We start from the raw sequence: 72,089 nt of genomic DNA on the forward strand, positions 1-72,089 counted from the left end.
TATCCCACAATCCAACCCCTAAGGGGTAAAGATGAACTCTCATGCATAGTACACGATAAAACCACAACAGAAGCAACAACAAAGACAAGGTTCCAGAGAAAAGGTCCAATATCACCACGTGCTTCAAATGGGCTTAATCTACCTATCTTTTCTTCAATTGTTGCATTGTCATTTCACACACCATAATTGACACTTCTCTCATTGGCTTGTGCTTCTTTGCCCCTGAATCAATTTTCTTTCTTGCTATAAATTTTTCATCCTCCTCATATTATTATTGTATAAGTTTTCAATCCAACTTCATAAAGCTAAAATCACCTACATGCGAAGATAACATATCACCAAGAAGAAAAATAATAAAGAAAGTGTTTAGGATCTGAAAATTCAAAGATAATATTATCAAATTGAACAAGTTAAATAAAAGATATAACATGGTCAATCCTTATATAGGAGATCAAGTAACTTAAAATAAGAAACTCTAAAAAAGGAAGACATTTAATAATTAATATAATTATTAAATGTTGTGTTATTGTATAAAGTGAAATCTTAAGAGAGAAGTAAATGTAACTTAATGATCAAGTCAAGATGACTTAGTAATTAAGTTATTGCTATATTATAATACCACTCTTAAGACGAACAATGATACAACCACAAACGGTGCAAGAAAAGAAAAGAAACTACAATGATGAAAGAAAACTTGGGTCCCAACAACATGGTCTGATGAGGTACCAAATCACAATTGAATATATGTAAAGTGGACAAATAGAAAAAAAACCACATGGAAAATACTCTACTAAAGAAAGAGACAAAAATAATATTGAAAATCAGAGAAGGATTGCATAAACCTCCAAACTAGATAATGTTCCAAAAAATAGGAATAAAAAAAAATGTTCATGAAGAATACCACTCAAGAATGAAGAATCTAATTTTTTTTTATTGAAGAGTAACTACTAATTTCAAGAACCCTAACTAAAATAGAACATGATTAGGTCAAGAATACTATAATTTGCATGAGTTCCCTTAAATGAACTACTTGAATTAGGAGGCAATAACCGATTGAGCTCAAAGATATAAATTACACAAAACACCAAAACTTGAAGAGATGATCATTCGAATATGGAAGGTTGCCTCCAAAATAGGAATGAAAAATTAATTTTCATATGGTAAATGATCCATTTCACTGAAATGCATAATTATGCAGCCATTGCATTTTCCTAATGTATAACAATAAATATTGTATACATAACCTACTCCAGTAAACTAAAGAAACATTAGAACCAACTGGAACAAACCCCCATAGTGTAGACAAGGGAAAGGTATTATGCAACTAAAACGGATGACCACCAAGAACTACATGTCAAGGAGTCAATAACAAAATGATGCACAAAAAGTACATAATAGTGTTGTGGGGTAATCACACTTAGGACAAATATCATAAGGCTAATGTCGAGGAAGGAAAACTCACATGACAAAGGTAAACATCAACCCCCAAGACACTTTATTAGTAGTGCATATAGAATAGGACATAAGATGTTGTAGATCTGAGGTATACAAGACATAGTAATACTTTAATAACAATACTTACAAATGATGTTTACAAAAATTAAAAGAGACAAAAGATTGGTAAGACAAAAAGCACAACCAAGATGAGTCATCCCACTAAAAAAATGATTTAAAAACTTGATGTAACCAAGATATTCGCCAAAGTGTTAAAAAAATTTAATAAAAAAGTAAAGAAGAATCTAGGGAAAATAATCATATCACTGGAAAGAATACTGAACCAACTTTAAGAATATAAAAAGAATAGCATCTACTTCAAACAGTGGGTCTGCATAAGGAAGAATTTCCCATGCATTTAGCACCAGTTTTCTTTTCGTTACTGTATAGTCTGCTATTGTAAGAAAGCTTAATAGCGAAGCGTCTGCCTGAATTAGGGAGTCTATTTCTGTAGTGCGGCGCAAAGAAGTGAGAGTCCGTAACGACAAAGAAGCAGAATACAGAAAGCTAGACGACTACGCTTGAAACCAGTAAGTCCTTAGACACCTCTCTGATAAATCACCATACTGACTATAAAGTTGTTTAGCCTTCAATCTGTTATTTTTGCATACCCAGTATAAGATATTCCGTTGTATCATCTCTCTGAGAAATGAACCCTATAGTTGATGGTGAGCCAGCTGGGTGGAACCCCGGCGAAGCCTTCTACAATGTCGTTAGTAAAGAAAATAGCCGTATCCTCATCCCACAGCCCAGGCCTGATAGTTATCGCCTCGATGTTGATGTCAAGCAGCGATGCTTCGCAGCAAGTCGATCAATTCCGTGTAGTCACGAGTTTCACATTCCGGATACTGTTAGAACTTCAGAAACTTTACCAGACGACGTTGGTAGTATTGCAGCAGCTCTTAACTATCAGGTCCACATTTCTCAAGGAGCTTTACAATACTGTGACCTCATCTATCATACTCTTATTGGGTCGTTTAAAGATCAACCAAACAAGGACACAGATCTAATCACAAAATATGAAGATCTGCAAAAACAGGTTCAGCAGTTATCCAGTAAAGTTGGTGAAATCAATCTGTCTCAAAAAGACATTGACCAAATGTCAAGTAAGATCGGTACTGTCATCAGTGGAAACGTTCAAGTTCCGAGCGCTGAAGAGATTGCATCAAAGATCAAAGTACCCACTACCAGAGAGATAACCCAAGAAATTGGTGAACTCTCTCTGAACGAATACACAAAATGTGATCTTGTGAATCGCATATCTAAGTCTATTCCTGTTTCGAGATTAGCAAAAGATATTGCTGATAAAATCAGTATCCCATCATTCAAGGTACCGACTGCAGCTGAAATCGCATCTCAAATTAGGATTAATCCATCTGCGCCAGATCTTGCAAGCCAAAAGGAGATCCCATCTGCCCAAGACATCGCCAATGACATCCATGATATAGTTCTGCCTGTTGACCCATCTGCTCTTGATTATAGCGATAAAATCAACATGATTGATAGGAAGTGAGACTACATCATCGCCGCTATTTGTGGAAAATTTGGATAAGGAAGATCATGAAGAAATTCAGCCTGTAGTTAGTGCAGTTGCTCAAGCTGAATATATTGCTAAACTGCCATCAAAGCCCTCATGGCAAGGAAATCAGAAAGAAGTACCTCAAGCCAAATTTTAGTGCAAGTGGAGTTGTTCATGTTTTGTGTGAAAAGTAACTATTTTTATTCTATTTTTATATGTTATCTGTATTATCTCTTCTGGAGAGGAGTTTTGTTTCATGGGTTTTCTTCTTTTCTCTTTGTAAGAGATTAGTTGTATTTGGGTACCTAATATGGTCCAGTTGCTGGGATCCATTATTTTTATGATATTGTATATTGCATTTTATCTTATATATTGTATTTGAAAGAGTGTTAAAATAAATTATTGTTATATAATCTTCTTTCTTAAGATTCACATAAACATATTAGTTGTCATATAATATTTGCTAGATTGTATTAATGCTTGTGGTTGATAGTTGAGTTTGCATCTCATTTGGAGATGTTGCAGCTTTTATACCTTCCATACACGCTTGCTATGCTCATATAAGAAGGCTTTTATATATTGTTTAGTCATGTCTCAGTATAATATTATTTTTCTGGTTTTTTTATTTCTTTTTGTATTTGTGAAAGTTGTAGCAATCTTCATTCTAGCTTGGAGTTCATAATTCCAACAATGACTACTCAGTTGGAAGCATCAATTAGCTATATACCTGTGAAATTACGAGAGCTAAGTGCTAATAGGAGAGCTAAGTGCTAATAGGAGTCAATCCCACAAGTTTCTTCTTGAAAAACTTGGTAGGATCGCCCCTAATGGTAATCCTTCATACAACCTTTCAGACATCCTCAATATCAAACACATCAAGCATGATGAAGTTTTTAATTTTTTGGTGCAAATAGTTTTCTTTCCAACATGACTTCTAACTGATACCCTTGAAGAATATTAAGATCACCTAAATAAACTCATCTTAATGACATGTTTTCCAACATGACTTCTAACTAATACCCTTAAAGAATATTAAGATCACCTTAATAAACTCATCTTAATGACATGTTTATTATCATAATAAAATAATTAGTTAATACCCTAGATACTGTTTATGTTAGATTTATTATAGAGGCTTGACAAGGGACATATTCAAATAAATGAAAAGCATAATTTTGAGGAACTTATTAGTGTTATTTTCCAGTTTGATGCTACATAATTGTCATTATTATTATTTCATAATTTCTCAATATGGTATAGGGTTAACATGGTCATGGGAAAATTAGCAAAAAATAAATAAATGCTTAAAATATAACTGTTTTATTATACAAATTGAAGAAGGAAGAAAAATGTAATTAGTTATTCATATATGTGAAGTACAAATGGAGATTTTTTTATTAATTATTAAATGATACTTTATTTATAATTATTAATTAATTTTTTTAATTTATTAAAACCTTTAAAGAATAATTAAAATTGAAGATTTTGATAGTTACAAATCATTTCCTAACATAAAGTATTCAAGCAATGTCAAGAATATTTTTTAAATATTTAAAGTGATTTGTAAAGGGAGCGAACCCTTACAACATAGTCAAGGGCTTGTCAAAAGATTTTCAATTTAGAATATGCTTTCCCACTTTACATCTCCTTTCCATCTCAATGCAAAAAGAACCCACATCTATAGTAGCAAAGAAAGAAGAGAACCCCACAATTCTAAACTACATCCAACCAATCATTGAAAAGAAAATCCTAAATATTGTCAATAGTAAAATGTGTGGAGTGAACATAAAAAGAAATTGAATAGCCTCAAGACTTGATGCAATCAATAACTAAAAAGCAACTGACAAAAAATGATTTCTTCAAAAATCCTAGAAAATGGCTAGCCACAAGAGAGAAAAAAAAAAGACAATTGTCCCTACTAGCTAATATGAGTAATTCGACTTTAGAAAAAAAAACAACTTTTAACAATGATTCTGCCATCCAACTACAAAGTGTAAAGGACACCTCACCGAAAGATAGCACTTGCAAGCTCCATAATCAAGCATTATTTAGAAGATACACAAGGGCAAGCTACAGACAACTGTTACCACATATTATTAAGAATTACATATAATTCCAAGACATACGATCATCATTGAATCCATCAAGAAAATCATGACATAGTAACAATGTAAGAACCAAACCTACAACAAGATTGCCAAATCACACAAAAATGCTAAAAATGTAGAAAACCAATACCACATCATTGAATGCTGAAAAAAGAAACGTCAAGCATCTTGTATATAAAAAAAGAATTAATCAAGGTTAACAAGCTATTAACTCAAAGTAAAAACTCATAATACAATGTTGTTCATAATCATGATATACAATTAGTTAATGAGTAATTCAGCATAAAATTAATTTTCTAATTTTGTTGCAAAAAAAAAAAAAAACCATTACAACATAGGAACTAAAGTGCTGAAATACCATGTATATATATCTCATGTTCTTTGAATACATGAACCATTATACATTACTAACATCTGAGTTTACAAAATCCAATACTCAAGATTACATCAAAAGAATAAAATCATACATCATCAAAAAATGAAGATACATGACCATATGATAGGTTCTAAAAATTGATAGGTGTCCTAAAAGTATATTTGGTCTCTAAGCCATTGGATGTCATCCTTTTGCTATTTGAGAATGAGAGTGTGGCCGAGGTGTTATAACCTTGCCAACCACAGAGTGTTTACTCCCCTAGGATTCTTCTTGACAATGAAGAATACCTTGACCTTGGCACAAGAAGCTTAGCTTCCTAGATCAAGATGAATCAAATGGATCCGATGCAGTCATGAAACATACTAGATGCATCCATATCCCTAGTAGCCTAATCACGAAATGAGGTAGGGAAAAGAAAAGAACATTGCATAGTCTACTAAAATGTAGTGAAAGAAAAATTGTAGCATGTCTACCCACATGTACATTTCTTTTTAAAGATAAAGCATATCTACACATATGAAATAAAATTTGAGCATTGTCACAAACATATATTACATGTCAAAACTGCATACTTAAATGTAAGAAATAAATGACTTGGCCAAGCACTTAATTTGTCAACAATACTGAAAAGAAGAGACAAAACATCATGAATGCTAGTTTTCATAATTATGATGGGCTGGGAGAAGGAAAACATAATGTATCCACTCCCACCCTTCCTAATGCCACATTACACCCAACCATAAGGAAGATAAAACACACACACCATCAAAGAGAACAAGGTTCAAAAAGGACCACGTAGTTCTATGACAATATATAAATTTACTCATTGTTGTCCATATCTAACTAATAACATGTAATAACTATTTCCTACATCTATTGGAGCATCAACATTGAAGAAAAAGTAGATGTGCCTAAAATACAATAATTGGTGCTCTTAAAAACAACAAATAAGTTTATAAAGGTTTCATACCCAACATAAATAGCCAATCTATAACCCAAACTTTACTGTGGTAATACTTCTAGCACATCACACAACATCAATCAAACATCTACATTTAAAAATGAATATAAGTCAGGCTACAACAGTGTTAGTCCCAAGTTACTAGCTATTAGTTATACACAAAAGTATAAGAGGAGTTGTTTAGAACCTAAAATCCTACCACAATGAAATGCCTACAAGACAAAAAAGAACATATCTATATATCTAGAAAATGATTACAACAAAAAATGTTATCTCACAACAACTAAATGTTATAAAGCCCTAGTATTTGATAACATGGAAACAATGAGGTAGGGACTCCAAAACACCATTTTTGTACCATATAAGGCTGTAAATAAATAACCAGAAATACTTCAACAATTATGAATCTCAAGAATTGATGGTCTCTATTAAAGAATTTGACACAAGGGTGTTTTTCAACAAGAAATAACATTATGCACATCAACGTCTTCCTCTTACTAGTCCAATCAATTGTTCATAAAAATCTTAGGTAGCAACTAAAAATGCAATGAAAAAGTAGGAGCCAACTCACACATTTTTAATCCCCTTATCATCCTATTACTAAGCTTTGTAGAATAAAATAAAAATGGTTCTACTGCTCTTAATGCAGGTTGGAAACATGTAAAAATAAGTAAAAAAAGGGAATTTTGAGTTATTTAGTCAAACTTTTGTTTTCTCCAAAAGAAATAGAGATAAGGTAAATCTGTTCCACAACCCTATTAAAATCTTGCAAGGAAGAACTCTACAATCATTGAGTTGCACAATTGAGCAATTTTTCCACAATTCTAGCCAATTTTTAAGAGGCAATCAATAAATGGAAGTGTCAAATTCACACATTTCCACATCTAGCTACCCATAGTTTATACTAAATGGTCAAATAATAGTTGAAGGAAGAGTTTACCAAAAAAAAATATAGACCATTTCTTAATTTTCCACACTCTAACATGCTACAAGTTCATAGCCTATGTGTAGAATAGGAACATAAAAATAATGGAACTTGGATTGTTGACCCTATTCCGAGGATGCCCTGCAACATATTTCCAACCCTAACCATCGAGATGATCTCTTTTGTCACTTATTGTTGTCTCCTCTAGTATATTTTTTTTCTCTAGCTTCCCAATGTTGTCGTACCTTTATGCTTTCCATTTTCCTTCTCATTAGTAATTGTCTCTTCCATTTCCCCCCTTCGAAACTGCTTCCCCATAAACCCCTGCATTCCCTCCTCATCCTTCTCCCCTCTCCGTTCGTATTAATTCCATGTCATTAAAATATGAGTAATGGATGAAATAAATCAATTATAGGATTAGAAGAATTTAAAAAAACTTACAACAAATATTAATTTAACATCCAAATAATTAAATAAGATGTGCTTTTGTACCTTTGCACAAATAACTATTGAACCTTATATATCAACAAAGAATAGGTCATAAACCTTCACATTTTAAATACATCTTTAAAAAATACAAATAATTAGAATTTTCTTCCATCTGTTCTTATAACAATAAACTTTTAAATAAATAACATGTAAAAATAAATCAAATCATCAAGAAAACTAAGTGTTTATGTGTGTGTGGTTACAAGAAAATTAGATGCATCCCCTTCCAAGAGGCTAACCCCATCTACCTCAACCACACTCTCGTCTCGTCAATCATGCATCCCATCAAACAATCACAAACAAATTTGAGTCAACATCCATTTAAGAGATAACTAATTGACATCTTAAGCATAATAATAATAATAATAGTGTAATAATTTATGCATCAATATCCACAATGCATCATAATCATGAAGTGTAACTTATAACATCATCATCTAGTAGTCCATTACATCATCATAAAATAATGTTATAAGCCTAATCATGCTTAACATTAATAACATCATGATAACATTTCAATGGATTAATTATTCATTTAAATCATCCTAATTAACACATTAGATTGTAGAAGTTAACTTATTTTTTAATTAATCCAAATTTAAATTAAAGTTTGACTAGGTAAAAATCAATAATTTTTCCAAAAGATCACCACATAGGTAGAATAAGGAAGGTCACAAAATGGCTTGTGACATCCCTCACCTTTACGAAGAGGCATTGTCCTGATGTCAATCACAACAAAAATAAACACATAAACCCAAAATTGAGATATAATAGGAATAAAGCATGCTAAACAAAAAGATGGGGAAAGGATTTCTATAAATCCTCCACATCCTCGCAAGTGGCACTATCCACACCAAATTGGTCCCATTAGATCTATTGGGACTCAAAATTGAAGCCCTGATTTTGAGTACCATCCAAAAAAATCAAGTCCTTAAGTGCTTTTTGATGCATGTGTACCTGGTTGTCCATTCAAGGCCTAAGAGGTGTTCAATACTTCTAACACCTTGAATTTAGTATGTTTATGCATCCCATGAAGATAAATTGCTATTTTGAGTCATTCTATGAAGTTCTATTTTGAGCAATGTCCAAATCTACATTTTTGCCTAAGTGTCAAATAGCAACAGGAGGCCATGTTTGCAATTGAATATCCTGTATTTGGTAAATTTTCATGACTCTCTACTTTGGGAGTAGTTATTGTCCATACTAGAGAACCTATGTTTTATATTTTGAGTCATTTTGATATGTTTTGACTAGGTTTTAAATCCCTCAAAGTTGGTTGTTTGGTATTGTCATGCTGATGCAAATTGTTCAAAATTCTAGGAGGCCCTTTTTGAATTGTTATAACTTTGATCTAGTTGACCAAAATGAGAAAATTCTTTTTGCACTATATTTTAGAGGTCAAAGAATTTCTATGTTTCAATTTTGAGCTTATGATGAATCTATTTGATAAGTTTTCAAACGTGATTCCAAATGCAATTTTAGGTGTTTGAATGGTGTCATAAGGTGCAGATTGGTTGGTACCCTTGTTCGTGATATCTTATCTTTGAATCCATGTTAGGTGAGATCAAATTGATTGTAATGTTTCATTCTACTCTAAAAATATTTTAAGCGTACCAATTTGCAAGTCTTGATGAATCCATTTGCACACTTTCCTAGGTACATTTTGTTTACAAAAGGTGCTTCTATGCCACTATTTTTAGTGTGTGAATCTGAGTAGCCCACTTTGACCGCTCGCCAAATGTGCCCAGTTATTCGTCATGAGCCCTAATCCTAGATTTATACTCTCCTTGTGATAGTGAACTAATTCCTCAGTTTCCATGCCCCCAAGTGTCAGTTTGACTTATTTTTGAAGCCAAAACAAAACACAATTTATTGTTTTCTGACATGTTTTCTTGCAAGCAGTTCTGAGAGGGCAACTTCGATGGTCAATATCTTTTGATTGAGATTTTGTCATGAAATGAGATTTGACAGGGTAAGAGTATGTAGAATAGAGAATCCGTGTATTCGATTTCAGAGCCCAATTAGGTGTTTGGATCAATTTTTGAAGCTAGTCAAAGGACCCCTTGGCAAGAAATTGATAGGTCGTAGAAAGAGGTGAATTGAGTTTTAAAAGTTGAACCAATTTCGCAAATTGATTTCAATCAATGTCATGTGACTAATGGATTAATTTGATAGTTTATTGTTTTGAAAACAATTTTTTTTTTTAGCCAGCCCCACTTCGAAGCCCAACTAATTATGTCAGACTGATAAGTGTTGGGAAAAGAAAGTTAATCATTGTAGATCAAGTTAGTGAGTGGGGTCTACTCATAATGAATGATGAAGACCCACCCACTCAAAGAAGTATGAAAGTGCAGAAGAACTTAGATTCAAAATTTGAAGCACTTCTTGGAACACTCACAAAGGGATGCCTATAAGCCTAAATTGTGAGGTTTGAAGTTAGAGCACACTGTACATAAATTGAAAGGAGTCAAGATATAAAGGACAACAAAGAATCAATGAAAACATAGGAAGTAATTGAAAAGCAGTTGCTAGACTTGGAGTAAAGAGATGAATTTCAAATGCTACAGAATGAAAGGGAGGAAACCACATTCCAAAAGGGATTATGTTTTAAGACAAAGATATTTTTGCATCTCTATAAAGTCTTATATCCTTATTTGAAATAATAGGAAATCCTCATGAATCTAGGCTTAGTGATGACCATATTCTATTTGTCTGGTATTCATGCTTTGTGCATAAAAAACTATAAATGGATTTTGTGGCCTTTAAGTTTCTCATGTAATATTTGAAGCAGAACAAACTAAAACTGCCAACATTGTCCCCATCAAAAATCACTCAAGTCATTCTGAGAACATAAGTAGAACCTTCAATAATTCTCCACTTCTTGAAGTATTTATAACATCAAGGTCTTGGACACACTATGCAGAGCTAGTTCATAGCTTGAGTTGGGCAAAAATATTCTTAGATTCAATCATTTCGTTAAAAGATTATCTTGAGCCAAGATATATGCACATGAAAAAATCCATGATTGGGAGCCACCATGGAGGAGCCTTCCCCAATCTACCTACAGGTCCACGTTAGGAGCTTATGGAAGAGACTTCATTGACCATTTGGCATTGTTGGCTACCAAATGAGCCATTAGCTTCAAAAGGAAATGTGTGTTTATCTAATAGACTCATGCCTCTAAATACCACATTCTCTGTGTTCATTTGGAAAGAGTCCATGTCATTATTGTTAATAGGATAGACATTGCAAGAGAGTTCCTCAAGAAACATGATGTTGTATTGGCATCTCACCCCATTACAATGGCTGTTGATTACTATAGTAGAGGATTTCTATCCACTGCACTTATTCCATGGGGTGATTAGTGGAAGAAAATGTGGCATGTTCTTGCTTCTGATGTGTTGTCAACCTCATACTTTAAGTGGTCAGAAGGGAAGAGAATGGAGGAGGCAGACAATCTGGTTCACTAGATATGGAGACAATGTTGTACATCTCAAGAAAAACCCAAAACATTAGTCAATGTGAGAAGAATTGTGAGACATTATAGTGGAAATGTGATAAGAAATCTCATCTTCAATAGGTGCTACATTGGGAGTGGAGGTTGGAATGGGGATGGAGGCCCCAGTGAAGAGAAGGAAGAGCATGTAGAAGTTTTTATCAAGGCATTGTGTCTTCTATTTAACATGTGTGTCTTTGATTACATGCCTTACTTGAGGTAGCTTGACATCGAAGGGAGTGAGGAGGAGGTAGAACATTAGCGACATCCATCGGTAGGGATCCCATTGCGTTGGAAGACAAAAGGCCATAGGAGATAGTTTGAGTTATTAATCCCACATTGGGAACACAACTTCATTTTCAAATGTTTATATGCTCAAACGCAAAATAGACTTCATGTCTTTAAGACATGTGCTTTGAAAGGTAGTAGCTATAGGGTGGGGTCCATCATGGCTAGTGGAAATGAAGTCAATGTTTTTGACTTGCAAAGAACACTCGTTAGAAAGGGATGCCAGATTTTGGTGGTCTCTATGTTGCCACTAGAAAATGAGAGGATTTCATTCGTAGTGACATGTCAACCTCCTAAAAAATGAAAAAACATGGTAGGAATTGTGGGACCCGCCAGTGGTCAAGGGGACCTATGATCCTTCAACACATGGCATTTACATCTAGTGCCTGGGTGGATAAAGGAGGAATAAATATTATAATTTTTTAAATTTTTTTCATTTAAGTGAAATGGACATTCATATCAAAAGATTTTAATGTTACAAACGTAAAACCTATAGTTTATACTATATAGTTTTTTAAAATTTTCAAATATTTTACATTTTAATGTGCAAAGCCATAGTTGGACCCTGAAACTTTGAATGGCTACTAGAGGGGCGAGAATGAACCAAAATATGGACTCCAATATACAGTTGGAATTAGCAAAAGATGAGCTATCCATTTTTGGAGCTAGTTTTTACGCAAGTATTAAGGGATAGTTACTGCAAGGGGTTTTGTATTTTTAGTGGGATGATCAGTTGCAAGCAATGATTTCATCAGTGTAGTTACAAAATTCAATTATGATACACTTGATATATTTGGTTGGCTTAGTATGTTCAAAATTTGGTGCATAATGATGTATTTTGGCTCTATTATTTCACAATTTGCATGCTTTTTGATGGAACCTTTTAGAGATTTTTGTCTCCTACCAAATCCGGTATATTTCCCATCAAGTGCTAAAAATATTTTCAACTTTGGAGGAAAAATGAGTGAGGATTTGATTTATTAGTTGTTGGGAGAGATTAGAGAGATGTTTTTAACTTCTTTGGAAAGTTTTTCAAGTTGACACATGGCACTTGCAGAGCAGATTTGAGAATTCATTCCTTTTATATTTTTCTTTCTCTCATTCATTGTAGGTTGTTGGTAGTTTTCTCTATGAAACCAACAAGGTTCTACTTTTTACTGTGAGACTAGGTTGTTGTTGGTTTTACTTTCTATCTATTGAGCAGAGCTTTAGCTTTGAAGGCCACACATCCACTCTTGTCTAGGTTTCTAGTTTCATTTCATGTATTATTTCTCTAAGATAATGAAAATTGATGATATATGATGTAACATATCTTGAGTTTCATTTAGTGTTACCAATTAATGTATTCAATCTTTCCAAGGATAAATACAAAAGGGGATTTACAATGAATTATCTATGTTCTCTTATTCTGTCTCCTAATTCTTCATATGTTATTAACTTTGTGATTAAATGAATAAGGTTCATTTAATTTAAGAAAACTTAGATGAGTTGTGTGTCAGATCTATTGTTTCTTTTAATTTAAGGAGTTAAGTAAATGCTTCAATGATTTGATAAGGTTTCTGGGTTTATGGAGGGGATGCTAGTAAGAATGGAGTTTGGGAATTTCAATTGATAAACTTAACTGTAAGGAAATCAAGTAAGGTCATCCTACTAGTGGCGACTCTATGTTGTAATAGATAGGGCACTGATCACTAAATTAGATGCAAGATGAGATGAAGGTCATTTGGACAAATCAATTTAATCAAATTAGTTCATAGGTTATGATATGTAGCTATTTCATTTCTATGTTATTGCATAAGTATCAAAAGATATAAGGGTTTCATCTGCTATTAATAGGTTAAAATTATATGTTTATTTTTATTGGTGTCATATATTAGAACCTCAAGGTTTACCTGCCTAGGTGTTGCAGAGCTTGAAGTGAAGAAGGAGTTATGCCTTATAGTTGGCCCAAGATTAGAAGTCAAGTGCATCCATCATAGGAATTTTCTATCCTTAGATGTATTGGTCAGGTTTCTTGGTTATTTTTAAATCTGTTAAATTAGGAGCCAATCTGATCTGGTACTAGAGAATGTCCCTATCTTGTACCCTAATGGTACATTGCTCAATGAGTTGGGTGGGTTGAACTACCATCACTCCTGGATCTTATACCTACAATGCATGCCAGTCAAGCACATGAGATATCTTAGGATGATATAACTTAAGCAAAGAAACATGAAATATGTTATGAATGTAGGCTAAAGCAGGTGATAGAGCAAGCTGATAAGCAACTAGGTTGATAACTTCTAGAACCTTGAACGTGCCAATAGATTTTGGAGCAAGCTTTGAGATTTTGTCGAATGAGATTGAACTCTTATGCAATCTAACCCTTAGAAATACCTTATTCTTATTCTAGAATTGTCAAAAAGTGTGTTTCTTATCAACATAACTTTTCTAACGATCTGTTACCTATTTCAATTGACTCCAGATTAAGATCACCTACTTTTCCATCTCTTTTAGCATCTCATGACCTACAATAACCCTATCCTCTATCCTATTCTAGCTAATAGGAGTCTGACACTTCCATCCGTAAATAACCTCAAATGGAGCCATACCCAAAGAAGAATGATAGGAATCATTATAGGAAAACTCTACCAATGGAAGATACTCCTCCCATTTGTACTATTGCTCCATGTAGTACAAGCATAAAAAAAATTCAAGCAACTAATTCACCCTCTCAGTCTACCCATTAGTCTCAAGATGGTAAGTTGTGTTAAAGTTTAGGTGTATACCCAAAGCAGAGCTTAAGGTTGTCCAAAATATTGAAGTAATTTGGGTATCCCTATTAGAGATGATGGTTTCTAGAATACCATGTAGTCAAAATATCTCTTAGATAAAATTTCTTGCGAAAATTGGAGATTTGTCCTTTAGATTACCATGAATGAAGTGGGAAATTTTGGTTAATATGTTGACTATGACCAAGATGACATCATGCTTATGTCGAGTCATGGGTAAACCTTGAAAAAGGTCCATGCTAATAAGCTCCCATTTATACTATGGAATCTCATGTGGGTACAGAAGATTTGCCAGATGGACATGCTCATCCTTGACACACTAACATTCTAAGCACTGGGAAACATACTCTATCACATCTTATTTGAGTCCCAATGAAAAATATAAAGCTCTCAAATCAGCCATCATCTTGTTTACCCCTGAGTGCCATGAAAATGGAGTGCAATACATCTCCTCAAGAACAATTTTCTACAACCCTTCATGATTGGGAACATAAATCCTCCTCTGGTACTTAAGAACACCATCATCGTCAAAAGAATAGTCATCAAAATGAGAATGAAAGCAATTGATGTCAAAAACTGACTTCACTCATTCATATTGAGTATCTTGAGGAAGGTACTAAAGAATATACTCTCTCATATGAGTTCAAGATGAAGTGATCACGATGATATGCCTCCTATGACTAAGTGGCATCCACTACCATGTTCTCTTTGTCTTTATCTAATCTATCCCAAAATTGTCCTCACTATGGAATTAAAGCCACCGCCTCTATCTAGCATTCAGATTAGGTTGAGTAAAAATATATCTCATCCCCATATGATCAGTGTTAAGCTCAAATGACTTTCCTAATAAGTAATGCTACCACATCTGCAAAACATGTACTATTGCAACCAATTCTAAATCATGAGGAGCATAATTCACTTCATGCAATTTGAGCTTCCTGGACTCATAGGCAACAACTTTACCATCATGCATCAATACATCCCCAAGCCCATCATGGGAAGCATCCTTTGTGACAACAAAATGTTCATTAGGTTCTGGTATAACCAAAATAGTAGTGGTAGTAAGCCTTTTCTTATGAAACTAAAAGGCTTTATCACATGCTTTTGACCACTCAAATATTTTACCCTTGCACTAAAGAGATGTGATTGGTGCTGCTATGCTAGAAAATCCCTCAACGAATTTCCTGTAATATCGAGCATGACCCATAAAGCTCCTAACTTCACTTATGTTCTACAAAGTTGGCCATTCAAGGATGGCTTTAATATTTGTAGGGTCCACTACTATGCAATTAGCTTATAAAATATGCCCCAAGTAGTGGATCTCCTTCTGATAAAATGAAAACTTAGAGAGTTTCCCATAAAACTTCCTCTCTCTCAAATGTTGTAGGAATATGTACAAGTGCTCTTCATGATCTTCTAAATTCTTGGAGTATATTAAAATATCATCAATAAATATCTCCACAAATTTATCAAGACAATCTCTAAATACATTGTTCATCAAGTTCATGAAACTAGCAGGTGTGTTTGTTAGTCCAAAAGGTAAGACTACAAACTCATAATGCCCATACCTTGATCTAAAAGTTGTCTTAGGTATGTCTTCCTCTCAAATTCGAAGTCGGTGATATCCAGATCTCAAATCAATTTTTGAGAATATGGTAGCTCCCTTCATCTAATTAAAATTTTTATTAATTCTCAAAAGAGGATATCAATTTTTTATGGTTACCTTATTTAGCATGCAGTAATCAATGCACAATCTTAAGGTGTCATCCTTCTTCTTGATGAAGATTATAGGATCTCCCCATGGTGATACACTAGGTCAAATGAAACCTTTATCCAAGAGTTCCTATAGCTAAGTGTTCAACTCATTCATATCTATGGAAGTCATGCAGTAGGGAACCTTGGATTACGGTTATGCTCTTGGCACAAGGTTTATGGAAAAATTGAACTCCCTCTTAGGGGGTAGTTCAGGCAATTCATCTAGAAACACATCTCTAAATTCCTATAGGATAGGATGGTCATCTAAGTGAGCTGGAATCTCTTCTAGATTCTTGACATGAGCAACAAATAACAGACAACCCTTCCTCCTTGGTTTCTTCAATTGCATTGCTGAAATTTGTCACAATTCAAATGGCTCTTTGACACCATTTACAATCATGGAGTGACTTGTGTCATCAAGGCATTTGATCTCCTTATCCTGATAGTTTACTAAAGCTTTATGCTCACTTAACCAATTGATTCCTAGGATGACATTGTATGAGACCAAAGATGCTACATACAGGTTGACCTCTGTTTGAAAACTAGGGAGTTCCAACTCACTGCAAAATAAGCATAGCTCTACCCTATGTCCAGCCTTGTTACCATATTCTATAGTCCAAGGTTCAGTCATTAAACTAACTCTAATAGGTATCTTAGTAGCTATATTAAGATCTACAAAGCATTTAGTAGCACCAGTATCTATAAGAATAGAAACAAGGTATCCAAAAAGTGTACCAATCATCTGTATAGGAGTGGCTTGATAATTTGCTTGTCTATGATCAACTGTAGCATGAATGCGGTGCTAAGATGGAAAGTCCTTCCTATTAGATCATTGCAAACACTTAGCGGCAAAATAGTTACCACCACATACAAAGCATCTTGTCCTAGGGCCTCTCTTGTCATCATTTACCATATTCTATAGTCCAAGGTTTAGCCATAAAACCAACTCTAATAGGTATCTCAACAACTATATTAAGATCTACAAAGCATTTAGTAGCACCAGTATCTATAAGAATAGAGACAAGGTATCCAAAAAGTGTACCAATCATCTATAAAGGAGTGGCTTGATAATTTGCCTGTCTATGATCAACAATAGCATGAATGCAGTGCTAAGGTGGAAAGTCCTTCCTATTAGGTCATTATAGACACTTAGCGGAAAAATGGTTACCACCACATACTCTCTTGTCATCATTTATGTTTTGATCACCTTTATTGTTTCCATTCCTTCCATTTCCTTTTCTATTGGTTTGATTCTTTTTGTTGTTCCAATTTCCCTTGATCTTGCTTCTATTACAATTTTCCTGATCCTTATCCTCCATGTTCCTAATTTATTTCTTTACATTTCCCTTTTGTCTATCATCCCGATATCCCCTATTATCCTGATATCCCCCATTATCCTAATAAGACCTATTATCTTGGAACTTTCTTTTGTAGTATTGGTTGGAGAATTTAGATTAGGAAACATCTTTCAACCTTTGTTCCTACTTAAGGGCCTTATACAATGCAAATTCCATAGTCTCAGGCCCCTACATTTCAGCCTCACTAAAAATCTTAGGTTTCAAATCATCACAAATTTCTAGGTTTTGAATAGCTCATCATGTTGGTACTGCAGAAAATACTTCACCAAATGACAAAAATTCTCATGATATTATGTGGCATCCATGTTCCCCTAAAATAGCTTGCAAAAATCTAATGATTTCTTGTCATAGAATAGTTGTGGTAGCCATTGTTTGCAAAAGATCTACAAAAATTCTTCCCATGTTATCTGCCCATGTTGAAGTTTATTTTTAACCATCACATTTTCCCACCAAGTAGCTGCTTCACTCATTAATTGGAATGTGGCCCAAACTGCTCTAGATTTCCTAGTATAGTTCTGAATTAGGAAATACTTCTCCATGTTGGTAATCAATGCCTCAACTTCTTCCCCGAAAGCTCTACCATGAAATGTGGGTGGTGTAACTTTCTTGAGATCTTTTGCTCAAGTTAGCTGCTATCTATACCATGTTAGAATTAATGAGAGCAACCCAATGGTTAGCTTCCACCTTCTACTCTTCCTTAGATCTCCTTAGAGCCTCAACCAACTACTTATCCTTACATTTCTTCCTTAGTTCTTCTTCTTGATTACACAAGGCCTTAGCATGTTGATCTTTATCATGCTTCATTGCCTCTTCTTTAGCTTGTCTACCTTGAGTCTTGTGCTCTAGGTTATCCATCCTTTGACCTTGTTGTTGCAAAAAAGCTCCCTATTGGGTCAATAATGCCATTATCTAATCTAACCTTTCATTAGGTTCCTCAACTTGTGCACCACTCTTGGACCCACCTCTATGGTTAGCTTTTATGGCCATGATGGTAACTCAAACACCTGGCACACATTGGTGCAAGTCAGCATAGTAGCCCAAGGGCCTAGGGTTAAAAAAAAACTCTAATATAATATGTAAGAGCTAACCCTGCAACAAGATTGTCAACTCACACAAAAATGTGAAAAATACAGAAAAACAACCCCACATCATTGAATGCTAAAATAAGAAAAGTTAGGCATCTTGTATATAAAAAAAGAATTAATTAAAATTAACAAGTTGTTAACTCAAAGTACAAACTCGTAATACAATTTTTTTCATAATCATGATATACAATTAGTTAATGAGTAGTATTTTCTCATTGTTTCTAATCTATGCATAAACATTTGGCTCAAAGTTGGTGAAATTGAATGTGATTTTAAATTTCAAGGATCATTTTCATGCAATGAAGAATCCTTATTTAAATGTGGAAAGTAATAAATAGTTAAATTAATATTAAAATATTAAATTTGTGTGAATGAGAATGAGAAATGGTCAAATGTGTTGAAATAAATGCAAATGAATAAGTTTATTGAACTCAACCTTCTACAATATTAGACTATTTGTCTATATATGATTTTATATGAATAAAAAATAATTACATATTAGTTTTCAATTAATTAAGATAGTCCAAGGTGCATTCCAATATTGCATAGACATCTAGATGAAACTTGATGAAAGTTAATACAATTTTGAATTTCAATGATTTTTTCATGCAATAAGGAATGCATGTCTAAATATGAAAAATAATATAAATGCGTCAAAAATGTCAAAATAGAAATATAGAATGAATGAAAATAAGATATGGTCAAATGTGTGAAAAAGAAGTGCACATGATAGAGAGTAGTGAATTCAACTTGTATGATATTGATTGCAAAAATCTCTGAACTATATAAAGTCCCAAAAATTGGGAACAAAAGAATGATCCTAAAGAATACCCTTGAAGCATGAAGAAACTAAAAAAATTGTTGAAGAGTAACTGCTATTTTGAAGAACCTCTACTAAAATAGAACATGATGAGGTTGAAAAGATTACAATCTATATGAGTTCCTTTGAATGACACTACTTGAATTAGAAGGAAAACAAAGGTAACTAATTGAGCTCAAAGATATAGATTACATAAAACACCAAAGCTTGAGAAGATGATCAATTGAATATGGAAGGTTGCCTCCAAAATAGGAATGAAAATATTTTCATGTTGTAAATGATCCATCTCACTGAAATGCATAATTTGGTGCGTCGTATTTTATCTCTTATGACTGACTATCTGGTCCTCTCGTAGGGGTCTCATTTGGTATCGAACAGATGTTTCATCTTATTCAAATGTGCTTGGCGTGCCCTACTATTCTAAGGTGGGCTGGTTTCCCTAAAAAAACATCTCATAAGTTTTGATAGTAGATAGTTTCCTTCCCTAGATGGCCGGATCGATAGAACCCGATAGAGCCGCCAAGTGAATGGGGGTTTCGTTTCAATCGCCAGATTCGATACGTAACATGCCCACCCAATAATTGTGTTGGTGCAGGGGTAGGCCCTTATTTTTATAGTAGCACCCACCCTTATTAGAATAGTGGGGAAAATAGGTGGCATCCATCCCCCTCTCTATATATGGGGCACTCGCCTGATGGCCTACTCTCTATTCGACACCCTATATATCTATATGGCAACGCCCTATCTTGGACTAGACTGCCTATATATAGATAGGGGCGCATAAATGATATATCTATCCCCCAACACTGATGAACACTATAGATATTGGTATTGATATTGGGGAGGGCGAGGCCCCAGCCCCATATATAGATAGGGATAGGGGGACTCAAAAAAATCCTCCACCCCTTAGTTGTCTAGTCATGTTCTCTCCATCTGGGGAAAGGAAAGCTTTTCTCGGTAGGCTGGTCCTCTCCTCTATATACTAGTTCCTCTCCCCGAGCCAATAGCCTCTCCCATCCCATATAGTCATTCTGGGCTAGGCCCTACTATTTTATAGGTAGTTGGATAGGGTGATATGGGGGGAGGGAGATAAAAAAATCCCCCTACAGGTGACCCTACAATTCTATGGGCAGGCCATATATAACTATAGCCTCCTCAAGTCGGTCGAGTAGGCTTCTTCCCACCTAGTCCGAAGGTAGCCGGTTGGTGACGAAACAGACATAAACACCCACCTTCTCTTCTTCACCACATCACAACTCCACTCCATACATAATAGAGGTCCACTCCATAGAGGTTCCACTCCACAATTCCCACTCCATATTTTAGAGGAGGATGAGGCCCCAACCCCATATATAGATAGGGATAAGGGAACTCAATTGATTGATTAATTGATAAATCAATCGAGGGGTGCTCTCCCGCCCATATAGATTAGAGGGCTGTAGTTTATAGTTGGGGGAGAGGGACTCGATTGATTGGGGCCTGCCCTATATATACTGAACAAAGGGTGGCATCTAATGTTTGCTCGACTACGGCAGGGCTCGACTGAAGCCCTATCCATATATGGGGGTAATATTGACTGGATGTTCTGCTCTGCTTGATGATATATCTAGATATGGGGCCCTATCCCTATCTATATGGGGGGGTGGGGAGCCCTCTGCATGCATCTCGACGAGTGATTGGAGGTCAAGAGATGGACGAGCGTATTCAGGTAGAGTGCCTCTCTTCAGCAGAGTGCCTATTATCTTAGGATAGCCCCCACTCAATATAGGCCCAGATCGGTAACACTATCGAGGACCCTACCCTCATAATATAGGGGGTTGTTCCCATTTCATTCATGATTAGCTAGTTCTCTAAGTAGCGGGGGACTGTCCCAGCTATGGACGGTGAAGTGCCTACTGACTATGCTAGACTATATAGCCGCTGCTATATATCTATGGGCCTATCTCATATGCTCCCTACCCTATAGATTGAAATTGAGGGGGGGTCTTCTGGCGCATAGCGCATATCATATAGGATAGAGGGGTAGAAATCCATATAGAGGGCCCAGCAAAGGCCTCCCAACTGGAGCTAGAGCTAGAGATAGGCCAATAGATCTATGGGAAAGCATCCTGATCCTAATCCTATTGGATTTAGATTCTATACGTAACATGTCATATGTCTATGTCTATGTCTATAGCAATGTGATCATCTAGTGATAAGGGCTTGTCTATACCCATATGAAATGCCCTATGAAGGCTTGACTATGGCGCCCAGATCTATTTATCAGGCCATCTATCTATACAGTCTTTACTGGGGGAGGGTCTATCTATATATAGGGTAGGGGGTGACTCTCTAATCCTAATCATCTAGTTGGCACCCTCTATCTATCTATATGATGGTGACCCCTATCAGGATAGGGGTAGGGGGCGACTCTCTATACTATGGTCCAGTGACAGAGATGGGATATGGGCCCACCCCCGCCAACTAAATAGGGATAGGGATATATATAATACCCTCCTCCCCCAGCTCTGCTCTATATAGTAGGTAGGCTGTCGCCATACCATATACTTGGCCTGGACCCCCCTCTCTCTATATGGGGGATCAAGGGGGTCGAGCGCCTAGCCTAAAGTTAGTTGCTCATTCCTCAACCTTTGCCCTACCATTCTATAGGCGATTAGATTGGATTAGTATCAACTCATAAAGAGTTCAGGTTGAGTGGAATGCAGAGTTTCATTGATACTAAGGAAATTAACTACATCATATGTCTTCATTCGGAAGACATACCATTACTTTCTATATCCAATCTATTCTAAACTAACCAGGCCCTACCATTTCTATAGGCACCAATCAAATATTCAGTAGCCCAATCTCCCAAAACTCAATTTCCTATAGCGTGCTCACACCTCCCCAGCGCACTAGAGAGCCATGAAATGTCCTACGGAGCGGTTCCCACTTTTCCTTATAAAGGATAGGTCTGCACTTCCAGCACGGGAAGTGTTTCCTATCTGTCCATTCTATTAGTGGGTACAACTATCAATAAGTTGTGGGTGGTAAGTCCTATTAGTGGCATTCTGTAATGGGATATGTCATAACGGGATCAGTAATTCCATATATATAGAGCCCTCTTTCCAGCCAGATAGGCAATCGATCGTACCAGCATAGGGGGGGTGAGGATAGATAGGTTCAAAAATGTGTGCATGCATAGGGTGATCACCCTTTATAATAGTAGGGGGGTAAGGGGGTGAAGATTCTATACGTAACATGGTTGGTTGAGCTCGAATAGCCCTAATACAATAACAACTAGAATGGCTCCCACCAAATTATAGCGGAGGGGGGGGCCCAGGAGGCATGTTACGTATAAAATTTGCCCCCTTAGAATAGTAGGGCATCCCCCATGCCCATAGAATTTTAGGGCCCATAGAATAGTAGGGTCAAACTGGCACCTTAGAATAGTAGGGCACATTAACTACCTAGCGAATAGGTCGGGGCTATGCCAGCAGGGTGGGTGGGAAACTATAGGAAAGGGGGTTGGGTGGGGGCCAAAGGCCACCCACTCGGAACTATTGTTTCCTGCCCATTGTCTAGTTACCATCAGAGCCGTCGAACAATCAATATTCTTTCTGCCCCAAATCACTGTATCCTTTATCCCAGAAAAGCACCTGCCCCTGCATGCACACCCATAGCCCTAGGGGGGGCCGGCCTAGTGTGGTTTATTGCGACGTGCATAGGGTCTATATTGGTCTGAATCCACCGATGCACTCCTAGCTAGGTGCCTAAAATGAATTCTCTAGGCCCTACAATAATCTAGTGGCCCATAGAATTGACAGGGCCCATAGAATTGATAGGGGAGCGCCCCTATTATTCTATTCTGAATGTTACGTATAGAATCTAGAATTTTCATCAACGACCCCACCCAACTGGTCGGTCGAGCCGACCCCCCTTCAATATAGTAACCCAACTAGGGAACATCCCCAACCCAACCTATTATAGGGCACTATAAATATAGGGAGGGCAATAATTGCCATTTTTTCTTAAGGGGAGCCCTAATAAATTCTTGGGAGAGGAGAACAAAGAAAGAATCAATGGGGTTCGACACCTACATGTTCGCTTCGACTTTACTTACACCTATTTCTTTCTTTATAGTGCCTGTTGGTTTGACAAACAAACAGTTGCGAGGATGAGGTTGCCCCAACTGGAGTCGAAGCAAAGGAATGAGCAATCCTGAACCTCTACCCATTTTGTTTTGACAGGTGCCCCTTTACTTTTTACTCATAAATCTAGAACTAGATCTTATCGTAACACAACTTTTATCTCAGTTGCACTTTTTTTTACATCACGAATTGATGCATGCATCTATTCATGATGACTAACCGAGGCCCAATACCAGACTGACAAAGGAGGGATGGTATTGAATAGGCCGAGTAATTCTCAATACCCATGCTAGGGGAGGATTCCTAAGAATACTAGGGCTCCCAACCCAACAATGCTCGGGTACGACTCCCAAGAATGCTAGGGGATGACTCCCTATTATAGCTAGGAGGATTGCTATGCTCCTACTGCATGCAATTACGGCCATAGGGTCAACAAAACCACACCAACGAAAGGGAGAGCACACCAACGAAAGGGAGAGTAGGATGGATGTACAAGTAGGGAAGGAACTCCAGTTCCTTCTATACAATGCCCCCCCTCCAGCTAGCTATTTTCCGTATGTCCACTTACTGCCATAGTACCTCCATTACAATGCCAGTACCTTGTACAGCCTGGCAATTGGTCTTTTCCTTCTAAACTAAACTTGTAAGAAATGGTATGGTTCGATAAGAGCATTCACTGAACTAGGTAGTGAATGAAGAGGTTGGGTTTCTTGAACCTAACCAACCTAACCTAACCAAACCGGGAGCAGTAACTTCACTGAATAGTGAATGAACAGCAAGCAAAGAGAGAGAATGGGGTTCGACAGGAATCCTCAGAGGGTGACCCTCGGAGGGTGATATCGTTGATGCTAGGGGCAATAAATAGAGGAACCCCCGGAGGGCGATACCAAAACTCGGTGCCATCACCAACCTAAACCAGCTTCCCTAAAGGCTTAATGGTGAGGAACTCTCCCAAGAGAGGCTCGAACCTTAAGACGAGGGGAAGGCAAGTTCATTGGCCAGCTTCCCTAAAGGCTTAACGGTTAGGGACTCTCCCAAGAGAGGCCCGAACCTTAAGATGAGGGGAAGGCCACCCATCCCCAACCCAAGCTAGGGAACAAGAACCTAACCAATGGTGGGTGCTCTTGAACCAACCTAATAATCAACCTCCCTGCTCTGTTACTACTCCTGCCTTTCTTCTTTTAGAAGGATAAAGGCCAATGATGTCTCTTATTTCTGCTTCACCTGATCTCAGGGGAGGGACTTCGCCTTTGCCCTTCTTGCCTAAGAACGATCCCAATGCCCCCCTACGGCAGGCTCCAACCTAAGGAGCATACTGAGAGTTCTGTTGTTTTATCTAAGGGCTGGGTTAATGCTGGATCCTGCCCTCACTCTCCGAAATAGGGGTCTCCTTGCAGTGAGAGCAAGGCACTTATGGGGTCCCCTATAACTAAGACTAAGGGGGCGCTCTATAGTATAGTATAGTCAATAGGGGCCCTTCCTTACCAACCAACATAATGGTGGTTTAAGGAAAGGTTCCTAACCTAGCTGGCACCCAAGTAGGCAAGCATGCAGTTTTGAACTCACGTGGATACCGGGACATACCTTAGGTACCAATTTTCATTGAGCGATAGTGAGAAGCACAAATAAGATCCTATACCAGGATGCCAGGTCCCATCAATCGTACACTATCCTCGGCCCTACATATAGCAAGAGTTGCTCCACCAAAAATTGATATCCGAATGGAGAGACCGGCATAGAACTATCCCTAGACTGAGCTGTGCCAGTCATCATCGGGAGTCGCATTCGCTCTATGCCTATTCTGATCAAATAGGATTCGAACCTGAACCAGGTCAACACCCAGGTGACACCACACTAATCTATGAACATAACATGGGGTTCTGTTCCGTTCCTCTTGTTACTACCCTACACCAGGTGGCTCGGATCCTAACAATATAAATAATAATGTTAGTCTCCTTCATGTTACCACCCGTGCAGGCAAGATCAAGGAAACATAGCCTACTCTAACAAACTAAAGAAATATTAGAATCAATTGGAACAAACCCCCCATAATGCAGACAAGGGAGATGTATTATACAACTAAAAAGGATGACCAACAAGAACTACATGTGAAGAAGCCAATAAGAAAATTATGCACAAAAAGTACATAATAGTGTCGTGGGGTGATCACACTTAAGACACATATCATAAGGCTAATGTCGAGGAAGGAAAATTCACACGACAAAGGTAAACATCAACCCTTAAGACATTTTATTAGTAGTGTATATAGAATAGGACATAAGATGTGGTTGATCTGAGGTATACAAGACATAGTGGTACTTTAATAAGAACACTTACAAATAATGTTTACAAAAATTAAAAGAAACAAAAGATTGGTAAAACAAAAAGCACAACCCAAGATGAATCATCCCACTAAAAAAATGATTTAAAAACATGATATAACCAAGATATTCACCAAAGTGTGAAAAAAATAATTAAAAATACGTAAAGAAGAATCTAGGGAAAATAATCATATCACTAGAAAGACTACTGAACCAACTTTAAGAATATAAAAAGAATAGCATCCACTTCCAACAGTGGGTCTGCATAAGGAAGAATTTCCCATGCATTTAGCACCAGTTTTTTTTCCGTTACTGTATATTCTACTATTATATGAAAGCTTAATAGCGAAGCGTCTGCCTGAATTAGGGAGTCTATTTCTGTAGTGCGGCGCAAAGAAGTGAGAGCCGGTTGCGACAATGAAGCAGAATACAAAGCAAGACGACTACGCTTGAAACCACGAGTAAGTCTCTTAGACACCTCTCTGATAAATTACCATACGGACTCTAAAGTTGTTTAGCCTTCAATCTGTTATTTTTGCATACCCAGTATAAGATATTCCGCTGTATCATCTCTGTGAGAAATGAACCCTATAGTTGATGGTAAGCCAGCTGGGTGGAACCCCGGCGAAATCTACTACAATGTAGTTAGTAAAGAAAATAGCCGTATCCTCATCCCACAGCCGAAGCCTGATAGCTATCGCCTTGCCTTCGATTCAAATTTCACACAGCGCTGTACTTCATCAAGTCAACGAATTCCCTGTCGTCATGAGTTTCACATTCCCGCTAGTGTGAGAACCTCAGAAACTCTCCCATCTGACATTGGTAACATTGCAGCAGCTCTTAACTATCAGGTCCACATTTCTCAAGGAGCTTTACAATACTGTGACCTCATCTATCATACTCTTATTGGGTCGTTTAAAGATCAGCCAGACAAGAGTCCAGATCTAATCACAAAACTAGAAGATCTGCAAAAACAGGTTCAGCAGTTATCCAGTAAAGTTGGTGAAATCAATCTGTCTCAAAAAGACATTGACCAAATGTCAAGTAAGATTGGTACTGTAATGAGTGGAAACATTCAAGTTCCGAGCGCTGAAGAGATTGCATCAAAGATCAAAGTACCCACTGCCAGAGAGATAACCCAAGAAATTGGTGAATTCTCTCTGAACGAATACACAAAATGTGATCTTGTGAATCGCATATCTAAGTCTATTCCTGTTTCGAGATTAGCAAAAGATATTGCTGATAAAATCAGTATCCCACCATTCAAGGTGCCCACTGCAGCTGAAATCTCATCTCAATTTGGGATTCCATCTGCGGCAGATCCCATCTGCCCAAGACATCGCCAATCAGATCCATGATACAGTTCTGCCTGTTAACCCATCTATTCTTGATTATAGCGATAAAATCAACACGATTGATAGGAAGTACGACTACATCATCGCCGCTCTCGCTGGAAAATTGGATAATGGAAGATCATCAAGAAGTTCAGCCTCTAGTTTGTGCAGCTGCTCAAGCTGAATATATTGCTAAACTGTCATCAAAAACCCTCGTGGAGAGGAAATCAGAAAGAAGTACCTCAAGCCAAATTGTAGCGGAAGTGGAGCTGTTCATGTTTTGTGTGAAAAGTAACCATTTTTGTATGTTATTTGTATTATGATCTCATTTGGAAACGAGTTTTCTTTGATGGGATTTTCTTCTTTTTCTCTTTTGTAAGAGATTAGTTGTATGATTAGTTGTATTTGAGTACCTAATATGGTCTAGTTGCTGGGACCATGCTAGGACTATTATCATTATGATATTGTATATTGTATTTTATTCCATATGTTGTATTTGAAACCATGCTGGGACCATTATCATTATGATATTGTATATTGTATTTTATTTCATATGTTGTATTTGAAAGAGTGTTAAAATAAATTATTGCTATATAATCTTCTTTATATTTGGGTATCTAATATGGTCTGATTGCTGGGACCCATTATCATTATGATATTGTATATTGTATTTTATCTTAAATTTTGTATTTGAAAGAGTGTTAAAACAAATTATTATTATATAATCTTCTTTCTTAAGTTTCACATAAACATATTTGTTGTCATATAATATTTGTTAGATTTCATTAATGCTTGTGGTTGATAGTCGAGTTTGCATCTCATTTGAGATATTGCACCTTCTATACCTTCCATACACTCTTGCTATACTAATATAAGAAGGTTTTTATACATCGTTTAGTCATCTCAATATCATATTATTTTTCTAGTTTTTTTCGTTCTTTCTATATTTGTGAAAATTGTAGCAATCTTCATTCTAGCTTGGAGTTCATAATTCCAACAATAACTACTCAATTAGAAGAATCTATTAGCTAGATACTTGTGGAATCAAAAGAGCTAAGTGCATATAAGACAGCTAAGTACTAATAGGAGTCAAACCCACAAGTCTCTTCTTCAAAAGCTTGATAAAATTGCCCCTAATGGTAATCCTTCATACAACATCTCAAACATCCTTGATATCAAACACATCAAGCATGATGAAGTTTTTTTATTTTCTTGTGCAAATAATCTCTTTTCCAACATGACTTTTAACTGATACCTTTGAAAAATATCAAGATTCCCTTAATAAACTCATCTGAATAACTTATTAGTATTGTTTTCCAATTTGATGCTACATAATTGTCATTATTATTATTTTGCATTTTTCCAATATGGTATAGGGTTAACTTAGTCATGGGAAAGTTAAAAAAATGAATAAATGTTTAAAATATGATTGTTTTATTTTACAAATTGAAGAAGGAAAATAAAAATAAAAATTAGTTATTCATATATATGTGTGTGTGTGTGTGTGAGGTACAAATGAAGAATTTTTATTAATTATTAAATGATACTTTATTTACAATTATTAATTAGGAAATAATCTTTAAAAAATCATTTTTATTTTTTAAAATCTTTAACGAATCATTAAAATTGAAGGTTTTGATAGTTACATATATAAAGTATGCAAGCAATGTCAAGAATATTTTTTAAATATTAAACCAACCTATAATGGGGGCTAACCCTTACAACACAATCAAGGGACTATCAAAAGATTTCCAACTTAGAATAAGCTTTCCCACTCCACATCTCCTTTCCACCTCAATGTAAAAAGAGCCCACATCTACAGTAAAGAAAGAAGAGAACCCAACAATTCTAAAATACATCCAACTAACCATTGAAAGAAAAGCCTAAATATTATTAACCATAAATAGCCTCAAATAATCCCTTCAAAAATTCTAGAAAATGGGTAGCCACAAGAGAAAAAAAAACCATTGTCCCTACTAGCTATGATGAGTAATTCAACTTAAAAAAGAAAACAAACTTTAATAATGATTCCACCATCTAACTACAAAGGGTAAAAAAGACCTCACTGAAAGATAGCACTTTCAAGCTCCATAATCAAGCATTTATTAAGAAGATAAAAAAGGGAAAGCTACAAACAAAGGGTAAAAAAGACCTCATTGAAAGATAGCAATTGCAAGCATTTAATAATGATTCCATCATCTAACTACAAAGGGTAAAAAAGACCTCACTGAAAGATAGCACTTGCAAGCTCCATAATCAAGCATTTATTGAGAAGATAAAAAAGGGAAAGCTACAAACAATAGTTATCACATATTATTAAGAATTACCTATAATTCCAAGACATGTGATCATCATTGAATCCATCAAGAAAATCATGACATAGTAAGAATCTTACAATAAAGTATCAGTCAAGAAGGATCAAAAAAGCAAACCATGATATTTTGATGAAGTTGTCCCATCTCTTTTTCCCAAATTGATTCTTTGGTGTTGTTTGATGACTCATTGCTTTCCCTTACAAAGTGGAGAGTGGAGTCCACATCTGATATCAATCGTGCCCAAAAGAGGTACACAACCAAAATTGCTTGAAATAAGGCAGAAGAATGACCATAAATCTTTAAATAATACAAAAGAGTACAAAAATTAAAACTAAATGGGACAAATATGGAAATAAAGTTGGAATCCTAGTGGTTGCAGTTAGGCATTGTTAATTCATATTTGTTTCTAGCTCTAACACATAAGTGAGCGATGCTAATGGCGAAGATTAAATGCTAAAAACTCACTCCTTCCACCAGCTTTTCCTTGTCAAGTGGGGAGTGGAATCCACTTGTCACATCCCTAATGGCTAAAAGAGCTTATAGAAGGAGATATTTTTGGCATAGGGGAGAAGATTTGGTAGTCATCCTGGTTGTTGTTATTGGCCAAACAACTAATTAAATAGTAAGCCTTTTAAAAGTATCACCTGATATCTATTATGTTCTTGCAACAATTACTGTTCACTTAAAAATGTTGGAATGTCTCATTAGTCTTTTATGAAACATCCTAATAGTTGTGCACAAATGAGCCAATCACAAACCAAAAAGGACAAAAAATGATTGACTATTACTACATGTGTGATCAACTATAAGTACAATGTTTTCATTTTTGGGGCCATTTTAATAGTAATGAGTGGGGGGTAAACATGACAAATGGTCATGGTTATTGAAATCATTAATGGTAACTAGGTCACTTCCCCTAATATGTGAAAAAATGGTTTCTAGGAAATGGAATGAGATGACTTTAGAGGAAAGGAAACATTTAAAATGCACATGATTTGTATTTTCTACCTGCTTAAGCTTTGAAGCTTGTGGCAGTGGTGGATACCTTGCCATGGAAAATTTACAATCTAATTATTGAATAATACTCTAAAATTTGGTATTATATTACCATTCTAAATGAGCCACCTCCATCCAAGTGGACATTAGAATTGAGATAGAAATGTTGGAACATCCTAAATCACTCGAAAGAACTTAAGAATTTCTAAAAAGATAAATTACATAAATAACAATCCACATAACTATCATATAATTTCTAATATGTTGAACATAAAATTTGTCAAAAAACCTAACATGGCTCTCCCTTCTTCTAATGTGAATAATATTGACTCACTCATAAACACCTAGTACACACTTGAAATCTCACATGATGATGAATAAGGAGTTGAAGGATTAATTAAGAACAATGTCGAAAACTAGGTATCACAAAATATGGAGACCCAAGAAATAACTAACACAAAATTATCACAAATCTAAAATATATCAAATTTTTATCACCCCTTTCGATAACCTTTTCCCATTTTTTTCTATGTGTAGGAGCAGGTTGTGTAGGTTTGGATCTAAATTTAGGAATACTAGAACCAATAGAGTTTCTTCAATTTTGGAGTTAAAAGGACTAGGTTGACTTTTCTGACATTGTTCAAGACTAGGTCAACTAGGTTGGCATCGTTCTTTGGGTTTTAGATCTTTAAAAACATAAGTCATAGGTATAAGAGTTCTAGATCAAAAGTTTTACTTGATTTTAACATCTCTGCAACAGTCAGAATTATATCACTCCTATTTACCTCTTCCTATTTTCAAGGTGAGTTCATTCCTCCTATTTTTTTCTTTCACTTTCTTTAATATATCACATCTATATTTCTTTCATCATTTACATATCAATCATATCACATAATTACATGTTATTTAATACTCAAATCCCCCCATTTACCTAGAGCTTGCATTAGCACCCTTTAATTAAACTAATATGAGGAGGTGTTTCTTGCCTATGAGTGGATAGATTCTTTATTAATAAAAAATGGATCTAAGTTGAGGGATATTTTGTAGTGCCAATATTGATTTTCTCAAGTTCACATTATTTTTCTCTCGAATTTTTTTATCCCTTTTCATTGTTTTCCTCTTAGACACATCAATCAATCAATCAAATCAAGACAATCTATTATCAATAATGTTGTTGACAATGTCAGACATGTAATCCCATTATTTATTTGTCTTTCATAATTATGTTCCTATTCTACTTGAGGATACTGTTGAGTGGTGTGAAAGGATATGAAGGTTCATAGCTTGGTTTTCTTTGTTTGTTGTCTATGGAGTGTTTCAATAACATAATGGGGCAAGGATGATATAGGGTGAATGGGATAATAACTGGTATGCATCTGGAAATCACACACACAAATGATCTAACAAAACCTTAAAATGATATTGAAAGAATCCCTATTTATTTTTTTCTTATTATTCAGAGATAGTAGCGATATCTAAATGGTCAATATTTGGGTACACTTGTATCTCTTTCTCTTTGATAAATTACAATGATGAAAATCTATAATAAATATTTGATAATGACCCAATACATTATCCAAGTTGAAAGCACAAGTTCAATTCTTCTAATTCTTCATGTAGCTAATTCATTCTTCTCACTAACATTTCTTCTATTAGAAAAATCACTCAATCCATCAATTTTTTATTGATCAAATATTTTTATCAACCAATCAATCAAACAATATTAATGTCTTATAGAGGATGTATCTTTCCTGAAACAAGAGATTGTTTGTCTTGCATAAGGTGTATCATCCCTGAAACTAGACATTGGCACTATTCTTATACATGATGGGTCCGTCCTTAAAATAAACATCATTCTTCTTAACAATCTTTTTCAAACAAATATTCATCATCATCTACCAAGTCTTCACTTTTTACTAACTATTCTTCTCTTTCATCATTTCATCTAACATTTCTCATCTTTTATCAAGAGACATTTCATGTCTTTCTGGCACAAATAATCTCTCGAGGGCACATGTACTCTACCTACTATCATTGAGGCAAGTTGAGGCAACACCTAATAATACAATTCTTTCATAAAACACCTATAATAATATTATATATCAAAGAGGGGCAAATGTAGACAACGAAAACTGGATATGCTTATGACTTAGCAAAAATTTCTAATTATTTCTCTATTGATTAATGATTATTTAATTATTAATTAATTATCTTTATTCCTCTAAAATCCAATCTTCAAAAAATCTAAACAATCTAATTATATTAATTAATAATTAATATTGTTTAATTAACTAACCTTTAATTATTAAATCTTTACTAGTTAGATAAATTCAATTTCTAAAGTTCTATAATTTAAATAATTATCATTGATTATTTAAAATTGCTATTTTATTCCTCTTATTATATTTATTTAGATTAATTTCATCTCAATTCCTCTTGATTTCAATATCCAATTAATTTTACTTAATTTCAACTAATTTAATCTTTGTAATTTAATTAAATTTTTAATTCAATTAAATCTTCTAAAATCATAAAAAATAAATTTATAAGAACTATTGATTTTGAAAATTTAAAATCTTCATTGTCTTAAAAATAATTTTTTAAAAAAAATAATGATCTTAAAAAAATAGGATTAAATCAAAATATTTCCTTTTTTATTTTTTTGGAAGTTTTATCTTCTGAAAATTGAGAATATAACCTCATTCTTACCTTCCTTTTTCCTCTCTGTGTTTAGAGTTAAATGAAAAACTTATCAAAATCTTATATAGTCTCATCTCTTCTTATCTATTGATCTTGATTTTTTTTATTAATATTCTTGACCATTGATTTTAACCACAAATTCTATATAAGAAATCCTCATTTCTTCATATTCTCTCTCTCAATTTTGTATCAAACTTATCCAAGTTTAAAATCATTCATTCTAACATCAAATCTCTGTTATTTTCTCATCACAATAATTAGAAATCCTACTATTTGATCATATTTCTCATGACTTGGACTCTAAGTGTTGTTAGAATTAGAATTGAGTGCGCACTTCAAATGAATGAAGAGAAAAAAAATAATGCATTAGACATCATTCATTTTAAAAACAATTCTAATATTGTTTCCTCATTTTCATTCCTATATTTTATTGTTTTCTAGGGTTGGTTTAATTAGTGGTTGATGTAAATTCAATCTTTTCCTACTAATCTCTCTTTCTAGTCTTGCTACATTTTCAAGATTATCAAGCTCTAATACAGTTTGAATGATAGTTTGTCACTCCAACCAACAAAAATTCATTGGATGTAAAATAAAATATATTGTCTCTGAATGCCAACTCACTATTATCAAAAACCTAATGCCAGCTTCCATCAGCAGACTATGGGGAAGTCAAAGTCATTAGATTAACTTGAATGATAGAAGACTGACAATGATATCATCAAGGCTACATGGCATCCTTGTTCAAACATTTACTGGCTAATGACGTATTGTGATGACAAGTAGTTAGAGTTACAACGACAATACTATCAAGTGTATAACATTGTCAATTGAATACACATAAAAGATTATTACATTACTTTCATAATTCTCATCACGTATGCATGATATAATTATGCTACATAAATGACTTGGGAATTCATGTTCATGTTGGTAGTGGTTTGACTTACAAAAAACATGTTCTAAAATAACATGCAAATGATTGGATAAGGAGTGTTGATTATACAAGTGAAATATATCCAACTCAAGTTCACAATATTGAAATGCGAGTCAACTTAAAGACATTTATATAATACATTGCATCAACCTCTTGTTTAAGTTTCTTTAAGTTGATTCGCATTCCAAAATTGTGACTTTGACTTGGATATTTGTCACTTGTACAATCAACATTCCTCAACTAATTACTTACATGCTATTTTATAAAATTTATGAAGTTTTTAAGTTAAACCTTTAAAAAATGGTTTATGGCAGGAGAATACTATACAACTATGAACATGAATATTGCCAATTCTCATTTATTTTGCCTAACACAATTAGTTTATGCATAGGTCATTGAACTTCCAACAAAGAGCACTAGCATAATCTATAAGTTTAAAGAATATAGAATAATAAGAAATATGAAAGAACAAATTATGGATTTATTAACATTTTCATCATATAAAAAGAGGTTCGTGCTAATGATGTTCCTATTACACCAAAAATGTGTTTCTATTATCTATATGAAAAGGGTAGGTAGATGCTTCCATGAGACATAATAGCATTTACATTATATTATACATTACATGCAATATGTAAATGGTTCCTTGAGAGAAATATGATGTAATAACCAGTCAATTGTCAAAAGTTGCAAAGAACTTTTGAAACAAGTCTTTTAACTGATCTTAAAATATACTACTTATCAAAGTTACTATTATTGTGCCACAACTTGATACACAAACGCGACACCCCCCCCCCCCCCAAAGTAAGTGCTATGATATTTTTGTAATGTGCAATCCAAATCAATTGACAACAAATCACTAAGCTTGGGTCTAGGGGGTAGCATTCATATTTTACTTCATTGTATCTTTTCATCGTAGGATTTTAAGTCTTCTTTCCCTATAACAAACCATCAATTGTAGATTTTGAACTATACTTACTAATTTTACTTGTGGAATTTTTCTCTCACAATGGGTATCTAACATAAACATAATGTTAAGGTGAAATTCTTGAAATAGATTCAATCCATATACCTTTCTAAGTTATTGTATCATGCTGAATGTCTATATCAATTCCAACACTATGTCAAGTAGAACAAGATATGTAAGATAATTTTATAACAACAATAAGATTTCATATAAATTATAGATGTATCTTTAAACTGATTTTAAAAATTACAATATCATTGGCTAAATATGAGTAAATAGACTACTTATTTCATAGTATAAGAGAATCATAAAATCAAAAGAAACTATTGTGAAAAGTTCTCATTTATAGTGTTTATGAATTATCTATTTACAAGTGATAAAGTAGCATACCTTTGATTCTAGGTGCACAAAAAATGGATGTAAATAGTCGATTGAATAGGATAGTGCAAATGTTGAAGCCAAAAAAGTGCTACTTTGTGATAATCATCCATACAAAAGATCAATTTACACAAATGATAAACTAAGAAAGTCTGAAATGTATAATAATGAGATGTAAAATATTAGAAGAAGATATACAAAATAAAGTTTGGATTAATCTTTCAACCTATCAATCAAGATTACATTTTATTATTATAATGGAACATAATCAAATGATGTTTTTCTTCTTTTGCAAGTACCACACTGATGTAAATAGAACCAATAAACAAATGATGTGGAAACCTATATTATTCCTCCCAAAATCCATATGGCTAGAGTGGGACAATAATGTTTAAAATTAGTGTAAGTTAAAATAAGCTCTCCTATGAATAAAATTGAACATACAAACTTGAGGCCAACTTAAAAATCACACCCTTGAAAAAAATCATGCAATAGAATTCATAAATAAGAGATTAGGAAGAAGGAGGATGTACATGCAAGAATCATAGCTGAAATTGATGCAATGAAGAAAATACATAAATAGTACACAACTATTCTCTACATAGCAAGGCCAACCATCCAAAGGTGGAAGCTCAACTACCTCTCCCCCCACCCCTCCAAACCAACATGACTCTTAATTCCCTATTAACATTTAAAATTCAATATGTCATCCATTAATAAAATATAACATTCCTTCATTATCACATGAAGTAAAAATAATTATGAGCATGCATCAAGTAATATCATAATATCCAAAGATAACATGTAACACCTATTCATTCATTAATAGTAGCACACAAACACATAACATTAAATAGCATTTGAAATAATGTATCTAAACATATCTCAACCAATTACAACCAATTTTGGAATAGTTTCTTGGTTAGTTGAGAATTTTGTTCTCGCTAAAACTCATAAAATGTAAGAATAATTGCACTAAAAGGAGCACAAACAGATTATGATCATGCACTAGTGATTTTTATGCTCTTTTGGCACAATCATTCCTACAATTTGTTGGCATGGGTTTTAAAAATTATTGGTGGACTATGAGCTAGGCAAAAGAGAAATATCAAACTTGAAAAAAGATGTAAATAAATGTAACTAGCTTTTAAATTTTAATTTGATAAAATTACAAAAAAATGACATAATTAGAAGACACCATTGTGTTTTGTAGTGCTTTCAAATTATAGTTACATGGGAATTAAGAATTATGTAATATTCTTGGATAGCTTAGATTTAATTTGAAGAATATTAGGAATAAACTTGAATCCATTAAAGAAAGAAATTGTAAGTTAGAAATTCACTTTTTATTAATTCTAACAACTACTAGGATTTTTGAAGAAAAGTTTTTTTAGGCTTTTAAACAGATTTTTAATACCCTCAAATCAATTTTCATTAGTTGGGAAAGTTGGCTAACATTATTTTTCATTAAGAATAGGAACAATTTTCTAGTTATCACCATTTTGTGACTTGGGGAGAGTACTAGTTCATGGATAAGGAGGAGCAATAGATAATCTAGCCATTGGAGATCATATTTTTATGTTTGAAAGACTTATTATACATTGAGTAGATGATGGGATGAATTTTTTTGTTGAAGATTGTGAGTAGAAAGCCTAGATTGAACATGCATTAGTTTTGAGGGTTTCATAGAATTGATTTGGGGCTTTTGTACCTAAAAGACTCATAGAACTAAAATGATTAAAGAATACTATATTTGGAGACATTTTAACACTCATTCTAAAGTGGAAAGGTTTAGGGAGGAGAATCCCTAGTGGTTCCTTTGTAAATGCACCCTATTTTGGGTTTTAAAACTAGTACAATAGCCTCTTTAGGGCTTCCATTAAAAACAATGACAGGAGATGTTTTAACATTTCATAGAGAATCCAAATGGGTATTCACATCTACAATTTCTTTTGAGATTAATTTGGAAGAAATTTGAAAAAGGAATTAATCATACTTGCTTGACTTCTAATTAGTGTCATTGGGACTATTAGGCAGAGGTATTTTATTTTTCCTTGGGAATACACTTGAGACATGTTGGGTATACTATTTGGGTTAATTTAGGAGATCCAGAATCATTGAATGCAGAATAGGTCACTAGAAATATTAGGCACTTGAGTTGTGTTACTTAAACCTAGAGTTTGTATTGGGAAATTTACAGGATAGAAAACATTTTAGAGAATTTTGTCATTAAAGCTTGGGAAGCCCCATATTTCTATACATCAAATGGTGTCAAATAATAGTGGAATCCTTTGGGATAAGGAGAGGGTATAAATGTTAAAAGATGATAAGTTGATCAAGTTGTTAAATCTAAGGATTAAAAAGGGAGGTTTGATGCTAAATGATATGTGGAGAGTATTGGATCCTATAGTAGAGTTTGATCATTGATAGTGCTCTTGAATGTGAAGGATTTTTTGGAAAAATCATATTTTGAGAAGGTGATTAGGTATCGACCTTTGCTTTGTTTCAAGAATAGTTTACTACTCTCTACTTGAAAGGGCCAACCACGTGAAGGTAGAAGCTCAACAATAGCCCACCGTTGCCCCAGTAACTCTAAATTACTCATTAATATTTAACATTCATTCCTAAATATTCAATGGAAAACATAGGTGAGGGATAGAACATGCACATCACCTAGACCACCTGAAATACCTCAATCAAGGCAACGAGGCTCATGATTATGCAAAAAAAATATATAGAAAAAAAATGTCCATATTTTAGTTAATGACATAAACAAGTATAAAAAATAAATCATTATTAAGCTTTTTTAATTATTAAAGATTTCATTTCCACTTATTGGGTCAGCAAACTTTGTGATAATAGCTCATCATAATCCCTATCATTAGAGCTCTCCTCAAGGAATGGCACAAATTCCTTTTCTTTTCCCTAACCATCCATCTGTGAAAAGAATATTATTAACACTATCAAACTTACTCAAATAAAAAGAAGAATAGAACATAATAAAATAACATTTTTCTTCTATCTAATTTGAGAAATTACAATGAGGTTTACCTACTTTGAAGAAGTTTTGGGAGTATTAATATCCCCTTTTGTGCCATGTGGCTAGTCCATGTCTATTTTATGTAATTCATGTTTAAGCCTCTTTATGTCCTTATGTAATCTAAATTAAGGATTTCAATTAATAGAAGAAGAAGAAAAGTGAAGAAGTCACCTATGCAATGTAAGATTGTCAAAGACCATCAAGGTTCTGTAGTTCAATTCTAAGATAATTTAATCTTAATTACATTAGGCTGATTGTTATAATAGTTCATAAAAATATTGCAATGTATGAATTAAACTATGATTAGAATGATTCATAATAAAGTTCAACCAAATTAAATTAGGTCCATAAAAAATTATAACAACATTTTCTTATGAAATATTAGTTCAAAATTGGAATAGTTAAAGGCTGGCAATTATGATTCAATTCATACATCATAATTTTATTATGAACAATTTGTTCATAATTGGAATAGTTAAATGCTAGCAATTATACTTAGAATAGTTCACTTATTAAGAACTACTTGAATTATAAAAGTTCAACTCAATTTCATTATGAAGTAATAAAAGTTTACCCTAAGGTATGATTTAGATTATTATTAGCCATTCTCTAGTTCAATGTATGAACTAAAGTATGATTCCAATCTTCCACCATTTGTTAGGAAACACACACAATAGAACTTCTAAGTGTCCACCCGTATCTTCCAACTTGTAAACAAATAGAATTGGTGATAGTACTTGTTAGGAAATATAGGATTCTATTGGTTGGAGACGAAGACTTCCACCTTGAACCACTATATTTTTCTTGATGTTCATATCTTGTTCCAAAGCTCCCAGAAGCATGCTAAAAAAGTTGTGAAATATTTGATCCTTGTAGCTACCATCACCAATACCATTTGTTTACAAATTTGAACAAGCTATACCATTTAGTGCATATCTCATAATCATGGATTTCCATGAGATAACATCCCTTTAAATCATTATTTGAAAGAATAACCCAACACCAATTTTGACCATTAGATGAGTCATTTATATCCAATATTGCAACATGATTTTAGAGTAATCATTAAGAAGTTATAATATGTTTGTTTCCTATCAAATGGTATAATTTTTCCTCTCCAACACAATATGTGCCACCAATCATTTTTTAATGACAACATGACAACACTAAGTTGCAACACAAATACAACCCCCTAGCCCATCTATACAACACACCCATTCCATAACAAGGAGGGTATGTCTTTGGGATATGTAGTAAATGGAATATTAAATAAAGGCTGTTCAAACTTGTAAAAAAATGGAACTTTACATAGTGGTTAATGGTGGAAGTCTTTCTCTCCAACCAATAAAATCCTACCAAATCTAGAACTATGCATCTAAAAAATGCATAGTTATGTTTATTTACACATTTGGTTCAACCTATATTTAATATATTCATCTATTTTATATCCTACAATCATGGATTTCCATTAGATTACATCTCTTTAAATCATTGTATGAAATAATAATTTGAATTGTCCATTCTTCTATATTTTGTAGATGCATCTACCAGTGCATATCCAACTATAAAATTTATATTAAACTATAAAATTTATTTGACAATAAGAATAATTTTGTCATTCTTTGATGGATGTCCATCACCTACTCTAAGATAAATATTAAATTTCTCTAAAATATTTAAAATAATACAAAGTAGAAGTAGACACAATTAAATCTTAAATCTCTCTAAAATATTTCAAATTTACACCACATTCTTTTCAAACTATATTTCTATAAAGAAAAATGTCAAAGTTTAAAAATAGTAATGATTGGAGACATGGGATTATAGTCAAAATAACCATATAACTATTGCTTCATAAAAATATTGTTTGTAATGTTAATCTATCCTCAAGAATAGAGTGTATGACATAGACAATTTGTACCAATACTTAGACCCATTGATTTGGAAAAGGGGTAAAAAAAGGTATATATCAATTGTCTAGATTGTTGGATATGTTTGAGACTTATCCCTATTAAGATAAATTTGAAGAAGAAAGTTTCCTCTACTTAAATATAGAAGAGTCCCTACACTTAACTACATACACACAGCTCAAGGTTTTATTAAAACAAGTTAAGGGCTCAATTTTTGGTGCTACTCTCTTCCTTTGTTCTCTTTATTTCTATTCCTCTTTAGAAGAGATTAGTTTTCATAGAGCTTGAAGAGAGAGTAGATAGAAGACATGGCAGAGTACTCTTTTGTTGATTTTTGTTGATTTATAGTACAAATAGTTGGCCTAAAATATTATCATCGATACATAATTAATGACTATTATAGTGAGTAAAGTTTAATTTTTTATCATATTTATTTGGAAAAATTAAATTATCTATAACATTTACATTGATGATTGCAAAAGTGATAATGTTTTTATATTTCTTGTGTAGAATATTATAGATTATAAGATTATATAACTCCTATTAAAGGTTTGACTTTCTAGTAAATATAATCTTACACTTTACTTGCCAAAAGCACACTATTTAAGAAAGGCATCCTTCTCAAGTGTGCATTCTATTACAACATTTGGTTAGTTACAATTAGTTAATAATTATAAATCATTTATAATTCATGTCTAGAAGGAAACTATTGCCAAGGGCTCAAACATAATCAATGACTAATCTTATATTTGATGACTAATCATATTGCTTCATTATCCTTCAACAATATCTACCTTCAATTTTTTCCTTTTTAAATAAAAGAAGATACCTAAATGTTAAGGTCAGATTATACAATATTTATGCTTGCACATTTCTTTTGGCAAGATCAATGCCTTCATAAGAATCAAGGAAAGAGAAGAGGTGAAAATCAAGGAAACTATGTTGGGTTTAGCATTGTATTTGAGAGAAACATTGTTTTGTTAGCTTCACATACAAAAATGACATATTTTGGCATCATGGAGACCAAATTCACAAATGAGCCATTAATTACCTTCCCTTCCATGCACTTGAGATGCATGGCCCATCCATTATACACTTGAGATGTGTTCCCTCTTTGCTTTACTTAGAACTAATCTACATACATATAATTAGTTTAGGAAAACTTATACGTGATTCTTGCTGTAAATATTTCACCATGCTTGGTTTTGACATTTTCCCACTCTAATTAGGGACTGGCTAATCTATAGAAAAAATGCACCAAAGACAAAAGAAAGTCAAACATGATTTTTTTTCTTTAGATTCATGAAAACATAGTGAATTTTTTCTCAAAAAATTTGTTGTTTTCAATCACAAGGATAGCTACATCCCTCTAATTGTACATTCTTCCTTAAAATAAGAAATTTTCCATAGGATTTCACTTGCTTCCCCATTAGTTTATATATATATATCCTTCTTAATCCTTATGAGTAGATACATACCAATTATCTCTAGCCAATATTAATTAATTTTTATAGAGCAACAAATACCAAATTTCTTCATGCCATTATTTTTTTTAATCTTAAAATAATCTCTATAAACATAGCAGATAAGTGATGGATTAGACATGTATTTCTCAAAAGTCCATTAAAGTTTTAGTATTTATCAACATCAAAGTCTTGCAAGATAGGGTAACTATATTTTGAATAGTTAGAAGAAAAAAGATCTTGCATTTAACTCTGTGCACATTGTACCTAGCCCCTATTGTGTTATCCACCAACAAATATCCAAGAAAACTAGGGTAAGCCCCCTTGGCATAAATTCTCGAGTGGGATGAAATTGCTTCCAATAGAGAAGATGCATACACTTAGAATTAATGATTTTTCAAAGGATTTATAATAGTTCTATCCAAAATAGAGATAACATTGATAATCACTCCATGAATACCCAGCTTAACCCATGCAAGAATTGGTTGAGTAGAGAGATTAGTACTAAAGTGAAGAGCTATATATCGATCACCAAAATTATTTTAGAAAAAAGAGATGTATTTACACAAACCTATCTTGCATGATACTGAGAGCATGCATATTATATATATACAAAACATATGAGATTTGTGATGTTGGGAGGTATGATCTTTACTTCTATGTTGCATCCTTGCATCTCTTTTCATAATTTTGTACCTTTGATTAGGCTTTCTTCTCCCAACACTGTACAACTCTCGACTGTTTCTACCCAAAAAAAAGATCTATTGTTGTCATCTAAGTGCTAGAAGTAACTTACTTTTTTTTGTGACAATGGTTTTTTATCATGGATTTTTAATTAATGCAATGTGACTTACATGAAATAGAGCTTCCTCTTTTGGTGTGGGTTTTCAATCCTCAAAACATACATGAGGAGGATATTTCATTCACTAAAACATAAATATGTTATTGCATGGAATGTTACCACTATTTTTAGAGTTATAGTGTGGTTTCCATCATTGGAAGAATAGATAATGTTACCATTCTCAACAACTTGATTTTAGTAGTTAGTTGTAGAAGTTACATATCATCATATGTATCGTAGTTACATCCAAGGAATAAAACAGTGTGAACATAGAAAATTTTAGATTAATTAATCATTTCATGAAATAAGGAGAATAATCTCCATGTTTATTTCTTTGACATCGGTCATAAATGGCTAATTTGTATCAGTTAGGAAATAGTAATCCTTGATATAAGGATCCTTTAGTTATCATAATAGGAATGCATGTAGTCAGATTTATATGCAAATAATTATCTTTGAGTCCAAGTTCACATAGAAGTGTTCATGCATAATAAAATCTACAATAATGGTAGTTTGTAGTTAATGCATAGGTTACAATTGCAGTTTATGATCATTTTTGGACTATTGTGTTCAATGGAAAATGTACTATATATTGGTCTAAAAAAATCGTATTGAGTCAATAAATAAAGAAATGCATCATTGTTCTATTGTACTAGAATAGTGTCATTGTTAAAACTCTTTATATTATTGTGTGTCATGTTTCCCCTATCTTTAAGATTATCAAAATGGTATCAGAACTAGTGTTAGGATTAACCATAGATGGAAATTACAGTTACATGCAAATATAGCCAATATTAAAAAATAACAGATCACACATAAGAGAAGACATGACACAAGGATTTAATGTGGTTCAACCAATCCTTAGACTATGTTCACCAATAGTAAATACATAACTTGTAGTACTCTATCTAGTATTAATACCCCTTGACAAATCTGAGTTAATATAACCATGTAATGTAGTAGTAGAGCCTCCATAAATGTAAACACTTATTGGATGTTCCTCTCAAATATATGAGAATCCATTTGACTACATTCAATGCTTGATCACTGGATGACTCATATGCCTGCTAACAACTCCCACTACATGTGCAATATCTGGCCCAATACATACCATAGCATACATCTACAACTGAAGCATAAGGTACCTTGGATATCTTAGCCTCTTCTTCTAGTGTCTATTTACACATCTCCTTACTCAATTTTAAAGGACTAGGTAAAGGTGTGCTAATAGTTTTAGCATTCTCCATAGAGAAACATTTCAACACCTTCTCAATATAATCATACTGAGATGATGTCAATTTTCCATTCTTCCTATTTTTGCAAATTTTCATGCCAAGGATTTTCTTTTCTATCCCCAAATTCCTCATAGAAAATGAATGAGCTAACTATTCTTTTAACCCCTTCCTGTGATCTATTTTAGACCTAGGTACAAACATATCATGAAAACATAAACATAAAATAATGTAGCTATCATCATCCAACCTCTTAAAATAAGAAAAATGGTCACAATGACACCGAGTATAACCATGCTCATTCATAAAACTGTCAAATTTAAGATACCATTGTCGAGGTTCTTACTTCAAGCCATATAAAATTTTCTTCAATCTTCACACTAAGTTCTCCTTACCTATGACCTTAAATCCTTGTGCTTGTACCATATATATATCTCTTCACCCAAATCACCATGAAGAAAGGTTATTTTAACATCAAGCTACTCTAAATGAAAATGGTCAATAGCCAAAATACTTAAAACAATACGAATAGAATTCATTTTAACAACATTAGGAAATATCTCATAAAAATTGATGCCCTTTTCTATGCAAATCCCTTTACAACTAACCTAGCTTTAAATAGTTTCTCACCTCCATCCTAAATTACTGAGTTGGATTTCTTGGTTGTAGAAATTTAATGCTTTATCCACTATAGAGCTAGAGTATGTTGTTGCTAAATAGGTAGCCAAGGAAGTGATATGACTTTAGTTCTTCATGAAAGAATTGGGAGACCTGGAGAGGGATAATTATTTGTTCACCGATAGGAAAAATGTCATTCATTTTGTGAAGATTTTTGCTTTACATTCAAAGAAAAAGCACATAAGGTTGCAATACCATTTCATTTGGTTAGTTTTGGATGATGGATAGTTGAAGCTAGAGAAGGTGCATACAGATGATCATCCAACAGATATCTTTACCAAGGTAGTAACAAGTGAGAATTTGAACTCCTCTTTAGCTCTGGTTGGTCTTCTAGACTAGACAAATAAAAGAACAATAGAGTCCAGAGTGGTTTTAAATTCTAGTGGGAGCTACAAGTTTAGTAGTGCTATGATTAGTTTCCAAGTAAGACGTTATTGGTGTGGAGTCCGATAAGTCTCCAAGTAAAATATTTTTGTGATGTGGAGCCTAATTAGACTTGGAGGTTATTCCCTCACTTTATTTGATGTAGTTTTCCCCTTAGATTAATACTACAAGGGTTTGGGGGAAAAGATTCTTATGGGGTCCTATGGTAGTGTCCCTTGTAAGTGTGCTCCCTATCATGGTATAGGGTGGGCTTGAGGGACAACACTCTTGCATGAGTTTTTTAGGATAGTGCCCGTGAAGCCATAAATGACCTTATTATTGTAAAGGCGTCTGCTACTATTTTTCTATTAGAAAAATTATACTAGCCCTAATTTTGTAGGCAACAAAAGCTTGTATAAAATAGCTCAGGGTTAGGGATTTCATAATGTATAATGATATTGTAGCTTCTTGTGGTGATATTGAGTTGTAAGGGATTGTAAATTGTAATCACTAGATAATAATAATATCAGACTTGTTGTTGGTGGACATAGCCCAAGGATTGGGTGAACCATGTCAAATCCTTTTGTCTTGTGTTCTCTTTTGTGCAATATATTATTTTTTGATATTGGTTATATTTGCATATAACTGTTATTTATGTTTGTGGGTAATCCTCACAACTAGATAGAGAATAATGTCACTCGTTCATAAAAAAAGTGAAGTTATTTATTTTGGAGTATAAGTGTGAAGTGTAGATTGGAATATGATGGTGAAGGATTAGAACATCTAAGAAGATCATTGTACCAAAACATGAAGATAAAGGAAAAATATAAACATAGTAGTAGTTGTTAGAGGATTAGTTCAATTGACTAAGGTGAGTTTAAATTGTTTATATCAATGAGAAAAATGGGAAAAACTACATTAAAAGAAAATGCAAGTTTAATGGATTTTTTGAAAAGGGAACATAATGCTTTTGATAGATTTGTGGAAATTTGAAGAAAACATAAAGAGTTAGAGGGAAAAATAAAAGATTTTGATGAGATTAAAAAGAAAAAATAATGAATTGGAAGAAAAGTTGAAATTTCTTGAGGATGTCAAGAAAAATAATGATTTTTTAGTAGAGAAATTGAAGAGATTAGAATATGAAAAGATTGATATTAAGAAACAAAATACAAATTTGGAGGATAAGATGAAGAAATTAGAACAAGAAAATGATTTACATAAGAAAGAAATGCTAAATTTAAATGCAAAGAATGAAGGTTTGAAGTCAAAGAAATCCATATTTGTTATTTACTGTAGGAAAAAGGATTTGAATCCATCACTTGATAAATTTGATAATGGTGAAGTTGTTTGTAAAAAAGTGTATGATGATGGTCATATAAAATGTAATGAAAATGAAAATGGTTTTAGTTTTTCTAACAATAATGTTGGTTGGAAGATAATGAAAAGAATGGGCTACAAAGGTAAAGGCTTGGGGAAAGATGTAAAAGGAATGATAAATCCAATTGAGTAAACAAGGAGGCAAATGCAAGAAGGCCTTTGATATTCTACAGGGAAAGGAATGATGAGCATAGGTTCAAGTAAATCAGTTGAAAGAATGAAGACTATGCAATGTACATATTGCCATAGATCTAGACATATAGAGGGAAAATGTTGGGATCTACAATCATGTAGTATTTGTGGATGCAAAAACCACATTGAGAGGAAATGTTGGAACATTGAGACAAAGAATGAATGCATAAAAAATGATTGTGGTTGGATCTATGGATCAAGATGGAAGAAGGTTACACGTAAAATCAAAAAATTATTTTAGTGTTAAAGTTCAAGTATGAGTAATAATAGAGACTTGATGAAGTTTGAAGGTTCAAGGAGAATAGCAAATGGCTTGAGTAAATTAGGTTCATTGTCTAGTAAGACATCGATAGAAACTGGCTTTTTAGGAAGATCAAAATTAAGATTTTGAAGAATTGTTATAGCAGTTGGACAATTAAGTCATAGGAATTGCATGAGTATCTCTAAAGTTGTAGTTTGTGTAATTTTTTTGGATCCCCAAGCATCAATAGTGTGGCTCAATGGGAGGATTTGATAAGATACAAGGGTTTCACACCTAAACCTACAATAGACTGGACATCAAGTTTGCTAGAGCTCATGGTTAGAGCATTATAAGGGAATCATGGGATTTCCTAGGTTTGATCCAAGTTTGAAGATCTAAGATATGGTTTACAATGAGTTTGAAGACTTGATAAAATTGAAACAAAAGATAATGATGAATGTATAGATTTAATATATTGATGAGTTTTTGTGGTTAGTAGAAACTACTTCGGGAAGTTTTTGATCACGTATGCAAAAATTTATGGTAAAGTAAAAACCATTTTAGAATTGGTTTGGTAAGGGGTTAGTGCATGTAGTAGCATTTGAGATAGAAATTAAGAGGGTGTCTTGGTTTATGTAATTTCTTCACATGCACTGTCTTATCTAAAATTTTACCACAAGTTGCATCTAAGGTATAAACATTTTGAACATGGAAATTTTTAGGTTAATTAATCATTGCATGAAATATGGAGAATAATATCAAACTTTATTTCTTTGACATTAGTCACAAATGTCTAATTTGTATCAGTTAGGAATAACGATCCATGATATAAGGATCCTTTAGTTATCATAGTAGAAATGCATGTAGTAAGATTTATATGTAAACAATTATGTTTGATTCCAGGTTCACATAGAAGTGTTCATTAATAATAAAATCTACAATAATGGTAGTTTGTAGTTCATGCATAGGTTGTAACTACACTCTATAATATTTTTTTGAATATTTCATTCAATGGAAAAGGTTCCATATATTGGTTTAAACACCTTTATATTGAATCAACGAAAAAATATTTGTATTATTGTTCTGATGTAGCATAATATTGTCATAATTGTTCTAACGTACCAATGGATGTGGAGGAGGGGAGATGGGTATGGGTAGGTGGCTTCACACAACCTTCTCATTGGTACTCATCTTTTGTCTATTGTATTGAAAGTGGGACAATGGAAAAAGGATTCCTCTAAATGGTAGAAGAGGATATAGTCATGGAGGTATTTCAAAGTTTAACGAGGCTCATGGAAATATGATTTTGTTGTATTGAATTCCTTACAAAGGTTTCAATTATAGAAATGAGATACAATAATTACTCTTTGAACAATATGTGGCGATCATATTTGTCTATATTCTGTAGAATCTCCTCTACTTAGTATCCATATTCTATAGGATTTCCTCAACTTAGTTTGCAAGTATATTTCCCATTTTGTTATTGCAATTATATCTTTTTACTAATTATATATACTATAGTGATTTAAAAAGACAAAAATTGGAAATCATTAGAATCTAATATTTTACTTTAAAAAAAATAAATTACTTTTATATTAGAGTGAATTTTTCTTGATTATTTAATTAAATATAATTAAATGTAAGTATGTAAGAAGTGAATGACTATAAAATATTTATGATTATTTGTCTTTAACATATTATAAAATGAATTAAATTTTTAGAATAAATAACTAAAGAATGTATTAGTATTGTTTTTTAGTGTATATTTATTATTAGATTTTGTTTATATTTTAAATTTGTTATTTGAAAAAATGTTATTCTAATGTTTTATGAGGTATAATTTGGTATTTAAATATGAAGATGAACACAAGACCTCCTAAATAAATAAAAGGATCACAATTTACAGTAAAATATGAACTAGCTATATATACCTCTATATATATTACGCCGAGATTAATCGTTCTCGAGGTGCCTATTTTTATTTAATCCCAAAGTTATTTTAATCGAAGTTGGGATTAATGAAAATAAAAATAGGCGCCTCGAGAACGATCAATCTCGGCGTAATATATATAGAGGTATATATAGCTAGTGGCAGTCGCGGCGCAATAGGAAAAATATTTACTTTTTATTTTTTATTTTGATAAGGTTACTATAAAATTGTTAATTAATTTTTAATTAGAGTTGTATGAAGTTAGTATAAAATTATGCTTCAAAATATTTTTAAAAATTTAATATAAGGAGTTTAATATAGATTAAAAATATATTTTTTATTTTTGGGATATTGTAATGTAAAATGTTATAGTCATACATAGATATATGGTTAGGGACAAAGTTACCATTATAGTTAATGTTAACCTTAGGGATAGAATTAGGGTTAGGGTTAGCATTAGAGTTAGGGTTGGAGTTAGGGTTAGGGTTTGAGCTATGGTTAAGGTTAGGGATAGAGTTATGGTTATGGTTATTGCTAGAGTTATGGTTATGGTTTAGATTAGAGTTATGTTTATGCTTAAGGTTAGGGTTAATGTTATGGTCATAGTTAAGGTTAGGGTTAGAGTTATGGTTATGATTAGGGTTAGTGTTAGCGTTATAGTAAGGCTAACGTTAGGGATAGGGTTAAGGTTTGAGTCAAGGTTAAGGTTAGAGTTTAAAGGGTTAGGGTTTGAGTTAGGATCAAAATTAAGGTTAGGGTTAAGGTTAGAGTCCAATTATGGTAGAGTCAAATCCAAAGTTAGAGTTATGCTCATGGTTAAGGCTAGGGTCAGACTTATGCTTATAGTTAGGGTTAGGGATAGGGTTAGAATCCAATTATGGTAGAGTTAGAATTAGGGTTAGAGTTAGGGGTAGAGTTATGCTTATGGTTAATGTTAGGTTTAGAGTAATGCTCATGGTTAAGGTTAGGGTTAGAGTCATCATTATGGTTATGGTTAGGGTTATAGTGGGGATAGGGTTAGGGATAGGGTTTGAGTCAAATATATCTTTTAATTTAATATAAGGAATTTAATTTAGATAAAAAAATAAATAAATTTGGGATATTGTAATGTAAAATGTTATAGTCATACGTAGATATATGGTTAGGGACAAAGTTAACATTACAGTTAATGTTAACCTCAGGGATAGAATTAGGGTTAGGGTTAGCATTAGGGTTAGGGTTGGAGTTAGGGTTAGGGTTTGAGCTATGGTTAAGGTCAAGGATAGAATTATGGTTATGGTTATCATTAGAGTTATGGTTAAGGTTCAGATTAGAGTTATGTTTATGGTTAAGGTTAGGGTTAGAGTTATGGCCATGGTTAAGGTTAGGGTTAGAGTTATGGTTATGGTTATGATTAGGGTTAGGGTTATAGTAAGGCCAGGGTTAGGGTTAGGGTTAAGGTTTGAATCAAGGTTAAGGTTAGAGTTAGGATTAGGGTTTGAGTTAGGATCAAAATTAAGGTTAGGGTTAGGGTTAGTGTCCAATTATGGTAGAGTCAGATCTAGAGTTAGAGTTATGCTCATGGTTAAGGCTAGGGTTATGCTCATGGTTAAGGCTAGAGTTAGAGGAAGGGTTATATTTAGAAGTTTTCTTATGGTCACAGTTATATTTAGGAGGGGAGTAAGGGTTGGTATTTTAGATTATATTTATTATTATATAAGGTGCCCTATATAATAATATGTATATTCCCACGCTCATGGATAAGGTTAGGGAAAGAAGTAGGACCATGGTTATTAGTGTTACATTTAGAATTTCATTTAGGAGGGCATTGTGTGCTATTTTTTCCCCCTATTCAACCCATCACTGATGTCTGATCTGAGAGACCTTAAATGGGATAGGTTCTTTGCAGAGGGTTAACATCGCTAAATTTGGCAGCTAACATTTTGTGTTGGCTCGATTTCTTCATTGACCACGCTGGATCATTTTTTCTTGGTTGGGTTGATTCATGCTACGAGATTTGATAACTCTTATTTCTTCGTGAGCTATCTTCCCATCTTCCCAAAAGTGCAAGATGTTGCCATGCATTCCCATTCTAACTTTTCTTTATACGCTAGTGTCTTTGAAACACTCTAAAGCCTAGAATTGCACAAGATGCTACCATGCATCTCCATTCCGATGCATCGTCATGCTACATTGTTTCTTCAATTCTCTGAAGCCCAAAATTGCATCATGCTACCACGCATTGCCTTTCCAACATTTCCTCACTCCACAATTCTTTCATGAGTCTTTGAGACCCAAAATTGTGCCACATGGAGGGGGTTCACACCTTTTGTGCTATCTTCTTCGTTTGTTGGGAGGAATCTCTTCACTACATCTTAATCATCCATTGGAAATAAAGCCAATCTTGATCGACGAATGTGACTTTATCCTTCATTGGGAGGAGTTTCCTTGTTGCATCTCAGTCATCCTTTTTGAGGGGAGAATCTACATCGACGGTTGTGATTTAATCCTTCATTGGTGAGGATTCACGATGCATCTATGCCATCTATTTCGAGAGGAAGACCTTCATCGATGACCATCATTCATTTTTGGGGAAACCAAATTCCCCCTTGGGATCAACCTTGCATTTTTTGTGGAAGGTTAAGACATCATGTTATCTCTTTTCATAGTTTTTTGCTAGCAACATGAATGTCTTTCCTCTTCTTTCCATGAGTCTCCATTCTAGCGCCTCCTTACGCTGCATTGTTTCTGCAATGCTCTAAAGCCTAAAATTGCGTCATGCTACTACATGTCACCTTTCTGACATTTCCTCACTCTGTAGTGCTTTCGCGAGGCTCCAAGACCCAGAATTGTGCCATGTAGTGGGGGTCCCCACCTTTTGTGCTATGGTTACAATTTAGATTTTAGGGTTATGGTTAGAATCAAGGTCAATTCTAGAGTTTATAGAATATTTAGAGTTAAGATTAGGGATTAAATATACATGAGGGTTAGCATTGGATTGTATGATAATTAAAGTTAGGATTATAGTTAGATATATCATTTAGATTAGGTTTTAGTCAGGGTTTAATTAGACTTAAGATTAGGGTGAGGATCAAGGTGAAGTCTATATTAGGGTTCATATCATGGTAGGATTGAAACTAATGTTAGGGTTAACATTGAAATTATGATTAGGGGTAAGGTGAAGATTTATATTTGGTCATGATTGTGGTTTGTGCTAGGATTAGGGTCTAAGCTATTATTAATTTTATGATTGTACCTTTAGGGTTAGGGTTTTGTTTAAGTTTATGATTATGGTTACAACTATGGTTTATGGTTCAAGTTTAAAGTTGGGAATGTGATTAGGATCAGGGATTAGTAAATTTTTTAAGAGTTCGGTTATAGGTTTACACCATGGTTAGGACCTTGGGACTGGATTTAGAGTTTAATATCATGGTTATCCATATAGGTAGGTTTAGGATTTTGATCAATATTTTGGAGTTTTTTTTTACATTATGGTTAAGGGTTAGATTTTAGGGTTAGGACTATAACCAATATTAGTGTGTAGGTTTTTGGTTTAGATTATGGTTTGGACTAAGATTTTCGTTATGATTAGAGTTTAGAATATCAATAGGGATATGTTTTAGTGCTATAATTATAGTTTAATGTTGGATTATAGTTATATTGTACATCATTGTTGGGGCTAGGGCTAAGGTAGGGGTTGTTGTTAGGGTTAACTAAGGATGACAATTAGGATGGTTTATCTTTTCAAGTAGAAAAAAAAACTCATATTGATTCAAAAACAAAGAAATTATACTTCGAAAATATTTTTCTATGTCATAATAGATTCATTTATTTTAATTATTGTATTAGTTAATTAGTTGTTTGATGTTTCAAAGTAAACATGACTTATTTTATTTAAATTTAAATAATATTATTGTTTTGAATTGAATTTAGCTTAATTGTTAATGATCATATTTATATTTCTAATATTAACTCCAATTTGATCAAAGACCAAATATATTTTTGGTATTTTTGTAAACGAACTTGCTTAACACTTCCCTATTTCAAAGTTAATAAAATATCATTTCTATTGTCTTAGATTTGAGAGTAAGTATATTAAATAAGTAATAATAAATGAACATTATGATCAATATATTTCTAAAATAAAAATATATTACTTAAAAACTTGTTTACTTTAAATGAATAAAGTACTCATTTACTTGTAAATTTTAAAAATAGAAATTAATCTACATATATATAAAATATTTATTCTTTTTCCTATTTGCATACAAATTAATTAAAATCTAAACTTTAAACTACATAAATATTTTTAAAATATATTTCCATCAATAATTAATTTAGAATAAAGTAAAATCTAAAAATTAGACACATATAGAATCTTTTTAATTTCTAGATACATGTTTTTCTAATTTATTTCTACAAACATGAAACTGATATTTCTATTATCCATTTTTTTCCATTCTAAAAAAATCTAGATGTAAATAGAATTTTTTTAGATGCATGCAATCTTTCTAATTTTTTCTACATACATATATTAACATTTCTATTTTATATTTTGTTTTTACATTATGGTTATTTCAATCAAAATATCTAGATGTAAATAGAATTCTTTTCAAAAAATCTAGATGTATATAGAATTCTTTTAATTTTTTACATACATAAAATCTTTCTAATTTTTTTCTACGTACATAAAAGAATAATTTCTATTTTCTATTTTCTATTTTCTATTTTTAAAAAAAAGCTATCATAAAGATTGATAAAAAAATTGATTGCATATGCATTCTTTATTTTGTGCACTAAACGCACAAAATAAACTATATAGATTAAAACTTTCCGTGCTGGGCATGAGAATATACAATAGAAATATCAGTTAGCAAGAATAGTCGGCCATAAGCAATCAAATCTGCCTTGCCACTGGAAATAGCTTCGTTACCATCATCCCGATCATAACCCCTTGTAGCCAAAAATGTTCCCTTGAATGCTGTTCTTATGGGAATCAGGCTCTTTTCACTCGCTATTGTCGTCTGCGAATTATCAATCTTGGGCTCAAAGAAATGAGCGTACAATATCTTATATTTATTCAGAGCCTCTGCCATGTGAAGTCCCAGTGCCTCTGGATTTGAGTCATACGCTTCTGCATGATCCGAAAATGGAGAAAGCCGAATTCCCACATGCTCTGCTCCGATTTCGTCCACCACTGCTTCCACAACTTCAAGTGCAAATCTACAACGATTCTTCAATGTTTCACCATAGCCATCTGTCCGATCATTCACGCTATCCTTCATGAACTGGTCCACAAGGTACCCATGCGCCCCATGGATCTCAACACCATCAAACCCTGTTCGTAAAAGGACTAATTATGTCAACAAAAGGAACATTCTCTTCTTCAAACCAAGATAGATCAGAATAAAAAAACATACCTGCATCTATTGCATTCCTGACAGCATTTCGAAAATCAGCAACTATATTGGAAATTTCCTCTGTTTTCAGAGGCCGGGGAGGAAAGAAATCTGCCACATCCTTTCGGTTCGGAAGAGGGATCTTTCCAGAGATTGGTTTGCTTGTGGAGGAAACTGGAGATTGGCCATTAGGCTGATAATCTGCATTCCAATGCACCCATTAAATACACAATACACTGTTTGTTGTGGAGGAGAGCCAACCAAATTGAAATTAATTAAAATTGAAATCTAAATCAAAGTAGAATATTATAACTAATTTTGAATTTCAATTTACATCTACATCTAAATCTAAATGAAAATGTAAATAAAAAATAGAAATCTCACCTGCAAAAATGTTACTCCAAAACTTCAATTTACTCCTATTCAAAAACTCCAATCTAATCCTCCAATAACCTCCACCTCTTCCTTCCTGCAAAAACATAAAATGAAAATGAAATGAGGAGCCTTGGTTTTATAACTTCTGAGAGGCTCCTCATATCCCCCAACAGACGTCTCTTCACATTCCACGAATTTGTTTCAAATTCCCCCACTCCCCGCAAAAAAAAAGCATGAATGTGCATGCAAAATTATATTTAACAAAAAAAAAAATCATATTGAAATTATTTCGCCCCTATTTTTTCGGGCCCTATTTTTTCGGGTCCTACTTTTTCGGGCCCTATTTTTTCGGGCCTATTATTTCGGCCTCCATTTGGCTTCCTATTATTTCGGCCAGCTATTATTTCGAAAATTCTTTTTTAATATTTAATTTGGAAGTTTGTAACTGCTCCCAATTCTTTTTTATTGACAGGAATCTTGGCATATTCTCGTGCTGGGCATTTGTGCTGCCATTGTATAGAACGCCTCTCAATAGAACTCGCAACCACCAAGATTCCAAAATTCTTCACTTAATCTGCCATTTCATTTTACAGTTCCTATCCTTTAGCCTTATTCGGAGTCTTTTGACATTTCTTCCGCCTCTTATTCCGAACAATTTCCATAGATTGATGTGAACGCTGACTGGACTTCCCGCCTCGTAAGGAAAAGAAATCAGAAACGAGATAACTTAGTGGAAAAGAGTTGGAAAATTCTGATGCTTATGCGCTCTTTCCACCACAAATGTCCACATCAAGAAAGAATCAAAATTACGGTGTGTTTTTGCGTTCCAGCTGCACTCCACCAAATATGTCAAATCCTATCCATGTTTGCCATACGAAGGGGCACACTAAGCTTTTTAAAAAAAATATATCGTCTGTACTCGTAATTTTTTACATTGAGTATTCACTGTCATCATTATTTACATTGTCTGTTATCAGAAATGGAGATATGAGCTGTCCGGAGCACAATTTTATTCCCGCAAGTAAAGATTTCGAGAGGTGCGGGAAAGGCCCAATTATTGTTCTGTTCCTGTCACTGTTGGTTGCATTTTGTTAAAAAAAAAGGTATTAAAAAATTATATGGTGGGTCAACATGCAATCCTACAATGACATCAATTTCATTACAGGAGGATGTAATGAAAAATGAAATTCTTTATATTTCATGTGCTGGATTGGCATCTATCAGCTAAAACAATTAATAGAATTTAATAACCCCCACATATCCAGTAGAAGATGAAACATCATCGTTCCACCGTACAAATATGGGTGATGAGCATTCCTATTTCCACATACAATACAAAACTAGTCAATATATATTCTATACATTAAACATGCAGATGCATCAAGGTGTTGAATTTTTTAAATGCATATTAAAACTGAATGAAGAAAAAATTCAACATCTCGATGCATCTTAACGTGTTTAACATATAGAGTATATATTAGCTAGTAGCACCCACTGCGTGTGTAACACATTGAATAAATTAAATTGATTAGGGTTTAATTTCATATTACAATTTATATCATGGTCAAGGTTAGGATTTATTGTTAAGGTTGGCTTAATGGTCATGGTTATGAGTGGAATTGTGGTTAATGTTAAGGTTAGGGGTATTGTTTGTGATTATGGTCTTGCTTAAGATTAAATATTTAGGGTTTATGCTTAGTATTATGGTGGAGTTATAATTTAGGATTCATCTATAATAATTATACAAAATATTTTTATTAAATAGAATTTAATATATTAGATTTTATATCGTGGTTGGGGATAGAGTGAATGTTTAGGTTAGGCTTAGCATTAAGGTTTATTATTATGTTTGGGACTATGATTAGGGTTAGATGGTATACATCATGGTTTAGGTTAAGATTAGGGCATAAGAAATAGAGTTAGAATGAGGTTTATTATGCAGTGTATGCCATTTAGGGTTTCTTTAGGTTGAAAAGTTTAACTATACAATAGATAAATCTTAACTATACTAAGTAGATAAACTTAGTAATGATAGGTGATTAGGAGGTACTCTCCAAAGAAAGAAAATTGTGATATTTTTATCACGGGTCATTAAATTTCAATAAAAAGATGTACATAGTTGAAAATCAATAGCTAGAACTATGATTTTAGCTATGGATAGATTTAAAATAGGGACTATGATGAGGGTTAGATTCATACTTATGATTAGGATTCATATTGTAGTTAGGGATAGAGTTAGGATTAGGATTTAGAATATGATAAGAGGTGGGTTTAAGTTAGGATTTCAAGTATAGTTATCATTTCCTTAGAATTTAGCTTAAGATTAGAGTTAGAATAATGCTAAATATTTTAGGGTTAAGGGTTAATTTGGAATTATTGTTAGGATTTTAGGGTTACCTCATTATTAGGCTTATGTTTTGAGGCATGGTTAGGGTGAGGGCTAGAAATAACATTACAATAAGTATCAGAATAATGATTAAGGTCAGGGTTAAGATTAGGATTAATGTTTAGATTAAAGTTTATTTTAGGTTTGTATTAGGGTACATGGATAGGGTTAAGGTGAGAAGAAGACTTAGGATAAAGTTTTCAATTAGAGTTTAAGGTTTAGGTTAGGGTATTTGTTATGGTCATGAATAATGTTTAAAATTATGTTTATTATTAAAGTAAATTTTAGATTTCTCTCTCTCACACACAAAAAATGTCTTTCACAAATGCATGCACAACTTCTCTCTCTCTCTCTCTCTCTCTCTCTCTCCCCCCCTCAACCTCATTTTTTGCTACTTATATCTTCTCTCTCTCTACTTCTATCACTCTCCCCTCTCCCATCCATTGCCCCGAACCCCCCTTCTCTCTCTCAATCTCCTCTCCCAACCAGACCTCCCTCTCTCAACCTCCCACCCCCTAATTCTCATCTCTTATCTCTCTCCACTTCTATTGCTATCCCACCCACCATCTCTCTCTCTCTCTCTCTCTCTCTCTCTCTCTCTCACCCCTAATTCTATAATAATCTATCATCTCTCTCCATTTCTTTTTCTCTCCCACCCATCATCTTTTCCTCTCCCTCTCTCTCATAACCCTCACATCCACTCTCTCTCTCTCTCTCTCTCTCTCTCTCTCTCTCTCCCCCCCCCCCCCCACTCATATCAATCTCCTCTCTCACCCACACCTCCCTCTCTCTCAACCCTACCACCCCCTAATTATCCTCTCCCCTCTCTCTCCACTTCTATTGCTATCCCACCCACCATCCTCTCTCTCTCTCTCTCTCTCTCTCTGCCCCCACTAATTCTATACTTATCTTCCCCCTCTCTCCATTTCTATTTCTCTCCCACCCATCATCTCTCTCTCTCTCTCTCTCTCTCTCTCTCTCTCTCTCTCTCTACTTCTATCAATGTCCTCTCCTACCACTACTACATTTGTGCCTGAATTGCAATGGAAAACCATCACAATTGTAACAAATTCACATTGCCCAATCGATAGAAAGAGGAATTAGCTCTAATTGGATGGGTGTTAGACTTTTGCCTTCACAATTTGTGATGACAAGGTTGACCATCTCTATTGCAATGGAAAGTTCATTGCACTGGCAACATGTTTGTGAGCAAAATGCTATGGGATCCATGGAAAGCTGTCAGAAATGTTCATCCCAATAGTGATGGTTATGTGGCAGGAACATTGCTTGACCAATGGCTAGCCGTCGATAGTTGTCATCATAATTATGATGATGTGTTGTATTAATAATAAAAAAAATTGGCGGCAAACATTGAATAGCTATGATGCTCTCATAGATCATAGTAGATTCACATAGTTAGTTATCATGAAATCATAAGTTAATATTGAGCTTCACTTGGTTTCAAGAATAGTTTAATATTATCTACTAATTAGGGCCAACCACGTGAAGGTGGAAGTTCATTTGGCCGCACCCTCCTCCCCTAACATCTAAATTCCATGTTAACATCTAAAATATTTAATAAAGGATCAATCTTTAAAGTACAAAAAAAGGTTCTAGACCTATAAAAGTGACATCATTTTCCCATCTTCTGGTGCATGTCATTTTTTCGTCACATCCAAAATAAGATTCTTCCACTCTGAATTGAGAATGCACGTGCAATTGCATTCTATATTCATGGACAATAGAAAGAGTTGAAAAAACCCAACATGTTTGCATTTATTTAATAGGTCTATGCAAATCTCTAAACAAAAATGCAAACTTGTTGGGTTTTTTTAGCTCCACCTAATGTCATATGCATATGAATTGAGATTGCATATTGAACTATGGTGTCCTTTTGCATTTCCTAAATCTAATAGATTCACACATTTAACTGTCATACAATCATAGGATAATCTTGAGCTTCACTTGGTTTCAAGAATAGTTTAATATTCTCTACTACGTACGGCTAACCATCTAAAATATTTAAGAAAGGATAAATCTTTTAAGTACAAAAAAAATTCCAAACTTGCAAAAGTGACATCATTTTCACATCTTCTGGTGCATGTCATTTTTCCATCACATCCAAAATAAGATTCTTCCACTCTGAATCGAGAATGCATGTGCAACTGCATTCAAATGCATGATAGCAGGTATATCTGATAAAGCACAACATGGTTTCATTTATTTACTAGGTCTATTAATTTATTAAAATTATAGATCATCATGAAGAATATGTGTGATGGTTTATAACTTCAAATACCTAATTAAAAACTTCTAACAAAAATGAAAACCTATTGTCTTTTTCAGCAAGTAGACCAATTTAACTAGGTTATGGCTTGGACATCTCTTATTCCTATTTATTATATGGTTTCAATGTTGGAGGCAGAATTTTTTCCCATCTTTTTACTATATAATAGATACTAATATTAGTAAAAGTGAGATCATTTTATCATCTTTTTACTAATATTATATATACTATAGTGTTTGATTTAAAAAGACAAAAATTGGAAATCAATAGAATCTAATATTTTAGTTTTAAAATTTTTATTTTTTTTAATATTAGAGTGAATTTTTCTTGATTATTTAGTTAAATATAATTAAAATGTAAGTATGTAAGAAGTGAATGATAATAAAATGTTTATGATTATTCTCCCTTGAACACATTACAAAATGAATTAAAATGTTAGAATAAATAACTAAATAATGTATTTAGTATTTTTTAGTGTACAATTATGATTAGATTTTGTTTATATTTAAATTTATTATTTAAAAAAATGTCATCATTATTTAAAAAATATAGAATATTTTATGAAGTTGAATTTGGTAAAATATGAAGACTCTATATTTGAACGTAAGACCTAAATAAAAGGATCACAATTTACAGCAAAATAGGAATCATAACCACCAAGATTCTACAATTCTTTGCTTAGTGTGCCATTTTGTTTCATAGTTCATTTCCTTTGGCCTTATTCGGAGTCTCTTGACATTTCTTCTACCTCTTATTCCAAGAAATTTCCACAAAGTAACTCAATGGGCAATTTGAAGAAAGAATCAAAATTACGGTGTTTCTGAGTTCCAGCTACACTCCACCAAATATGTCAAATCCGGACAATAAAGTTTTTAAGTTTGCTATGCAAAAATAGTCCCACCAAAATACCATTAGTCTGAAAAGCAATTCGGACAATAACTTTTGTATTCATTGTTTGTACTCTTCATTCTTTACATTGAGTATTCACTGTCATCATCATTATTCACATTGAATTAATTCAGAAATGGAGATATGAGCTGTCTGGAGCACAATTTGTTTCCCGCGAGTAAAGATTTTGAGGGGTGTAGGAAAGGCCCAATTATTGTTCTGTTCCTGTCACTGTTGGTTGCATTTTGTTTAAAAAACAAAGGTATTAAAAAATTATTTGGTAGGTCAATATGCAATCCTACAATGACAACAATTTCATTACAGGAGGGTGTAATGAAAAAGGAAATTCTTTATATTTCATGTGGCATTTATCAGCTAAACAATTAATAGAATTTAATAACCACCACATATCCAATTGAAGATGAAACATCATCACTCCACCATATAAATATGGGTGATAAACATTTCCATTTCCACATACAATACAAAACTAGTCAATATATATTCTATATGTTAGACATGTCAAGATGAATTGAGGTGTTGAATTTTTTAAATGCATATTAAAAGTGAATAATGAAAAAATTCAACACCTCGATGCATCTCTACGTGTTTAACAGATAGAGTATATATTAGCTAGTAGCACCCTTAGTGTGTGTAACACATTGAATAAATTAAATTGATTAGGGTTAACATTTAAGATGACAATTTATATCATGGTCAGGGTTAGGATTTATTGTTAAGGTTGAGTTAATGGTCATGGTTATGAGTAGAATTGTGATTAAGGTTAAAGTTAGGATTATTATTTGTGCTTATGGCATCACTTAAGATTAAATATTTAGAGTTTATGGTTAGTATTATGGTTGGGGTTATAATTTAAGATCTGTCTATATTAATTACACAAAATATTTTTATTAAATAGAATTTAATATATTAAATTCTATATCGTGGTTGGGGATAGAGTGAATGTTTAGGTTAGGCTTAGCATTAAGGTTTATTATTATGTTTGGGACTATGATTAGGGTTAGACGATATAGATCATGGTTTAGGTTTAGGGTATAACAAATAGAGTTAGAATGAGGTTTATTATTTAGTGTACGCCATTCAGGGTTTCTTTAGGCTGCAAAGCTTAACTATATAATAGATAAATCTTAACTATACTAAGTAGATAAACTTAGTAATGATAGGTCATTAGGAGGTATTCTCCAAAGAAAGAATATTTGTGATAGTTTTATCATGGGTCATTGAATTTCAATAAAAATATGTACAAGTTGAAACTCAATAGCTAGGGCTATGATTTTAGCTATAGATAGATTTAAAATATCAACTATGAAGAGGGTTAGATTGATACTTCTAATTAGATTTGTATCGTAGTTAGGGATAGAGTTAGGATTAGGATTTAGAATATGATAAGAGGTAGGTTTAGGTTAGAATTTCAAGTATAGTTATCATTTCCTTAGAATTTAGCTTAAGATTAGAGTTAGAATAATGCTAAATATTTAGGGTTAAGGGTTAATTTTGAATTATTGTTAGAGTTTTAGGGTTACCTCATTATTAGGGTTATGTTTTGAGGCATGTTTAGGGTGAGGATTATAAATAACATTAAACTAAGTATTAGAATAATGATTAAGGTTAGGGTTAAGATTAGGATTTAGTGTTTAGATTAAAGTTTATTTTACCTATGTATTAGGGTAGTTGGATAGGGTTAAGGTGAGAGGAAGAGTTAGGATAAAGTTTTCAATTAGAATTTAAGGTTGAGGTTATGGTATTGTATATTGTTAAGGTTTAGGTTAGGGTATTTATTATGTTTATGGATAGGGTTTAAAATTATGTTTATTATTACAGTAAATTTTAGATTTCTCTCTCTCTCTTACACAAAAAACTTCTCTCTCACAAACACATACACAACCTCTCTCTCTCTCTCTCTCTCTCTCTCATTGCCACCCCATGCCTCCCTCTCTCTCAACCCTACCACCTCCTAATACTCATCTCTCCTCTCTCTCAACTTCTATTTCTTTCCCACCGACCATTTCTCTCTCTCTCTCTCTCTCTCTCTCTCTCTCTCTCTCTCTCTCTACTTATTTTCCCTCTCTATCCATTTCTATTTCTCTCCCACCAATCATCTCTCCCTCTCCCTCTCTCACCCCTAATTCTATACTTATCTTCCCTCTCTCTCCATTTGTATTTCTCTCCCACCCATCATTTGTCTCTCTATCTCTCTATCTCTCTCTTTGTCTCTCTGTCTCTCTCTCTATCTCTCTGTCTCTCTCCGTCTCTCTCTCTCTCTCTCTCTCTCTCTCTCTCTCTCTCTCTCTCTCTCTCTCTCTCTCTCTCCACTATTTATATCTCCTCTCTCTCCAACCTCTTTTTTTTCTAATTATATTTCCTCTCTCTCTACTTCTACCACTCTCCTATCTCACTCACCCACCCCCTCTCTCTCAACCCTCCCACCCACCATCTCCCTCTCGTAAATGTCACATCCCCTAATTATCGAACTCTCTCTCTCTCTCTCTCTCTCTCTCTCTCTCTCTCTCTCTCCCTCCCTCCCTCCCTCCCTCCCTTTGACTCTACTTATATCTCATCTCTCTCTACTTTTATTTAATACTCTCTCCTACCACTAGCCCGAATTGTGATGAAAAAACATCATAATTATAATAAATATGTCGCCCAACTGACATAACAACTGACATAAAGAGGAATTGGCTCTAGTTAGATGGGTGTCAAACATTTTCCATCACAATTTGCGACGATAAGCTATCAAAGACACCATTACAATGGTGATGCATGTGTGACAAAAATGTTATGGGATCCATGGCAAGCCATAAAAAATGTTCATCCTAGTAGCCATAGTTATGTGACAGGAATGTTGCATGACTAGTGGCTAGCCATTGACAATAGTCGTCATAATTGTGATGACATGATGTATTAATAATAATAAAAATTGGTGGCAAACGTTGAATAGCTATGATGCTCTCATATCTCTCTTAGTATATTCACATAGTTAGTTGTCATGCAATCATAGATTAATATTGAGCTTCACTTGGTTTCAAGAATAGTTTAATATTATTTACTAATCAGGGCTAACCACATGAAGGTGGAAGCTCATTTGGCCCCAAACTCCACTCAATGCCCCCTCCTGCACCCTCCCCCCCACCCCCCCTAAACATCTAAAATATTTAAGAAAGGATCAATCTTTAAAGTACATAAAAAGGTTCTAGACTTGTAAAAGTGACATCATTTTCCCATCTTTTGGTGCATGTCATTTTTCTGTCACATCCAAAATAAGATTTTTCCACTCTGAATCAAGAATGCATGCTCAACTACATTTTGTATGCATGGACAATAGAAGGAGGTGAAAAAACCTAGCAAGTTTACATTTATTTAATAGGTCTATTCAAACCTCTAATCAAAGTGCAAACTTGTTGGGTTTTTTAGCTCCACCTGATGTTGTATGTATATGAATTGAGATTGCATATTGAACTATGGTGTCCTTTTGCATTGCTTGAAACCAATAGTTTCACACAGTTAACTATCATATAATCATAGGTTAATGTTGAGCTTCACTTGGTTTTTAGAATAGTTTAATATTCTCTACTAAGCAGGGTCAGCCACTTGAAGGTCCGTTGACATGTAAAATTTTTAAGAAATGATCAATATTTAAAGTATAAAAAGAGGTTCTAGACCTGTAAACTTGATATCATTTTCACATCTTCTGGTACATGTCATTTTTCTATTGCATCCAAAATAAGATTCTTAAAATGCATATTTACTAGGTCTATACATATGATGGTGTATGTAATTGAGTTGATAAAACACAATGTAATTGAGCTGATAAAACACAACACAATTACATTTATTTACTAGGTCTATTAAGTTATTAAAATTATAGACCATCATGAAGAATATTTCTGATGGTCTATAACTTAAAATACCTAATTAAAGACATAAAAAAATGAAAACTTGTTATTTTTTCAGTGAGTAGACTAATTTAACTTGGTTATGGCTTGGGCATCTATTATTCCCATTTATCATATGGTTTCAATGTTGGAGGTGGATTTTTTTCCAAAGTGGCAGCAAATTTTGTAAACCAACAAGTGCTTGTACAGTCTGGAGATATATGGGTGATTGCATCATTAGAGCAGCTAGTTGAGATGCATCGTAATCAAACTAGAGGAAATCAATGATAAACCAAACATATAATGAAGAGAAAACTTGAAAATTTGAATGTTGAAATGTTAAAATAAAATCTTGGAATAATGAAGTTTAATCATCTACCATTAGTGGATAGATATAATCCTCTGACTGAATACTCTTCGTTCATAGAGCACATGAAAAGAAGCCTCTCATAATTTTTAGTGCATTTCTATCCACTTTCTAGTCAGTTGAAGAAGGGAGAATCTCATGGTAGAACACAAAAAATATTCCCTTGTAGAATGTAAACTGTGGGTGACAACTCGTAATAATTAAAGTAATTACTAGAGGTAGTCCATAGAAACAATACTAAAAGATCTAAATTTAAGTCTATAGATGATTTCCAATAGCAATACAACATATATGAAAGTTAGACCCATAATGATACCACAAAAATAATCTACAATATAATTTACAACATACACATCAAATCATAAAACAAAAACCCTATCTACTTTACTGTACTAAAAGATTTATAATTTACATATGAACCATTTCAACTGGTAAGGAACTCATCTCCATCGTTAGATCATCAAGAACTTCTAATCCTTTCATAACTCACACACATATGTATTGATTAATGTTGCAATTAAGAAACTTATCTCCATTAGCAGATCATAAACATGAAATTCCTTTACAATCGACACTACCAAAAGCTCTATTGAATCTACAAATGAAATACAATCTACCCATCAATTCAAAATCAATTCCACAGTTAGACAATAAAGAGATTTCCATTTATAATCCACAACACCAAATGATAATACTCCCATTTTGTAAACATATAACTGTACCCATAGGTTTCATCAACTAATACAAAATGCAATGGATTCTTATAATAAAATTAATAAAGAAGTGAATCATAGCAAGAAAAATGTATATGAAAATTAATAATGGAAGTCACCTTGAGGAACTTCTGTATGCTCTTGGAAAACATGTCATCAAAAATGTTCATGACCATTTTTGCTTCTACATGTTTTTGCATGGAGCCTCCACACACTTAGTGCTCACAAATGTCTACTTAAGAATGTTTTGCTATTTGGATTCTAGAATATGTATGTAGATGGATCAATTTTTCCATTGTGCCAAGATCTCTCTATGTATGTACACATATTTACATATACATATACATATAAATATATATATACACACATATATATATCTACACACACGCGCACACACACACACACACACACATATACATAAATAATAGTAATATAAATATTGTATTTGCAATTGCTTTACCATTTCATATAAGAGTGTTTTGAGGTTGAGAACCACTTCAACATCCTTTGCATGGTTTAGAGGTAATGTCATTGTTGTAGAGGTTTCTGCAAGGGGATGAGCTTCATGAGCTAACATATATTGTCTTAAAATAGTTAAGTGCTACCTAAATATGTCCAAGGCATCTGAACACTGGAGGCATACTTTTCCTATCAGGCTACCTACATACCCATATCCAATATGGGATCAAGACCTTTAAACTACTCACTCTAACAAATATGTAGTTCTAGTTTCTAAATGTTTTAATGTAGATGTATTCCTATAATCACTGGTGAGCTTTACTCGCCTAATACAACTCTTCATCATGGTATGTGTAGGATCATGGTATGCCAAAATGTGGCGATCTAAAAATATGTAGTTCTGAAATGCCTCAAATCATTACAAAATCTATTCTAACTTTTTCCCCATCCATCCTAATACTAAACCAAAATATTAAAACCTTCATAAGGCCTAGTATTGCTTTGGATACCAACCCTACATGGTTAACTTAAAAAATGTCTTAAAAACATGTTTTTGGCCTATTCTTGTGTGTTTTTTACTTCAAACATGTGTCTGATGACTTTTTCTTTTCTTTTCACTTAAATTTGATTAAATGAAAAGGGTTTCTTAAGAATGTTATTATCTTTCCATAAATGTAATGTATGTCAAATTAAAAGTTTAGTAAGTAATTATTATTCATTTTCTAATGGAGTTACACTTAAAGTGTTAATCGACACACTGATTGAAAAACATATATAAATTTCAAATGGTAAAATAAAATTGAAATCCAAAAGATGTTTCACATTATATACCTCTTCTACTATAAGGAAGATAAAAGAAAAAATAAATTTTGTAAACTTTTGAATTAGTTAAGGTGGTTAGATACGGAATATTTTTTGTTCCAAAAATTCTATAGTAGAAAATTCATAATTAATTATTTATTTGAAAAAATATTTAAAAATATGTGTCACATCCGAGCATGAGTATACTTTTTATATCTAGAATATTATTAAAAAATACTATCATTTGATTTTTCTTAAGGTGGTCAGACATACACCTACTTCTTATTTTCATCATGAATTTATTTTACTATTGCAATAAAATTCAAAAATTTGACCAATCAATTTTTTCTTTCTTCAAATAAGGCTTAGTAGTTTAGAAACTAAATTTAACTTCCTACAAATTCTTTTCTCATAGCTTTTTGATTGAAAGTTCATAAAAAGTTTAAAATTGGATGTCAAGTTGACATAACCCTGATTTGCTAATTTTTCAATGCCATTTAAGGGCATAGTTTGGTTGACCATGATCTTGCACATACCCACCATCATACACCCACTCAAAAAAATCAGGTAGTTTTCTATAATTGCAATAATGTAATACCCTGGTGCAACCTTTGCGTTGTAGTTTACAATTAATGTAAGGCTAACCTATATACATCCTAACTCACTCCTTATATAGTTATGCTTAAAAGATGGTCTTGAAGCACATTTTCCTTTTATTAAATGTAAGGTGGATCCCTCTTCTATTTTTCTCCAACTGGATCTCCTGCCACTGGATCTTTGCACAGTATGGCCTTTGCAAACTTGACCTTATCTCCAGCTTCAATATCTTCATATTCAAATTAATCTTCCAATTCATTGATCCAATCAATCAATTTATCTAGGTTAATATTTCCTTAAAATGTGGGAACATAAAATTTAAGTTTTTTTCCAGTCTTGGAAATGGCTTTAAATAGATTTTCCTCCTTTGGGTTGAAAACTTCATCTTCTACTACTTGATTAGTGTTTCCTTCTTCTCTCTCATCTTCACTTTCATTATCTCCTATGGCTAGATTCATGCATTTGTACATCTATTCTTGAAATGCTTGCATTTTCCTTTGGAGGGCTCTAGAAACCTTAGGTGTAACATCTATGACTCTTCCACCATGCTCTCTTTGTGGAGGCATATTTTAATTTCTACTAAAACCCTAGTACAAACTACCTCACAATCAGTGATCTATCTACATGCTTAGTCCAAACCATTTTCCTAGTGAGAACTGCCTCACAGTGTATGATCTTTCCACACACTCAAGAAATCCAACTCTGATACCATTTGATGAAGGGTGTGCCCCTTAAATTTGAATGGACAAAACATGGGCTTCTTATTATCACCAAAAATGTGGAATTACATAATTTAGAATTATAAAATAGAATTATAAAATGCTAACCCACATGGGCACCTTCATTATAGTAATTTGCAAGACAAACTCGTGAACTATCAGCAAGAGTTGTCCTAGACAATGTTCATGTATTTCTTAAATAGGTAATTTTAAGTTTCCTAGGAAGGTTCTAGACACTCAAACTTAATACCTAGGGTTGACAGACCCCAAAAATACATATGAAGTCAGCCAAATATATTTTTGACATTTATTTTGGAAGTTTAGGTTGGCACAACTTCGAAAGGCCATAACTCTTGAACTATTGCTCTAATTTTCTATTATAACCACTTTTCAAAAACCTTACCTTCTGATCTATAGGCTTGGGTTCATGCAAGTGCTCATCTATTGAGTTTTTGGGCCTCATCTGGGCACATTTAGGCTTCCAATGGTGAGGCTTTATACCAAAATTAAAAACCAAAAATCCACAATAAATCCATGAATACTCATCATATGGCATTGAGCCTCAACTAGTAGGCTAATATCTAAGATGAACATCCACCTCTGAAACTAGGACATTCCAAGCTCATATGGCTAACTTACTAAGTAGAAAGCCTCCACAGACAACAAATCTGCATTAAGACATCCCTTATTCAAACAACTAAAATGAATATATTTGGGTGATGCAATATTTTTCTTACACACAAGATGCTCCTGCATCAAACATAGAGACACATTTGATGCTCATATGCGTGTGTATATTTATATTAGGGAAAATTAGTTGGGAGGTCTAAATATTTCACAACCTTTAACAACATCCTCATTGTTAGTGCCAAAAATCGCGTCTTTGGAATAAGATATGAGCATCCCTCATAAATGGAAAAGTAATTTTTTTTGATGTTGTAGTTTCTATTAGCTTGGCAGACATGCATGTAAAAGGTGGAAGCATGTACATGGCATGCATGTATGTGTATGCATGTATATCATATGTAGATATATGTATATGCATGTATATGTGTATGCATGTACATGTACAAATGTATGTAAGCATGTATGTGTATGTGTGTATGTACATGCATATATGTATACATGCATACCATATTTTAAATAATACATCTTAAGAAATTTAGTCTCATTGGTGAAGGGGTACATAGGAACAAAAAGAAAAAGCATAGGAACAACAAGCAAACCATGAAGACTATGAAGTCATTTAAGACACCTAAAGGCTAACAAAGGTCCAATGAGGTCAAAGGGATCTTAAATGATGTGAATCATATCAATTATGATGTCTTCACTCCTATAATGGTTTAATCCATGAAATGACATTTGAATGAAATAATATGCTTAAAAGGATTAAATGAATGTACCTTGGATCATTAGTGTCCCAATGTTTCTAGGAGATTCTAAGAGATTATTAGGGTTTTAAATAAGTCTTCTAAGTGTTGGAGACACCTTAGTGATTGAATATAATAATTTTTAGTTCATTTTAGTAGTTTAAAAGTTCAAATGCTCAGTTCATAATGACTAGTAGCCATTTTGGAGGGAAATGGACTTTTGGTTGTTAAAACACTTAACTAATCCCTCAAACCAGTTGGAAGAGGTTGGGGAAGTTTAGATTGATTGCTATTTTTATTTGGGACTCCATTGCATAGGCAAGGAAGCCTTGAATGTACAAACAACACAAAGAATAAATGAAATTCAAGTTTTAATCAGAAAATCTATTGCTCTTGGCATTAATTTTCTTTTTTTTATTAGAGATCTAACATTTTATAGTTTTGGAAGATTTAATAGGTTATTGGAGCATATTGCTACATGTTTTGAAGGTTTTGAGAGTCATTTTACATGATTGTACTTTCATGTTCAACGGATTTGTTTGATTTAATAAGTTTTCTTTCCTTGTTATGAAGTCTTCTTGTACCTATTAACCATCCCATGGACTCAAAGGCCTAGAATCCATGGAATGATGTTTACTAATGAAGTATCATATGATTCTAACTTGATACTTGCAAAAAGTTGATTGATAGAGATTGATCATAGGATGGAACTAGGAATGTTCCTTGGAAAATGATGACACAAGTGTAGTAGTAGGAGTTTGGGCTGAATAGCATAGCCATATTATGATTTGAATAATATTTAATGTTAGAGTGAAAGGGGAATCAATCACCAATTTATCCTAGAAAGAATAGGAAAGGTGAGGTTGGAGAAACCCTCAAAATAAGGGTTTAAAGCAACCAAATTGGGGCTTTTGTGGTTCTACATATTTTGGGTCTCATTCCTCTTAGGATTAAATTTTTTGTGACATTTCATGATAATTTCCAAGAGTTGAGACCTTTGAGATGTTTCTAAGTGGTAGTTTCTTTGTAAAATCACCAAGTTTATAGTGTATTTGCAAGGGTATAGGTTGAATACTTCTATTTGGTCCAAAATAGAAATACCTAAATTTGAGATATGTTATTAAATATCCAAAAGGGTGTTTGAAAGTGGTTTTATTTCTCCTTGTGTTTGGGTAAAGTTGGGAGTTTTGAAGACCAAAAAGGTCACTGTAGGGCTAATTGCCAATTTTTAGGCCATTAGGCCAGTTTGGAGAATTTTTTCCTTTGTGAGTGGGAGATAGGACTAGAACCCTTGAAATTAATTTAATCTATCCTTATATACCTCAAATACCTCAAATATATCATGGGTTTAGAATTAGAGTAACCTTGGTTGAGTTAAGCCTTTTAAAGCCATTTGAGCACTTTGGGAAGTAGTGGATTTGTAAGACAAATTGAGTTACTTGTCTTGTGTAAAAGGCCCATTAGCCTTTCCTCTACATCAAGTGGTAACAAATATTAGGGAAACGTCTTTTGGAAGGTTTATTGTGGTTGTGAAAAAGTTGGTTCTTGGATCCTTTGTTAAGCCCTTGAAGTAGAAACATGCTTTGAGGTGTAGCCCTAAGTTGATTCATTTGCCAAGTTGATCAAAAAAACCAAGGCTGAAAGTGAGGAAGGAAATTTACCTACAAGGATGACCAACATGGAGTTGGCAAGGATTGTTAAAGAAAAATTGCTAGATAACAAGAAGCTAAAGGCAACCTTTGAACAAGAGAAGAAGGAGAAAGCTGAAAAAAGATAAAGAGATGAGAATCATGACAGAGGGAATATTGGCCTTAAAGAAAAGGGAAAAGAGCATCAAATAGGATGAAGAAGATGAAGAAAATGAAGAAGAAGAAGAGGAACTCCAAGAGGAAGAAGAGTTAGATCCTGGTGAACTAAAAATGGTTAAGTTTTCTAAAGTCATCAAGAGTGATGATATAAGGGAAAGAGATGATTTGCCTACATGTGGAGGGAAGATGGGTGATGAGGAATTTATAGATTGGTTTAGTTCTATGGAGGTTTTCTTTGAATGTGAGGATATTGAAGAGAATCAAAAGTTAAAGATAGCAATGTCCAAACTGAAAGGACGTGCTCTACTATGGTGGGATTGTGTTCAAGAATAGAGATGGAGGAATAGAAAGCCAAAGATAACATCTTGGTATATAATGATGGATAAAATGAAGCCTAATTTTTTTTCAAATTACTATAGCGTTCAGTTATACAAGAATATTCAAAGTCTTAAGAAAAAAAGACATGGATGTTTAAAGGTAAACTTAAGAGTTTCACAAACTAGACATAATAGTGAGTCATGATGAAGATGTGGAAGAGAAGCTTTCTAGGTACATGGGGGGACTTAAGTTCAACATGAAAGATGAACTTAGTATTTCTACCCCTAGATTAGTTGAATAATTCTATAATCTGGCCATTAAAGCTGAAGAAAAGATTAGGAGAAGACAAGAGAGGCAAAGTAATACCACAGGATGATCTTCTATGAGATGAAGAGGAGGTAGAGGAAGCATTGATTCTCAGAATCACAATGATAAAGATAAGGAAAAGACCTATTAATCTGATACAAGAGGTGGGTATAGAGGTGGAAGAAGTGGAGGAAGAGGCAATAAAGTGTTCACAGGAAGGTGTTTTACTTGTAATGAATTAGGCCATCAGTTCTATAGGTGTCCTAAGTGGATTGGAGATAAAGGAAAAGATAGAAGAGTTACCTTAACCCAAGAAGAATCAAAGGAAGAAGAAGAGTCTAGAAACATTGTGGTTTTACCTGAAGAAGGATAATGTTTTCTAATGGGAAGAGGGAAACCATATAATCCAAGAATTTTCAGATCCAATTGTTTGATGCAAGGTAAAGTATGTAGACTAATTATAGACTCAAGTGCAAGTCATAATGTTGTGTCTCATGAGGTTTTCATGAAGTTGAACTTGCAAACCTTTGAACCAGGGATAACTTTAAGAAACTCCCCTTTAGAAAAAAGTATAATTTTTTGGTAAATCAAACATTACTTCAAGGGAAAAAAATAATTTCTATTGGCTAATTTTTAT

At 33.4% G+C, this 72,089-nt stretch overlaps 1 protein-coding gene across 1 annotated transcript; it reads right to left on the reverse strand.

Annotated features, from left to right (window-relative positions):
* Positions 1-27,326: 27,326 nt before the first annotated feature.
* LOC149557827 (putative 12-oxophytodienoate reductase 11) lies at positions 27,327-55,196 on the reverse strand. Its single transcript, XM_089830471.1, has 4 exons — positions 54,550-55,196; positions 54,187-54,366; positions 53,674-54,104; positions 27,327-27,410 (listed from the first exon to the last, which is right to left on the reverse strand). Exons 1-4 carry the CDS (start codon positions 54,644-54,646, stop codon positions 27,327-27,329), a joined length of 792 nt encoding a protein of 263 aa, XP_089686597.1. The 5' UTR covers positions 54,647-55,196.
* Between the last annotated feature and the right edge of the window lie 16,893 nt (positions 55,197-72,089).

This window comes from Cupressus sempervirens, chromosome 5 (genome assembly GCF_028749045.1).
Source record: "Cupressus sempervirens isolate cs-2001-9-10 chromosome 5, ASM2874904v1, whole genome shotgun sequence".
NCBI lineage: Eukaryota > Viridiplantae > Streptophyta > Pinopsida > Cupressales > Cupressaceae > Cupressus > Cupressus sempervirens.

Excerpts from the sequence above, each read along its gene's own strand:
- LOC149557827 (XM_089830471.1), bottom strand. The coding sequence starts at position 54,646 with ATGTTTTTGCAGGAAGGAAGAGGTGGAGGTTATTGGAGGATTAGATTG. Across the intron at positions 54,105-54,186 it reads CAGGAATGCAATAGATGCAG|GGTTTGATGGTGTTGAGATC; the intron begins GTATGTTTTTTT and ends TTTTACGAACAG. Across the intron at positions 27,411-53,673 it reads AAGCTATTTCCAGTGGCAAG|CTTGAGCAGCTGCACAAACT; the intron begins GCAGATTTGATT and ends CAATATATTCAG.